The 72,089-nt window shown below is 38.3% G+C and overlaps 2 long non-coding RNA genes across 2 annotated transcripts; both read left to right on the top strand.

Moving 5' to 3' along the window:
• Window positions 1-28,210: 28,210 nt before the first annotated feature.
• Window positions 28,211-37,663, top strand: LOC119695783. Its single transcript, XR_005255386.1, has 5 exons — window positions 28,211-28,337; window positions 28,415-29,430; window positions 31,420-31,488; window positions 32,069-32,132; window positions 32,561-37,663. It is a non-coding gene; the product is annotated as an uncharacterized LOC119695783 (long non-coding RNA).
• A 7,502-nt stretch (window positions 37,664-45,165) lies between these two features.
• On the top strand, window positions 45,166-63,929 carry LOC119695784. The gene is made up of 8 exons (XR_005255387.1): window positions 45,166-45,712; window positions 46,601-46,682; window positions 47,597-47,818; window positions 51,269-51,517; window positions 55,654-55,733; window positions 57,009-57,118; window positions 57,306-57,444; window positions 63,367-63,929. It is a non-coding gene; the product is annotated as an uncharacterized LOC119695784 (long non-coding RNA).
• The last annotated feature ends 8,160 nt before the right edge of the window (window positions 63,930-72,089 follow it).

Genomic DNA, 72,089 nt, shown 5'->3' with positions numbered 1-72,089 from the left:
ATAATTTAGATTGCCTGAAAATAAAGTACCTGTAAGATCTGTTGGATGATGTGGTTGCTAAGGGCTTCAAGGCTTAAGGGATGCTGAAAATCTTTCGATTTGCAGCTTTAACATCTACATTCATGCTGATCTGTGAGGTCAACCCAAAGGGCCAGCTCAGTAGAATGTGCTTTATTTATACCCATACTCTGAATGTTACTCCAGTTACACCCTATGGCACGTGTCACATTAATAGGTAAATAGCTAATATCTGTCCCCAGGGACCTTGGCAAAGTATGTCTTGCTTTAACCTAAACTGCCTGCTTCTGGCCTATCTGTGTGGGCCAGGCTGAGATATGCCACAAATTTACCAGCACGTTGTAGCAATAGTAGGAGGATATGGGAACCTATCCCAGTGCTCCCACAGAAGAAGTGCTTGTTTGGAGGTCAGCTGAACCTGACATGCCTGGGGAAGATGGCTTAAGAGTGCCATCTTAAGACTGCACTGGAACTGTAAGAATAAAATCCTTTGTGTATCGAAGGCATGGCAGTTTGTATTGGCCCCCAGAGCACCTTGTCAAGAGGCAAAACATATATAAAAGTGATACATACCTAATCTGTGCCAAAAGAATATTTATCTCCTCATTTGCATGACAGAATTAAATTTTATTTTTCCATTTGCAGGGACTGTGAGCAAAGAAGATACTCTAGAGTCCTGCTATCATGTGGAAATCACAATAGGCAGAAAAGAGTGTCTCCTGTCTTAGTATGTAGTCCAGTTTGGACCCTAAAGCAACCATCTGAAGGCTATCTGTCCAGGCAGTTGTTTTTCCTGGGTGACACAGAGCAATCCCAATGGGCTCAGGAGGGCTTTTAACATCATGAGTCAATCCTCAGTTTTCATTTTTGTAGGGCTGAAGTCATGTGAGATCTGGCATTTTGAAATGTTTAAATATAGATGCAGTAACCGCTGGTTTGGTCTTTTCTCACATATGAGCCTGTGAGCTCTCACTGAGAGTTTTGTCTGACTGTTTTCTATATAGTAAATAGTGGAGTATGCCTTGCCATTAAACCAGTGCTGCATTTACCATTGCACTTTGTAAACTCACAGCTTTACATCAATTAAGTATATTGTTGCTTCTCTTTTATGAGTGAAGTGCATAATTCCCTCTGTGAAAAGGCCAGTCCTAGATACAGTGAGCAATCACCATGTGCATTCAGAACATCCTGATCCAGAACAGAACATTATCCAAATTATTCTGAGGATAAAGGGAACTTTTGTCTCCTTCCTACAGACATATTTGTTACAGCAGTTTCACTTGACTGCTATGTGAGCGCTTTGAAGATGTCCCTGGACAAGGATGGGGGACTTCTGCTTCAGCTGCAAATTAGATTAGGAAATCTGGCCCTTTTCCTGGCATGTGGTGGTGATTACAAAATGGATGATAGACATTCCCAATGCAAGCACAGGCAGTGCCAAGCCTGTGCCTTCTTTCCTCCCTGTCTGTCTGCTTTTATCTAGAAGGTACAGCGCAAGCTGGCCCTTGGCCCCAAGAAGCTGTCTCAATGAGACTGGTTGCCTGCATACTCACTAGTACTGTCTGTGGACCTTGGATGATGGAGATGGACAAACACCAAGTGAAACTGCAAGCAGAATGTGCCATGTGTGTGAACTTCATGTGTTTGTTCAGGAAGTGGATAGGGTGTGAGGCTGCTGAGGAGCACGGAAAGTATGATGCTGACATCCCATGGACCCATTGTCCTTATTTTTGAACAGTGAAAGAAGAACTTTGTGAGACGAGGGCAACAGGGGTGGCTCTGTTTCTGTGTCCTCACAGATGTACTGTCTGCTCCAGCTGTGAAATAGCCCTGTGTGGGGTCTATCAGGCAATATGCCAAGCTTTGCCCTTGATGGTCCTTGTCAAAGATATAGCTTGATGAAGTTAGATTTTGTATGTCAAGGTTTTTCCATGTTGTCTTATTTGTTGTCGCTGTTCAATAATGAGCTGAAGTGTCATAGTGGTCTATATGCACCTCAGTGATTCTCAGAGCATCCTGGTTTGTCCCAGACAGACACCTAGTGAATTCCAGTGCCATGACAATGTGAGTAAGGATTTAGCTTTGAGAGGCCCCAATGACTGCTTGTAGTGCAGTGGTTTCACAGACACAGCCATATGGGTCCCAGTGCTACATAAGGGTCATTTGAGCTCTGACAGCTCCATTTAGCTTTTGGAAAACTATTTTGAGATCACGATGTAGTGTAATGAAGAGAATGGGCAAGTGGATTAATCTCAGCAGTTCCTGCAGTGCAGTTTCTTGAATGTTTATTCTGCTGGTAAAAACATAGAAATGGGCTAAGATTCTGTCTCTAAATGAATAAACATTAATTCAAAATGCATTCTGGAGGCAGTGTGTCCTTAAACTACTACAAGTTCACGAGAAAATATGTCACCTCCAGCTGTTAGTGAGTGCCCTGTTAGTTCAGGATTGTGTTTGCCTGGTTCGCCTCTGTCCCCTTACTGCGTGAACTGGTGACACCATCACCTTGTCTTCTTCATCACAGTCCTCTAAGTGAACAGTGTCACTGCTCAGCTGTCAGCTAATCATAGAGCAGCTGCAGGCACAGAGAGGGTAAGGCAACATGCCTGCCAATTTTTTTCTTTTCTTCCCCTCAGATTTACAGCTGGTTTGGGGTACATTTTTATTTTGGTAATTGGGAGATCTAATTAGATATCCTAGAGTCCTGATTAAGTGGCTTCTTGTGGTTATAAGATATTTTGAGAATAATCGTCTGTGAAGACTTGGGACCCGTGTTGCATTTACATGTACAATTTTTATGACTGTGTGAATAAGTTCTGTAATTGCCTGTAGGAATTTAGAGCGTTTGCCCAAAAGGAAGAAATTACAAATACTTCCTAGCATTCAGTTTTTAAGTCTCTGATTTTAGAATTAGGGAAAAAACTGACAGAAAATACTATAATTGAATAGAAATGCAAGAACAGAAATCACATTCTGTTCACAAAAACTGTCTTTTTTGGTGACTTGTGTTATCAGCTAGTGGAAAGTTAAAATTTTGCAGTGATTTTAACACCTGGTTAACCACCACAGAATGTTCTTGGTAAAGAGTAAGTACCACGGTCTGGAACATATGCTAATTGTGTTCCAATTAAACAGCATTCACTGCAATTACATCTCATTAGGTAAATAATTTCTGAGGGAGATATACTAATTAAGTGGTTTTATTCATTATGTATTTCATGATTATGATGAGTTTACTAAATTTACAGCTGTGCAACTAAAGCTATTTAGAACTAAACATGCCAATATTTACAAAATACACAGAAATTCCTTATGATCTGTTTTCTTTGTTGCTAATTATGAAGGGTATCTGAGGTTTCCTTGGAGCTCCTGTAACGAACAAAATCCTCTCCAAGTATTTTGAGACCCTCTGGAACATTAATAATTTTATAAATTTAAAATGCCATTGTTATTTAGTTCTCTGAGCTACCTGCTGCTGTCAAGCAGCTGATTAGCTTATTTAAAATAATACTAAGTTGTCTGTTTTAGCATTATTTTGTCATCTATGTGGTGGGTTGGCCCTGGTTAGTCACCAGGTGCCCACTTTATCCCTCTGCTCCTTGGCTGGACAGGGTAGAGACAATACAGCCAAAGGCTTGTGGATTGAGGTGAGGACAGGGAGGGATCACTCACCAATTACCATTGAGGCATAATAGGCTGAAGTTGGAGAAATCAGTTAATTTTATTTCCAATCAAATCAGAGGATAATGAGAAGTACAAACCAAATCTTAGAACACCTTCTCCCCAACCTTCCCTTCCTTCCAGATTCAGCTTCACTCATGATTTTCTCTACCTTGATACAGGGGGTAGGCAATGGGGGTTGTAGTCAGTTCATCACACGTTGTCTCTGCTGCTCTTCCCTCACCAGGGGAAGGATTCCTCACAGTCTCCTCTTGCTCCAGTATGGGGTTACTCCCACAGGAGACAGTCTTCCATGAGTGAACCCCTCCCACAGGCTGCAGTTCTTTACTAATTTCTCCAGTGTGAACCCCTTCCACAGCACAAATCCCTTCCTTCAGGATCCTCTTTTCACAGGTCCTGCCAAGAGCCTGCTCTAGCACAGGTTTCCCACAGGGTCACGGTCTCCTTCAGGCACATTTACCTTCTCCAGAGTGAGGTCCTCCATGGGCTGCAGGTGCATCTCTGCTCCACTGTGGAACCACGCACAGGCTGCAGGGGCATAGCTGCTTCACCATGGTCTGTACTGGGGGCTGCAGGGAAACATCTGCTCCAGCCCCTGGAGCACTCCAGCCCCTCCTTCTCACTGACTTTGGTGTCTGCAAGGCTCTTGCTGTCATGTGCACTCACTCACGCTTTCGTTCTCTGGCTGTGATTGCTGCTGCTCAGGTTTTTTCCCCCTTCTTAAGTACATTGTTCCAGAGGCACTGCCACCATCGCTGATGGGCTTGACCTTGGCCAGTGATGGGTCTGTCTTGGACACAGGGGAAGCTTCTGGTAACTTCTCACAGAATCCACCTCTCTAGTCCCCCTGCAAAAAAAAATTTGCCACAAAAGCCCAACACATCATGTAAAGCTGTTTAATACAAGATTGCAATCAGCTGGAACACTTGGGCTCAGAAAAGATTTTTTTTGTATCTTAGGAAAACTTATCCCCTGTTTGCATTATGAGCATTTTGTTCCTTCTTGAGCAGAGCCCATTTTGTTAATTTCTTGATTGCACTTTCCTAGAAGCCACAACATATTAATAGTCTGTACATAGCTAAGAGAACTTTATTAAATGTTAGCTTTTATACAGCTTTACTTCCAGCAAATTAGGCTTCCATATGACACACACAAGCCTATCAGAATGAAGATGTTTTGATGGTTATCATTTGTGCCTTGGTAAACATAGTATTGATTCAAGAAACTCCTTTTAGAGGCCAAGACGGGTAGAAAATTAGCAACTGAACAGAGACTCTTGACCTTACCAGATGACAGGCCAGAATTGTGATGGATCATATATTTGGAATAGAGAATATATTCCAAATATGGAATTTATTCTCCATAAGAGAATAAAGAGAAAAAGTTCAATTCCCGTTCATCATGGTGGTTTGACAGACTCCTCCAGCAGAGTTTTCTGACCTATGCCATTTTTCATGGTTTTCATAATCTTTTGGTAGCTTAATTTAAATGTCTTCTTTTTCCTGATTTCTCCTTTTGCATTTCAAAGTAATTGATTTTGAGATGAAATGGTAGATCTGCAGAATTTGGGCTCTTTATTTCGCCTGTTCTTCTCTCAGTGAGATCTGTGTAGCGTGGGAAACACTCAGAAGCTCAGAGGCCAGAAGGCATGTTCTGCTTTTGTTCCTCTCTTGAAAACATAGAGGTATGACTATCCAGCCTCCTCTTCTCCTTGTAGCCTTCCTTCCCTGTTAGCAGACAAGCAGTTAAATTGTTCTCCTTTTTGTCTTCACTGCAGTTTCATTCACAGAAGAATCTGGCTAGGTGTTTGTACAACATTTTTGTGTTGTCTTGAGAGACACCTGAGCTGTTTCTCAGGGCAGTGAAGCTGAGACTGTATAAGGTTTCTGAAAGGTACATACAGTTTTTTACAAAGATTGTATTCCTCTGTGGTTGCCAAAGTCTTTATGGATGAGGGCTTCTGACTGTGACCTCTGGAAGGAAACCAGAAGGTCAAAACAGACACTTTTGAATCCTGGGTTTCTTCCTGAGGGTGCCTCTGAAAGCTTCATTACAACTGGATACAAATTCAGGAGAAATGCAATCATCTTCCAGTTTGATGTTTCTCACTCTGACACTTCAGACTTCCTAGGGAGGTTGCAGAACTTTGAAAACTATCCTAGTCTAAATCTAATTTCCCTCATCCCCAGTCCATACACAGCACCTTTGCCCTCAAGTTCCACAATTTTCAAGCAGACTTCTGAAACATACATGCAGGAGATGACATGTGCCTTACTATGAAGAGATTATCCAGAGATTGAGAGGGTTAATAACTCCCACTTGTGCTGTCAAGATCAGAGGGCGCAGTCAGGCTCAAGCACCTTCTGTGCCAGTGCACCCAATGCACCCAAATTTGGTGCTCCTTCACTGTAACAATTAATCCACTTTTCTTCCTCCCCCATTCTTTTATAAGTGAGTGATGAAAATGTTTAGCTTCCAATAAGGGGTTTGTCTTATCTGAGCAGAAAATGACATGGAAGTCAGATCTACCTGTATTAATTTATATAACTAGGTGACACTGAGAGAATAAAGATTAGATACATCACAGATTAGCAAATTGACTTGGGCATAGTTTTGTATCTTTTTTTTTTTCCTTTTCATATAATTCTCAATAAATTTGGAATAAAATTCTGAAGCAGTTTTAACATTTTTTAAAGTGGTCTCAAAAATTGTCAAGCTTGTTTTTTTTCTCTCACCTCAGAAGTTTGCCTTTTTACGGAGTTTGCAATGAGAAAAGCTAGATTAAATTTTAGTGTAGTCTCTATGCATGCACAAGAAAATAGGAACGGCAAAGCAAATCAAAATTAATCCATGTGTGTAGGCAGGCGGAGAAAGCATTTTGTGAGTTTACTTGGTAAGTCATTGACTTTCTAATGCATCTTGATATTTTCCTACCAAAAATCCTATTGCAACTTGGCATAGCAACAGGAAATGGAATTCTTAATATTTCAGACATACTGCTATATAAGTTGGAAGGAGTTACTGCGGCTTAAGCATAAACTGACTAATTAAAAATTAGGGCCAGCGAAACTGTGCAAAGAACTGCAGAGTAATTTCCATCCTTATTTTTGATTGGGAGGAAGGTGTTTAATATGCAGTCGTAAGTTTTTATTTCTCCTCATTTTTTTTATTGCCTTTTAAATTTGTTTGCCTACACAAGCAAATTTGTATTTAGGTGTTTGTTATTAATAAAGCCCAATGAACCAATTCATTTAATTGAGCTTAAAATTTAGATTTGCAAATATTCTTTAACCTTTTCAGTTCTTCACCATTTGGAATTACATTTACAGTCTTGTTGTGTCAGAAAGAATGGTCCTAGGAATCACCCAAAAAAAATGGTTGCTGAAAAAGGCCTGAACCTTTCCCTTTATCTGTTGAAATGATTACAAATTTGTCCAGAAATTTAATTCTTTATGCTTTGCAAAGAAAAGAACGTCAATGTATTTTGCCTTATGTAGTGACCACAAACTACCCAAGGATGTAGCTCTTAAGCTGAGGTTTGAAATGCCAAAATAGGTATGAAGTTGACCAGTGGCTAGATTGATGCAATGATTTATTGCCACCATGTAACTGTGCAATAACAGTCATGGTCACAGTTGCCTTGTTGGCTATTTTGTTACCTAGGTGGCTTTTGCCATGTTCATCAGAAGCTTACGAAGCCCTTTGTGCAATAGAGAAAATTCAGTTGAACCTCAGCCCAAGGAACTCTCAGATGGCAACTCCATGATGGGTCTGTTCTTGGATTTTTTCTAGCACTTGGATTTTTCTTATATTTACAGTTCAACTACTCCAATCATAATTTCTTTCAATCAGCAGCATACAGATCCCTGATATCAGGATCCCTGATATGATGATCCCCGCTGACACAAAGAATGCTTTGCCACAAATTTAATCTAATTCCAACTCTTGTTAGACTTTTCATATGTTTTATCTTTTCACAAAGTTTCCTACAGGTTTTTCCATATTGCCTTACTGAGGAATATACCCCTTTTCAGTCATGGTGGCCTGGTACTGTCCAAAAGTTTTAGTCAGGATTGAGGGTACCCCTGAAAGATGCTTGATGCTGTGTGAGCTTCTTTTGAGCTGCTATTTATAGTGCCAGATATTCTGGGTTTGATTTCCTAGAAATGACCCAGTCAGCATTGTGTGTAGTGCAGCATCTTCTGCAGTGTTGAAGACTAGAGTTATTCTTTTACCTGTGAGGTGGTTTTCTCAACTGCTTGGTTGAGATGCTCCAGTAACATCCCCACAAATATATCATAGAGACATTAATTTGCTGTGGGAACTGAGCCCTGTGCTTCTCTAGGCTAGCTGTCAAGGAAAGCTTAAAGAATTAACAGCCGTGAGAGTAAAGCTGGGATAAACGTCATGTACTTGAGCTAATTTTTTCAGTTAACCTGAACAATAACCATCTACACTTTTGTCATTATTGTCACAAGTCTAACTTTTTGGCATGGAATTCTAGTGCTTAAGGTTCTTGCCATAGCATCCCCAAGATACCTAAGAGCAGTGTGAAGGCTGCTTTGAAATGCTGCTCAAGAACTTTAGTGTTTTCTGTCAACGTCAGTGGTCTCAGGTGATTTTTCAACTAAGGTGATATAACATCAAATGTATAGATGAGCTGACAGACAGTCAGATGTCATAAAGTCTATTTCTGCATCTTCTCTCTTGTATTGCAGCTGATCTGAAGTTGCCCGCTACCCTCAACCAGCCTAGCAGTAAACAAGTACCCAGATAAGGCAGGGATAGGTTGGATTCCAGCCCAAGCAAAGACCTCAGCCAACCCTGTTCTAGCTTAGATTCTGATATGCCATGGGACAGAGAGTGAGGCAGAGAGAGGTTCCAAACAATCAACTATCTGAGCCTGGGAAATCCTAAGTCCCTATAAAAGGGCCAACTATATTAAACTCATTGCTGTTTGCTGATGACCAACAGCGTTGTGTCATGTGTTTGTCTCCAACCGAGGACTCCATCTAACACTTCTCAGCCTTGGCTGAGTTGATTAACCTTATGTCAACATTTCCTCTAGTTTTGGTGTGGAGATAGCAATACTGAAGAGGTTTACAGATGATCTGCAAAAGTTGAGGATCTACTTCTGGCTGTATTGTGATTATTTCCCCCTTTGCTAGTTTTTCAACTTTCAGATAGTATATTTTTCTTTAAGTGTATCAGAAAGTTTTTACTGACTTAGTGGAGTAACAAAGTCTGAATTTCAATGCTAGTTTCAAGGAATTACTTTTACTATAAGTTTCCTCCTCTGACTGAAAAATTTTAATTAATTCCAACATGAAGAATTTAGACATATTATGTTGTTGAATTAATATTTTCATTCTTCATATCCTGATATCATGGCTTTATCAGCTGTAGAGGAAATTGTTGGTGTTCTAAACCTGAAACAGACTAAAAGCAGAGAATGGTTTTTTAATGAGGATATGGTGTTCAGGATATGTTGCTATAATCACTTACATATGGCTTCTTAAAAACATAATCAATGAGGCTATAGCTTTTCCTCCTCCCAAACCTACATTTAACACTATAAAATGAAAACCTCTTGTTTGTTTTTTGTTTTGCTTTTTCCATTTCCCCCCCCTTTTTTTTTTTTCAAGTTAGTAACACATACTTCAAGTGATATTTATAAGACAGAAATGTGGTTTCTTGTCATAGTTAACAATAGTACTGAAAGATTGCATTTTAAATATTCAAAACTGGGAACTTGAGAGGTAAGCCCCCTTCCTAATTTTGGTTGAATTGAAAGATTCACATGTCTGGTTGCATAGTAATTTGTACTCTCTATTTCTACTTATATCTAAACTCAGAGAAACATCTTTTTCTGGTTATGACTCTAAGCTAATACCTTGCAAGGACAGCATGTCTGTAAGGTTTCACTGCTCAGGAGTACATGCATTTTTTTTAAGATTTATGAGGCTTCAACCAACATCAGGGTCCCCTTGTGATAGAAAACACACAGTGGGAATCTTGGGTTTCAGGAATTTGTACTGAACAAACAAGGCAGACTCTGTTTCAAACCAGGCAGTGTGCCAAGGTGGAGGGCAGCTCAGGGGCTTGCTGGAGCTCAGACAGGAATTGAGTTGAGCTGAACAGAACAGAGCTCAGATTTTCACAGTGCTAAACCACAAGTTTAACTGCAAAACTTCAAAGTACCATTGTAAAGTTTGATTCTCCTGAAGCCAAACACAAATCCTGGTGCTGATTAGGCTTCAAACCTAGGCCTGAATATTAGACAAGATAAAATCTAATGGTACATCTGAGACCTGATTCCTCTTTTAATATCCATTAAAATATCTCTGTGTTGTCTCACAACAGATGGTTCAGAGAGGCTAATGAAAACACAGCATTGCTGATTCTTGAGACTTTTGAAATATCTTATCATCTGGTCTTTAGTTCTGTGTGCCTTTTGCTACTTATAATGCAGAAATACTAATGCTTGGAAGAGAAATATTAGATTTCCTGCAATTAGAACAGAAAATTCATTTTGTTGTCAACTGAGGGCAAAAATAGAAACACAGAAGGAGCTCCATGAGCAATTTAAAAGTGAGCTGAGTACAGTTAAGTTGTTAAATGAAACGGTCCAAAGAACTGTGCAGTTAGGTACCTCTGTGATGAGTAGCTGAAAAAAGCTACAACTAAAGCATGATCTATTAGAGAGTTTTAATACTAGGGTTGTTGAACTGTTCGCAAAGTACTCTAAATAGACAACTTAATGAAAGCTGCTTCTTAATGTTCATATTTAGCTCTTGGCTTACAGTTTAAATTCAAAGATATCAGCAGGTGTTTAGTTCTGCAGAGTTTATTTTTAAGGTGGAGTAAGTCTGATGAGGGTATTGATAAGCAACAGCTTACAGAGCATACACAGAGATAATGGAAATAGCCCATGAATTCAGGACTTCTGGCTTAAACCCCTCTATTCAAGCACAAGTGTGTTAATCTCCTTTAGATCAAATGTATCCATTCAGCCCACATTACAGATCTCCGTTGCTCATCAGGGTTGAGATGAAATCTGAAGAACTGTGCTCTGTCTACATGTAACATCTCTCCATGCTGGCCTGCATGCAGTCTTTGGCTGCTGAAGGCTGGAATATGTGGATGTCTCTATCACCCAGCAGAAGGTTCTCAGTGTCTCCAGCTGGCTCTTCCTTTTCTGCTTTTAGTTTAATCACAGACATTCTGGCTGTGTTTCCAGAGTTGTAGGTACTCAGCATGGCAATAAACTTTCAAGCAGAAGAGGTCACTTAGCTGTTTTTGCCTCATGGAGCTGAGGACATTTCCTCCACTGTTTCGATTTGCAAGGAAACCTCTTTTCATCTTCCGTGCTGCTCATAATGGGGAACATGCTTTATGAGGACTCAGGGTGAGTGTGTTGCAGAGGTATGCTGTGAGGAGATTCTGTTGTACAAATACTAAATTGTTGGAACCCTGGATGCTGAGAATTTTTAAACTTTCTATGCTGAGAGGCACAGACTCACAAGAGATCACTGCCTTTGACCTGAGGCAGTGGAGAAGGCTTCTAAAATTGATTAATAGCACTGAGATTATGGGTGTGTAGTTGGTCAGAAGTGCATAATATCAGAGGGTGGAAAACTTAGAGTTTGGGGTTTTAGACTATAGAAATAAATATGAAAAAACATGGAGGTTTTTGAGTGGAGGCAGGTTGTTCTTTTTCCTTCTTCCTTCTTCCTTCTTCCTTCTTTATCATGGGTTTGGGTGGTATTTTGTGATTGGACAGAAAAGTCCAATCTGGGGGTTTTCAGGGACCAGTTATTGGGTTAAAAGGGAAAATAATCTAGGTGTCATTTCTTAATTGGATACTTTAGTCTTAAAAGACCTTGTAACAAGAGATAGTTAGCCATTTCGTGCCTTGCTAATGAAAGACTGCAGAACTCACTGCGGTGAGGCTGTAACATAGATAAGAAACAATAAACATCTGAGTCTGAACACGAACTATCGTCTCAAGTGCCTTCAAGTGCCTTACCCTGACAGAGGTAAAAAAAAAGGCAAGCAAAGAACCCACACTAAATCAAAAGATTTTTGCAAGGGAGCTCCAAATTTTATATGGTCCAGAGTGAAATTCTGTTTCCTCTTTGCGGTCCTTTGCAAACACTTTTTGGATGATATGACAACTGCAGTCAAATAATAGTACTGTTAGAAGCAATAACAAATAGTAATTAGAAGCAATGCTAATGGAAATAAAAATCATATTAGAATAAAAATCATATTGGTTACAATAAAAGTCACAATTAGGGCTGTTACAAAGACAGAGAATGCCTATCACTTTTCTATACCTTGAAGATACAACAGAAGCATGTAACTTTTAAATGTTCAGAAGACCTACAGTATTATACAAATACATTATAAGAATAGAGAAGAAACCAAGTCTTTAGGATCTAATACCTATACCTCTTAGATTATCCAGATGCACCTTATTATCCTGACCTTTTAGTGAGTGGCACTTGGGTGTATTGAATTGAAACCACCTAGAGTGAGTGAGGGTGGCTCCTGTTCTGACTAACATGTATCCACAGAAGCTGTAACTTAGCTGCATAACTAGGGGGAAAAAAGTGCATGAAGGAATTAGAAAAATAATGCTACATGAATTCATCACAAAACATCTATCATTTATTTGCTGTAGTTTGTTTGCTTTAGTTAGAAGGAAAAATGTGCTGTGAATTGAATGAGATAGAGCTCAAAATGGAACTCCTACTTCCTCCAGCCTGGCAGGAATTTTTCAGTCTCATTGACCCAACTCCCAAGCCTCCATATCTAATTTCTTCTTCAGTCTAAATGTAAAAATTACTAAACTAAGAGCTGAAAAGAAATAACTTCTCAAAAAGATGAAAAATTACTTTTAAAAAAAATGGAAGAATATCTTACTGTATTTTTTAAAGTATAATTTTCTTCCTCCAGAAAAAATCTTCCAATTATTTCTTTGTCATTTTATGAGTCCTTTGTGTTGGTATGTTCTTCATTAGTTGGTGGCTGTAACAGGAAGGCAGCTATTTCTATTTTATCAGTTCTGACCTTATTTGGCTGCTTGAGGATAAGAGGGCATAGGGATGGCTGAAAAGCAGCATTTGCTGTAAGCCTGCAGCTGTGAAAGATGATGATCTTATTTCTATTGACTTTACTTGTGATGGTCAAAATCATTAGTCAAAGAACAGTGAACATGTCCCTGTATGCCCTGGAGACAAAAGACCAGATTGAAGTGGGAGGCTCAAAAGAGAAGTATGCAGTGGATACTCTAAACCTGTTCAGTTTCTTAGCCACAGAAACTACAGAATAAGTGATGATAGTGATGATCCTCTTCAGAATTAAGACAAGTGTACAAACAAAAGTAAGGGCATAATCAAAAATTGTGTGTTGTTCTGTGTCACTGGCAATGTCTTGTTGAGGCAATTTCATGTGATTACTTGTGGCAGAAGAGTTTAGGCTTTAATGGGGAATTCCTTGTGTTTTATAAGTTTGTTCAAGCTCCCAGTTTCAGTGGGAGGTTTATTCAGTCTGTCAGACCCAAAAGCAGCTGTTCTGTCTTTCACAATAACTATTTCTGTTTTCCCTCCCTAACAAAGGATGAATCACAGCCAAAAGTTGCTGGCAACTAAGTTATTTTCTTTTTTTGTCCCTTTTTTTTTTTTTCAAGAAAATTTACAAAATAAGCAAGTTATAAATTAAGTATAATATGTATCATATGTACTGAGTATTACTAAGTAGTGCATTCCTGTATGGCTGATAAATATAAATTCCCTAATGAATATGGTGGTAAACAGATTAGCATAACAAGTATCTGCAAAATAAGTATTGATCCATTACCATCTTCTGAAAAATAGTTATGACTGTGTTTGTCTGTAGAAAGGATTATCAATATTTAATCCAGAAGCCTAGTAGGTTCTTGTGAACAGTAATCAATAATTCTTTTTTTCTGCTTGTCATGCAGTTTAGCTGTGCTGACGTTTTCTGTTGTTTTTGATTTAAAGAATAGTCAGTGCTGTTAATTTTTGGTATCCACTGGAGATCACTACCTATATATCTTCACGAGGATCTCTATATACCATAAAAATTAATTATTCAATGGCCTTACTGTAGTGCCTGGCTGAAGTCAAAACTAACCTGATTTGTCACTTTACATAGCTGTAGAAAAAATATTCCAATGGATTTGTGTAATCTGTATTAATGAAATACAAGAAGAAAAGCAGTGCTGTGAAGGATATTGATCAAGATAGTTTTGCTGTCAGAATCAGCAACAGAGCTCTGATCTCCTCAGTTCTTGCCAAGGTGACTTAGTTGACATGCTATAAAAGATTTATTGGATGCTTGAGATTTCTTTTCGTTATTTTCCATCCAGCATGTCCCTGTTAAGGAACAGATAAAAGATTTGTGTTTAGTGGCTGTCATGACAATTTTGCAAGCCAGTAATGTCTTCTCTATTCCTTGAACTTTGGCATGCCATGACACTGGATATGAAGAATACTGCTGCAAATTTTCTTGATACAAGAATACATAATAATCTGTCTCAGGAAAGAGTTACACAATAAAAACTCAGAAAGATGTTTTTTTCATACAAAGTTTTGGTTGTTTTTGGTTGGTTTTTTATTTTTTCTGGAGGGATGGGAGTAGATTTTGAATTCATTTATGATGAAAGACTTACTGAAGCATGAACTTTTGAGGGGGCTAGTATGTCAAAGTAAGAGGCTATGTTTTATATGTTCACATGGCAAATCACCCTGAGAAACGTACTTCATTACAAATCTCATTACAGACTGAGAACATAGCATGCAATTTGTGATAACTATATGGGCAAAGGGAATAAAAGTAGATGTCTTAAACATTGACTTAATTAGCTGATGCTCCTGTTTTCTTCAGAAATACATATTGTATTTCTTTTATTATATATTTCATGAATTTTTTTAGTGTGATTGACCTAAAGGTATAATAAGTAGCTAAATACTTGCAAATAAATGACAGGCACAGAACTCTAGTGAAGTCAGTTTTTGAGGCTACAAGAGATTATCTGTGTAGCACACATGATCATGGTGACAGAAAAGAAAGCTGTAAAGGACTAGAAAAGTTCATTTACTCTAGACAGGTATTGGTTTAATTTGTTCTTTCAAAAGCTATAGTTTTTCAGTTAGAAATCCTATCCTTTTGATATCTATCATAGTACTTTCCTCTTTTAACTTTATAAATTCTTTTTCATTAAATTTAATTTCAGTTTCTCTTATTACAACAGAAGTTTTTTGTTGGTTTTGTTGTTGGCATCAAAGGCAAGAGTGTATATGATTTATTTATTTACCATTTGAAGAAGCCTCTTAAATATTTAAAGACTGTCATCATTTTCTCTCAAGCCTTGTCCTTCTCCACCCTTCAGCACCCCTGGCTCATGTAATCTTTTTAACTTTAGACTAAACAAACCCAATTATTTCAATCTTACTTAATTGCTTGTGTTTTGCAGATGCCTCATCTTTCTTTTTTCTCTACTCTGGATTGTCTCCAATTTGATACACACAATTTTTGTGAAGTGCAGTATATAAAACTGGGCATTAGACTCTAACTCTAGTTTTAGTAGTGCTCAGTAGAATGAGATAATTATGGTGTCTGATAATGTTTTAGGCATTTAAGTTTTTGTCTAATATTTGACTTAAAAAAAAACCAAACAAACTAGTAGTATCTCACTGCTTATTCACCTGCAATTCATAGTCTATTATAGTTCCTGGGATCTGTCTTGAAGATCTATTACCTTGTCAGTCCTTTGCCATCTGTTTTATCCCATTTGCGAAAGTGGTTATTCCCCACAAAGTACAGACTAGTACAATAAACTGAACTGCATCCTCTCTTTCTTTTTTTTTGAGAATGTGTTTTCAGTCTGCCAAGGTCATTGTGTATTCTGACTTTGTCCTCCATCAGGCTTGTAGAGATTCCATCTTAGCATCATCTTAGAAAGCAGCATACTCTCAGATACCTGTTGGGATGCTAATGGTTGGTGGAGTGGTGTCTGCTTGATCTGGAGCAAGACAGGACTGCAGCATCTGGCCTTAGTTGATTCATTCATAGCTAGGGGAAAAAATTCTATGTTGAATAAATCTGTTGGTTTGTTCCTGAGGGTGTGTTCCTCTAAAAAATACTGGTTGGAATCTGTGTAGCTTTCACTTTCATTTATTTCATTTCAAGATTAAGTGTCATGTGTTTATAATTTTCAGGCGGAAATTTCACCAAAAAAATCTTACACCTTGCTTTAGGGTAGAGGCTGTCTGGCAAAGGAGGATAATATCTGCAGTGAATTGTAATAATATGCTAATTACTTAGTCATGCCACAAAAAAGTCAGCATTCTGATCTTGCTCTCCACCAAAAAAATTCTATAAAATTTGAGATTCTTTTGTCTTTTCCTATTGATTGGCTTACAGTGTTAACCAACCTGGAAAGGACTTCCAGACAGTACATTTGATTCCAGTACTATTCCTTCAGTATTTGAGATGTATGGGTTGGTTAAGAATTAGTCACTGAGGGAAATTGTGAATCATTCTGAATAAGGAATAGATTTGCTTGCATACAATTTGTGAAAAAGAACAAAGGGAGAAATAAATGTTAGAAATGTTAATTCACTCAGCTCCAAGAGGGCTTTAAGTGATCTTCTAGACCTTTATAGACCAGGGAACAGAAACAAATGTGAGGGCTTAACATAGAGTCCAGAAAAAGTCCAAAATAGAGTTAGGATAACACTTCTTAGCTTTTTATTTTTTGGTCTGATGATGGGTCCAGTTTTGTTTCCACATTTGTTTGTGCATTTAGTGTTCTCGAAGGAAGGGGTATGGATGAAAGGCCTTAGAGAACCATACAAATCTCAAATTGCAGTACCAAAAGACTTACCAATGAAGGGAAAAGGAAAACAATGACAAGAACAGCAGTGATGACAGGCTGAGGTTTAGGGTGCAATACTTGCAATTGCTTTGCAATTTGCCTTGACTATGGAGTTAGACACAGTTACAATTCTGTTTCATTGACAGCTAATTCCAGAACACAGTACAGCATAGATTTGTCATAACAGAAACAATATTAAATGCAGAACATAAAGCACTAAGCACTTTGTAAGCAAATCAGTATGGTAGTCTGAGAACATGATGAGTTAGGACGTTTATCTTGGACCACTGTCTTAAAAATTAAATGATGATTCTTTATGTAGATCTACCAGCAGGAAATGCCAAAAATATGTGAGAAGAAAGATTATCCACAGCCCAAATAGTGGCTACAAACACAGAAAATCAAATAAAAAGAGTAAACTTTAGAAGTATGAAAGACAAACTTGAGGAAAAGAAGTGGGAAAGCTTGAACACTGATAGTCCTTATATTCAGCTGAAAGTCATCAGTTCTCTCAAAAGCACAGATCAGCCATAAGCAAGCCTGTAGTAAAAGGGGCTGAAGAAGGTCCACAGTGAAGTTTTCAAATTAAAATAAAAATAAACCCATAAGGTTATGAAAAACAGTAGAAAGTAGACTCCAAAAACATTTCACTAGACCATGAGATTTTTCACATAAGAGGACCAGAGTAATAAGCAATAATTGCATGATGCTGGGAGTTAATACTGCTAAGTCCTAGTGTAGGGTGCTTGAGGCAGCAATTTTTTGGTTCACCTTATTTTAGAACAGCAATATTAAGAAATTCTGTAAATTTTGGTTTATTTGTGTGTGCTTGCTTGCTTTTGCCAACTTCCCATTGCCTTATTCCCATATTTTCTGTCAGGAAATATATGTGGAGGAAAGATACTCCAGCTTTAGAAGAAAGGAGGTTTTTGACTTTACAGAAGTGGTTTGGTGTTTCTAATGAACTGATCAGAGCCCTCTGTGTTTTCTGTGTGCATTTCCACACCTATTTGTGACTTTGTAGACTACAATGTAAAAGTGTATTCTGTTGCTCAGTTGTATATTAGCTTGAAATATTGTGGGTTTTTTTGTGACTAGGCTAGTTGCTATGGAAAACTTCATTTGATAGTATTTGCTTTTTGTTATTAGTAACGATGTCTTTCAGATTACTTGTTCAGTTACAACTCGCATCACTATGACTCACCAAAAATCCTGCTTTGCCTGACTGGAGTGGTAGACAGTTTGAGCAAAAACATTCCCAGCTTCTTTTTGGAGGTTGAGCCTGTGGTTTTGCCTATCTCTTGTCTAAATACAGAAAGCTCACAGGCTGTAGACGATGTAAAGATCTCCCTTCCAAAGTCCTGGTGAGATTTACTGCTCTATGAATGTCAGCGACACGGCATATACTTGGCCAAGATGAGACCTCCCACAAGTTCTGATTGTGTGAGCAGGGTTTATGGGATTGAAAAGAAGTATTTTCCTAGGAAAACAGAAACTGTAAAAATCAACACTAAAAATAAGTAAACGCCAATTTAGACTGATCCAGATATTTTTTTACACTGATCAGAGACTCCCCTTACAGTATACTGTGAAAGCTGGAGTACTTCAGGCTGATTTGAATCACCTATCTGAAAAACATGGTGTTACAAGGTGGTGTTGTTTGAATTTGAGATACCAGTTTCAAGTTCAAATGCATATGTTTTGAATTCTTTATATTTCTTTATTGTTAAACCTGGTTTTCTGTAATTAAGAAAGATTGAAAACTAGCTGGTTGTGGGAAGAGTCACTCAAACATGAAGTTTGGTTCTGCCATGGTTAGCCCAAGAAACAACCTGTCCTGGACTGTAAAAAAATTTGAGGGAAAAATGCTCTATTCAGCTACCCTGCCTTACATGCTGAAGTTCTCAGTAAATCAGCCTTTCTTTGCAGTTTCTGGTCAGATTTTGTAAGGGTCTGCAAGGGTCTGCTTCCAAGATATTCACATGAAAGACACTGGCTTTCTGAACCTGTTTTCCAAGCACATTGCCTACCATCTTCTTGAAAGAGTATTTGCTGCACATTGTGCAGCACCACTGTCTCTTCCTCTTACACTAGTAGAAAACATCTTTTCAGTGCTGTTTTATTTGGTTTGTTTGGGGTGTCTTTTTTGTTAAATTCTGATAAATTCTGATAAATTCTTATCTCTGCTTTTTTGAACTACTTTCAGTGAAAATAGGCATATTCTTTGGGAACTCATTAGACAATTCAAAAACGTGAGTATTTGCCTCTGGAAGTCCCATCCGACGTAGCACAATAGATACTACAATAGCAATAAAACACTCCAAGCCTCTTCTACAGTAGTCTGAGGTATTTTTCATGGATTTGAAGATTACTAGAAGATAATTCACAATTTTTAAACCATGATTTTAAATTACTTCACTGCAGCACCATATGTGATGAGAGTATTGTCTGGATGTGGGTGCAGTTATATGCAGGATCTTGCTATGAAAGCCCCAGTTGAAGTCCTGTGCTTGTGCTCTCTGTTCTGTTCCTCAAAATGTGTTGACCCAATTTCAGATTAGATTTGCTATCCGAGCTTTTTGTATTACCACAGATGAAATACCAAGCAAAAGCTTTGTTGTCAGCTGCTGATAGTTATCCCTTCCCAAGCCACCAGGAGCTGCTGGAGCTTTTTGCTAGGCTTTTGCTAAGCTTTTTTGCTCAGCTGTATATCTTGCAGCATGCCTGCATCTTCTTATCGAAAAGCAAGATATTGTCAGTAAGAAAGGTGGACCAGGGCAGTTGAATCTTGTGAGGATTTTCTTACATCTGCATCTGTAGCTTGCTGTTGATAGAACTGAGTCTTCATTTTTGTCTTGAAAAGGTAGTAAGCTAGAAGATTATACCAATTATTTCCTATCTTTGACAAAATAGTGATTATTTTGTCTTGAACTCATTTCTATGGCTTTTAGAAGGATAACATAGTATATTGTCCCCAAAAGGAATGAGTTCAACAATCATAATCAATTAAAATCAAATAGAAAAGGAAGTCTAATAAAAAGAGGCTGCTTTCAGCCTTCCTGTGAAGAAAGTCTGTACCTTAACCCTTCTGATCAAAAGGTTTCAGCCCAGAGGCTATGTCTGTCTTATTTAGTGATGCTCAGCTCCTGCATTGTGCTGGTTTTTTAACCTTATACTGTTTGGATATGTTCTTTATTCTCATCAGGTGTCCACATTTTATAGCATGCAATTATATATTGATTTGAGACAGCACAACTATAAAAAAGTTGACAGAAGAGATTTAAAAGGTTATATCTAGCTCCTGAGAAACATTCTTCAAACTTGCTCTGAAGTCACTGATCCCCGAATCACTTCAACATACATTTCACATTGCTGTTCATCATACAGTACACAATGGTGTACAATTCAATATGTGCCTGCTTAATAGTAGGGGGTTAAGAAGATATAATTTTGGTTCACTTCTTCCCTTTTTGAATTACTACCTGATTTTTTTTGGTCTTTTGGGTTTTTTTCCCCCAAATAGATAAGCTTACATAATCTTCCCTCCCTGTACTTTTTGTCAGTGTTTTCATTTTATATGAAAATATAAGATGCAGCTGTGAGTGCTTTGACATCAGGCTATTACTTTTTTTTAGTGTCTAGTTGCTGGTTCCTACCAACTCCTTTTTTCTTAACAGCTATCTCCTAAAATAACAATATCCTTTATTCAGCTACTTGTGCACTGTCTGTATGAAAGCTGTTTTTCAATTTCTGTAATAATAGTATGCCTGACTGGTGCCTTCCTAATCTTTACAGCATTATTTTTCAAGAAAATATTTTCTATTATGTGTAAAATGTGTGAAGATTTCCTTCTGAAGACATTTCATTTGTAAATGCATTTTCTGTTTAGGGTGTTTTTCTTCAGAAGCACCATTTTCTACCATCAACGCCATAGACTGAAGATGTATTTGTTTGTGTCTTATGTTATCCCTGAAAAGTTAACTACTATAGAAGTAGTTGTGTTCTATTTATTTATTTATGTTATTGTTGTTGGGTGTGCTTTTTTTCCAGTTGAAGCATTTCAAAGTTTCTGAAGCATTCTAGGTTACAGAAAGAAAAGATGGTGGAGGCAATCTCATTTAATAGATAATTCTATATTTATCTCAAATAAATAATTGGCTTTTTAATCTATTTATCTCTAAAAGATGATGTCGCCAACATGAAGAAAGAATGGCAAACATCTGATTAGATGGCAGAGTTAAAAGTGCTTTTGGTATCTAAACTTAATTTTTTTCTGGAAGTGAGATAAATATAGATTTGCCATAATTTTGCAGACACCATACAATTGAAGATTTCTGCTAGGAATGAAGCTTCAATTTTGAATATATCAGTAAAATGTAAGAGCTGGATGTAGGTGCCTAACAGCAGAATTTGGGATCTGGATTTTTAAATTTGTTTTCCTTGGATAATTTTCAACTTTTCCTTCTACTGATGCCCATTCCCCCATAGTCTCTTAATGCCTCTTTCTGTGGGGCCAGAGGTTTCCAAACACCTGCCATATACTTTTCCTTGAAGTATTTCTGGCCCTTGATTGGCAGCAGCTTTTAAAATTGTTTGACAGCTATGCGGAAAACTTACTGGCTAATGCTAAATCTTTCTACACTAACCCTGAAGAAAAAGTGTATCACGATTGCTGGAGAATATGTGCTTAACTTGATAGTGACCTAAGACAGACTAGAGCATTCACTCTAAATACTGGGTCATTTTAAAGATGCAGTATGGAGCAGACAACATGAATGGTCCCTCTTTGTCTTTTCTTCTCTTTGTTACATGAGGCTCATGTATTTACTATTCCGAAGGAAGCCTTGGCCACAGGTACTCATTTTGAGATCATAGATTTCTGATGTTCAGCCCCAATTGTCAAGACTCTGCTGTTGGATTATTTTTTTCTTGCTAAATTTCATCTAAATAGAATTAATATTCTTACTTTCCAGTAATACCTTTCACCCTTCCCAATTTATTTTCATCAATATTGTACTTATACTGACTTTTACGAAGTTCAGGTCTGTACAGTTATTTCAGTTATCAGCAGTACCCATTATTTCATCACTTCAACTGTAAGTACATGGTGTAAGTATATGGTGTAATCATAAGTATATGGCCTTGGAATTTATCCTAAATGTCATGTTGCATCCTTGGGCTCATTCACAGAAATGAACTGAAAACAGATTTAGTTTTGTGATCATGGTTCTTGTCCTTGAATCATAATAAAACCCTCAAAAGATCATCTGATCCAACCTTTCATGGGTAAGGAAGCCTAGATGAGATAACAAAATACCTTGTCCAATTGCATCTTGAAAACCTGCAGTGAAGAGGACTCCACCACATTCCAGGATATTGTTCCCTGGAGTGGAGGATTGTTCTCAGTGCAAAAGATTTATTTACTAAGTTGAAACTAAACTTGTACCGATTCACCTTTTCTCCTCTCTTTCTTTGTAAAGAGAAAGCTTATTCTGTCTTTCTAACATTCTTTAAATACTGAAAGACTCTGATGAGGTTCCCACTGAGTATATCTTCTCCAGAGAGATGAGACCTGAATCCTTCAATCTTACTTCACGGACCAGTTTCTCCTGCACTTTGGTCATCTTCATGGCCCTGCTTTTGAGCTATCTCCAGTCTGGCAAAACCTTTCCTCAATTGTGTGGGCCAGAACTGGGCACAGCACTCCAGATGTGTCATGACCATGTCTGCGTCTCTGCTAATAATGCCCCTGTAGATGCAGCCCAGGATCTGATTTGCCTTTGTTACCACTACCCAGATGACTCATGTTTATATTGTTGTCCACTAGGACCCCCATAATGATCGCTATGGCTCCCCAGCCACACAGATCCTAGTCCTTACTGGGCTCTTTGGTTATTGTGACCCAGGTGCAGGACTTTGCTCTTGCTTTGGTTAGACTTCATGCAATTCTGTTCTTGCTAGCTTCCTTTATTACTCTCAGCCTGACCAGATCTCTCTGTAAGATGGCTCTCTCTTCTGATTTGTCCACTTCAACACACAGCCTAGCATCATTATCATATCTAGTGAGGGTGATTTCAATCCCATCCTCCCAGTCATTAAGGAAGGTGGTAAAGATGTTGAACAGTGTGGTACCCACTATTGATCCATGGGGATCCTGTGATAGACTGCCAACATGAGAAAAAATCCCGTATTATTTTTCAACCTATACTTCTACAAGTTCATACCTAGCCGAGTTGGTGTTGGGTTTTTTTTTTCGTCTAGCATATTTAAAATATATTCATTAAGTAAAATAGAGTGTAGCTTTTCCTGATGGAAGGCAAGAGAGGGAAGGATAGATCTGCTCCTGTGATCTCTCAGCAATTTTGAAGGCTGAAGTAGTTGGGAGGATTGAAACTCAGTGTTATTTTCTTTCAGTTATTGGCTGGACAGAAGGATTGATGTAAGATTGAGATTAAGGAAATTTAATGTGATGTCCCAATAAATCTCTGTAAAGAAAGTGGGTATTTTGATTGGCTGCTGTATTGTCTTTAGTTTTCAGAACCACATGAGGATACAAACTCAAGTAATGCAAATTCTTGGGCCAGATCTTTCAATTGAAAGAGAAATGGGGAGTCCCTCTGCTCTCCTTTCTCTCCCATATGTCCTGTGTGCCCAGGAGAGGGAGTTTAAGGGCCTGCAAAGCTTTTGAACAAGTGGACAAGTGACATCCTTAGAAGCGGTCTGGCACCATGGCAGTGTGTGTGTGAGAGAGATGGTGAGGATCAGGGAAGCACTCCAGAGATGCTTCTGCTTTTTGTGTGAAGAGGCCTCACAAACAGAGTATTGGTTATTTGCTTGTACCTGGGAGGCAATGTTGCTCATTTGGTAGTTCATTCTGGAGAATGATTCTCCTGTCAATTAAGGAGTGTAATAAACTACTTCATTCCCTCCCTCCCGCAGAATCATAGAATAGTTTAAGTTGGAAAGGTCCTCTACTATCATTAAAACCACTATTAAACCATGCCACATCTACACATCTTTTCAATACTTTCAGGGTTGATGACTCAGCCACTTCCCTGGACAGCCCGTTCCAGGGTTTGACAGCCCTTCTGGCAAAGAAATTTTTCCTAATATCAAATTTAACACTTCTCTGGTGCAACTTGAGGCCATTTCCCCTTGTTCTTTCACTTGTTACTTGGGTGGAGAGACCAATATCCACCTGGCTACACCTTTCCTTCAGGGAGTTGTGCAGAGTGCTAACACCACCCACCCCTGAGCCTCCTTTCTTCTAAACAATCCCTGCTGCCTCAACTGCTCCTCATAAGACTTGTGCCCCAGACTCAATGCACTTTGAAAAGATACTCTGGAGGCTTCTCTTTTCCCATCTGAGCTGCCCCAGCTCTCTCAACCTCTCCTTACACGAGAGATACTCTGGTTCTGCAGTCATTTAAATGGCCCTGCACTGGACCATGTAGGGCCATTTAAATGGTTGCAGAACCATTCCATTGGTTCACTATGTCCATCTTCCTCTTGTGCTGGGGAGGCCAGAACTGGATACAGCACTTCCAGTGTGATCTCAAAGGGTGTCTCACTTGACCAGCTGGTGATGCTTTTCCTAATTTCCTGACCCATAAGGAAGTAGGTTGTCTTTGCTCTTAGGGTGCATTAGAATTGTTGTTTCATGCTTGAAAAGCAGGAAGACCTGCCCAGTAGTCAGTTTTCTGACCAGCTGTTGAGAAGGCTGTTCCATGGAGTTGAAAGCAAATTCTGCTATATGAGCTGATTTTCAAATGCACTGGGGCTTATGCTCTTTCATCTTGCTGTCAGGACATTCTACACAGCACAGAAAGCAGCTCAGCAAGCAGAATATAAGCCCCAGGTGGCAAAGCCTGAAAAGTGAGTTAAACATAACTTTATGAAATAGCTCTAATGGCCATGGCAAATAGAACCCTTACGTTTGGCTTTTTTCACTTACTTACTTCTTACTTTTTTTTAAATTTTACTTTTACTTACTGTCAGTGAAACAAAATGCAAAGAAAGAGAACCATACATGAGGAACAGATTGCTTTTCCTGGCAACTAATAAACTTAGAATTCTTCTCTATTACTGAGCCATGCCCACACAGATACATCATTGTTACTTATTTCTGCATCTTTCCATCACCAATAGGAAATATAAAAGTGCTACTCTGTGAATGCCTCTGTTCTCACACACTTCTCTGTGAGTGGAAGTATAAGTCTTCTAACCTTGCTACTTATTTGGGAAGAGTAAAATATGCTCTAAAATAATATAATAAAAAAAAAAGGTGGCAGTATAAAGCATATTAAAATTTTCAGTTTTTAAGGTTTTTTGCACTCTTTAAAGAAGCAACGTCCTGAAGATGATTACTGGGACCCTTTGCAAAACCTGAGAAGAATTTTCTCCTTCAGATGAGGCCTCTGATGAACTAAAGGACCTTGGAAGTTCAGTTCTAAGGAAATGCTGATTGCTATAACATGTATGTTTGCATTTTAAGGAGAAGCCTGAGAAAGTCCATGCCAGAAATATTCTTCCTTATCTGTGAGCTATAGAAAAAGGTGCCACATTGTTTCTGGGTTCAGTTTTCTTCAGTGTTAAGGGAAGATGGACTGATGAGAGTGGGAGTAGAGAATTGGTTACAGATTGCTATGAATGGACAGATTTTGGAGATCACAGCTTGGATGTGAAAGTAGTTAAAGACTAAATGGTTTCCCTGATACTAAGAATCATGTTTGTGGAAGAAACATATCACCAAGCATTCATCAATTTCATATAGATCATGTGTGTTGTATTTATATTTTAGTCAGATTAGCCAGAGGACACAGTGAGCATTTATGCTTCCTCCATGCCAGCTTTATGCTGTCTTTGAGAAAATACATGAGGCTGATTGCATACAGCATATTGTTTGAAAATACCTTGAACAAATATGAAATAGCAAATTGTGTTAGAAGGGTGCAGTATTTTTAATTCTCTCTTAGCAGAGATTTTTGGCTGAAATTTGGATTTGTAGTGTTCTAAAACTGATGTGTGAGCAGATGCAGGTTAGCAGATGGAACTGAGGGACAGGGGATGCATGTTGGGATATTTGGCAGCTTAAGCCTAGCAATAAAAAGATCTATTTATTTATTTATTTATTTATTATCCATGACTATAAAGTTATTTGAAACAATCTTTGGAAACCCTGTTGCACACAGAGCACTGAAAACCAGGATAACAATATGAGGCAGCACTTAAAAAAATCTTTATTTCAACAAGAACTTTTTCCCTATCTCTAAAAGCCTACTCATCCTGAGTATATAACTAAGGCAGAAAACCCCAAAGAAAATTATATAATAAGAAGAAAATAAATTGAATTATTTCAAAGAGCAGTTCTTGTTACTATCTTTCTCTTTCAAGTCTTAGATTCTCTGTGACTTAACCTCATTTTTCAACTTCTGATTTGTCTGATTATTGCCTGACATTCGAATGAATCAGACAGAATGTGCATCAAATACCTATGTTAACTTTAGCTGTACTTTATGTAAGAAAGGATCTTTTTGTAGGAGCTGTACAGAAGCTTGGCAGGAGCTCAGACATAATATCCACAGCTCCAGAAAGAGGCTCAGTCTTAATATTGCCAAGTCCTTGATGCAGAAATATTGTCCCCATTTGTGACCACCCAAGAGTGGCAGAGGCTTCTTTTGTGCTGGAAGTGATGTGAGTTTGCCTGTAGGAGTATTAGTCTGTGTCATAGATTGTCTAAGAAGATGAACTTAATGAATATCTAATAAGCTTAATTTTTTCTTATCTGAACTATGTTTAATGCCATGTACATGCCCATATGTGGGCACAGAAGTGCAGGAACTGTAGTTTTGCCAAAGTGTTCTTCAATAGTTTCAGTTTATGTTCCTGAATCTTCAGTTAGTTTCTCCCTTGTCCTGATGTCCTCATAACAAAAACAAACAAACAAAAAAAATTTCCATATTTTACAGGAAGAGCAAGAGAAAGAAATATTTTAATTTTTAAAGAATGCACAGTCTCTTATTGAATCCTAAAATGAAGCAAAAAGTAATTCTAATTAAAATTAGCTGAGTTACTGAAAATTATGATTTTTTTTTGATTGCCTTGTTTTTCATTAACATTTCCCTCAAACTACGAATCGTTGTGCAGCTCAGGAGGATTGGGTCAGTGCTCAGTCAGCTCACTTTTTGCTCCCTCTAACAGGTAGCCCAGCAGTTTGGTCAAGGATGACTGTCAGAAAGAAGATACAATTCTCACAACCATGCAAAAAGGACAAGGAGCTGGTGACATATTACAGGACAGAAGACAGCAGCTAAGGACAACAGGCAACAATCAACATGAGGGAAGTTTGAAAGGAAAGGATGCAGCAGTGGTTAGCAGTGTCAGAAGAATTTAGGATCTTTAAGCAGATCCTTTGCAGATAACACTAAATGAATTAATGCTTAATGTCCTGTATAGTTTATTTGTTATGGTTTCCTTTATAGCTTAGCAGTTTTAAAGCATTTAATTAGTTGTTTGCTACATCATTAGACCTCACATCAAATGACCAAGTAAAGGAATTAAACATTACCTTCATTTTACACTTCTGATGCATTAAGTAGAAGTGGTGTCACTACAAAGCATGATCTCTTTGCAGTGATTACATGTCCTTCAAAAAAATAGTTTGGAGTCTCAAAATCTTTGCCAGATACCTTCAGGAGATTAAAGATAAGTTTTAAAAATAGGCGCAAAGCTAATTAAGAGTTAAGTGCTGTGGGAGTAAAAGGTAAGTTCTGTCTTCAGAAGTTTAATAGCAGCACACATGTAGCTCTGTACTTAGGCTATTTATTGTGTCTCTAGATCATATTAATAACTTCAGTCAGTCTGAAGATTAAAACAGGGGTCTAGGATGGCCAGGTGCCATGCTTTGAGGAATTATCCCTGTGTCTGTGCAGAAGCCAGCCAGCGCCTCATATGAGAGAGCAATGAATGGAAGTGTCCTTCAGATCTGGGTGACTGCCACTGCAGCAGCACGTGAGAGCTGCTGTTTGGTGAGCTTTTTTAGCGGGAAAAGAGAAGGCCCAAATTGGGTCACTGGTGAGAACCAGCCACATTTTTGGAAACTAATATTAAAGTAGGTGAGAGTATTCACTGTGGGCATAATAGGACATAAAAGGTGCAAAGATAAATTGCAGTAGAAGGTGCAAAACAACACATATGGTTGTTAAGCCTTGGTACTTTTGAAGATGACTGTGAACTCAGTTTTGAAGACAAGGGAGCTTTTTGCAGCTCTGTTCTTTACATGGATTTTACATAAGACATGTCTAAGCTTTATGTTAGTAATAATTAGCACAGAGAATATTCAATGCTTACCTGTATTTTGTCTTTTTTTAATGAGCAAATTGTATTTTCAGAAAGCAATCTTTTATACAGAATTGTGTGATGCAAGATACAGGATTAACACTGACCACATTTTAAGTTAAAATTGTTGAAGTCCTCATGTTTTTATTTTATTCTTGTTCAGGTTGCCTACTGAATTACAGAATAGGTAGAAAATAAAAGATACCAGGAAAATAGTCCTCTCCAAAGCTTTATTTCTCTTTTTTTTTTTTTTTTTTTTTTTTGCAAAGGTATTGAAAGGATTCTGCAAAGACTCTGTCAAGTTCCCAGTATATTACACATAAGTCAATTAATAATTCTTCCTGCCCCCCTATGTTACGTCTTCATGAACTCTCTGGTGTTCCTCAGGCAGTGGGTAAGTTCAGTTTAATAAAGTCTACAGCTCTTCTCCTTGCCTCATACTGAGGAAATTGAAAAACATCTATCTTTCAGACATGTGTCCTGGTCCCATTTCCTGTTTGTTGTCCTAGGATCTGCAGTGAGCATTTTTGTATGTGAGTAATTCTCTCTTTTTGTATACTTTTGTTTTTAACATTATTGCTGTTACTATTCATTGTCTTATCTCATTGCTGTTTCCAGTAAATTGTTCCTATCTCAACTCATGATCTTCACCTTTTGTGCCTCCAATTCTCCTCTCTGGCCACCTGTGTTGGGTGGGAATTGAAGAAGGGGAAGGGGGAGGGAGAGAGTAGATGTTTGGTTTGGAAAATCTCAGTAGGAGAACTAAATTGGGAAGTACCATTCCTAAATTATGACACTTTGCAAAGAAAAACATTATTTTAAAGGTATTTAAACTGTATTTGAAAATTCCAAGGAAAGTCACATTTTTTAGAATGCCTATGGAACAGTTACTCTGTAGGATTAAGAACACACCAATCAGACATGAACTGTTATACTGAGCTTTGTATTTCCTCTTAACCTTGACTGGGTTCCTTTGCAATTCCTCAGTGATTAAATTTATTTCATATTTGCATAAAATTAGTAGAAAATCCAACACTGTTTCTACTTTGCCTTTCTTTGCAATTTTTGAAATACAAAATATTTTAAATCTTGGTTATTTGTAAATGATTTTAAAAATAAAATTAGTATTGCCTGGCAAGTTGATTGTGAAAAGTCAAGTGTTCAATAAAGGGTTTAACTAATCCAAGAGAAACTAATCAGGCTGCAATAAAGTTTTCAAATGCCCACAGAAAAGGGGAGAAAAACTCTGAGATACTTGCTGTCAAAACAATTGAGTTTTTCTGAAAGTTCACTGAAAATTAATCATCCTACATGTACCATATATACTAATGCTTTTCTTCTCTTGCCCTCATGTATGTCTATGCTATCCTCATGAAATCCATGCGCTGAGACACTTGTCCTTGGATCACTAATCATGTCATCAGTAACAGTGGGAGAACAGTCAGAATTTCCCTCAAAGTCTGCATGGTTACATTGAGCTCATTAAGGTGAGATTTTGGGCAACTTGGACATTTCCTCTCTTTCTCAAATGCATTTCAACAACCTAAGCAGCAGATGTAGTGTTGGCTGTGAATATGCACTTCAGGGATGTCAGGTAGTAATTATAAGCATCATAGGCAGTCAACTTTATAATTTGCCTCTGGATAATTTAATTTAATCTTCCCAACTATGTCCTTTGCCATATCCTTTTTCTTTCCGTATTTTATCAATGTTACAGTTTGCACACAGCAGGGTTCTTACCTGGTGGTGGCTAAATCCCAGCATGTTTACATAGTGCTTGTGCTGCTCCTTTAGTGGTCAGCCGTGCCAAAACAAGTTGTTCACTCAGCAGATCACATCTGTCTGCAACCCCTGCTTCTTCCTTGGGGGATTGTTAAATGCCTTGGTGATGGTAACCTTTGAGGGCTGGGCACACCTGAGCATTAAGGTGGCAGCCTGTGCAGCTCAGTGCATTCTTAAACTCATCAAAACACCTGAAAATGGCCTGCTGTTTTAAAACAGGAATTTGTTGCTTGTTCAGGCCTTTCAGTGGTATGGGGACTAGCACAGTATTTGAAAACAGAAATGTACATTAAATACATAACTACGGACCACGTACGTTTGTACTAAATATAAATAGTATCAAGGACTTGAATTCTGAGCTGAAACTCATCCTAATTATTATCTGATCACATCAAAGACATGTAAACAAAGAGTGTAATTTCTCTTTGACCATATGTTCAAGTGCTTGCATGTAGCATCCTGCCCTGCTTTCATATGCCCATCTCAGTATCTCTGGGTTTATGTTGGTGCTCATATGTGTTGTGGAATTCCCAAATCCTTCACCCCTTTTCCATCTCCAGCTATTCTTCCCCTGTTGTCTACAGTCCCTGTAAACTGTCTGTGGACATACCACCCACAGCAGCTCCCGGGCAGGTGCTTGGTGGTACAAAGGTGAGTTTGGCAATTTCAGCATGGCTGGATCATCTGACCTCATCTCCAAGAAGAATTACTACTACTGTTCAATCATAGTCCATGCTGTTCAGTAAGGGTCTCCACTGAATGCATTATGTAAGAACATTTCCCAGCTGACCGCTTTCCAGTGAATTAAGATGTATTGTATAATCATAGCTAAATAATTCTAAATGTGTACTTTTTTTGGGATATTTCATAATAAGTAAAAAAAAGTACTTGATGAAGCCTGAGAAACATGTACAACGGTAATTTAAAACAAAGGAGAGACCTTCTTCTGTGTGATTTATCACCCAGGAGTTCTGTCTAGACTTTTTCACAGTGGAAACTTAAAACACTTATTATTTGAACCAGTAAAAATTCTTGGTTTAGTACATTAATGATTTCCAGGCAAATTAAATATAAAAAGCAAAGTCTGTGAAGTGTATTTTAAAATGTCTGAAGCTAAGATTTAAAAAGAGAGATGTTATCTGTGAGGTGTCTGTGTGGGGGTATGTGTGTGTGTTTGTGCAAGCCTGCCAGCGCAAATGATTCAGGCTCATTTAGATATGTGCAAAATATTAAGAACAAAGAAAGGGCTGAGGAAAGATTTGTCTGTAATGATAAAATCAGAGGGACATGTCTTCCTTTATCTTTCGTGAAAGGAAATAATTAAAAACGGCAAGAACTGACCTCCAGCTTTCAGTCCAAACCTTAAAAATTAAACCTAAAATATCAGCACAAGGAAATGTAATTATAAAGAACTACAGCAGATGTTACAGAGCCTTTTGCAGAGTGCTGAACACTCCCCAGGCAGAGAAAAAATTCACATCAGAAGAAAATGAGATGAGATGGAGAGAAAGTAAGTCGTGTCTTGCGAAGTGGGTCCCTGTAGGCTGCTGTGCAAATGTAAGGCAGTAGATAAAAAACATGGTAATTTTGATCTCTCCTCTTTCTTGGAATCAATTATTTGTTTACTGAAATTAATTTTTGGCTCTTAATTCTTGTGAAATTTTAGTAGCAAACTTCCTTTTAATTCTTTTTAGATAAAGCCTTGAAAGGCCTTCAAGCAGAACTTCTTGCCTCAAAGCCATGTACAGCAGTTCTCCAAAGAGGTGTGTTGCCAGCTGTTGTCGTACATCAAAATGGTAGTATAATAAATATTCATTGGTAGACTGTTGCAGATCTGAGAATAAAGTGAGAATAAGTTTTATTCATGTATAAAATGCCAAATGCTTTGTGTTAGTAAAAAAAATGTTTCATTTAGGTTTATCTTTCTGTATGCCCTTTGGTTCCTAGGACAATGATATTGAAGTAGAACAGGTCTAACCTAGGGGTTAAAAGACTGGCAGTGCAGTATGTTACTTTACTTTATATCCCTGAGTAAGTCACCTAGCCTAAATTCTAGAAATTGCTTGCCAACATTCTGAGCCAGAGCAGACATTCTGGAAAAGGAGTAATGCAGAGAGAGGAACTTTGCTCCTATGCAGGCAAGCCTCAGAATGTCATCCTCAAATGATGCCTAGATTTAGAAAGCCTTTTTAACAGGAAAAAGCCCCAAATTGTTCTAGCATTCTTCCAAGTACTTTATTGTTGAGAGGTGTTAAGTGCACTAAGGCAGCACACTGTTAGCAAGGGAGATTTCTTCCTCTTTGATTGCAGTAATGTTACATGTCCATTTCTTGGCCTTTGCAGGAGCCTGCACAGCAGCAAGCAGCTGAGAATTGGCAGGAAGGATTCCTATGGATAATTCACTGAGGTCAGGAAATCCATGACAGTGTTTTGATGAGCAGTTTGAAATGGTACACATAGTAAGCTGTAGAAGAAAAATATTAACTCCAGCAGGATTAAAATAAACTGAGTTTGAGAAGATGAGTGTTTTTAACCTCCTCAGTGTTTCAAGAGCCTCATAGAATTGTATTATTTGGATTACATATATAGCTCCCTCTCCTTAACATTGCTGCATGTCATCTGTGTTATTCCTGATCTTCAGCACTGTGCTCTGCAGCAGTAGGAGTGCAGGACTTGGTGCAGACTCTGCTGGTATTTATCCTGAAAATCAGTTAGGGATCTTGTGAATCAAAGTATCAGTTAATTGCTTCCCAAGATGGAAGCAATACTCCCTCAAGCCTAGGAAAATACACCCTTTCTATCAGCTACTTCAAGCTGAAATGAAATGTCTTTCAGATGTGATGGTGCTTGTTTTAAAATCTGGACGGATTTAAAATGTGGAAGACAGATTCGAGGGGAACAGAGGAGGACCATGAGATGTGGCCCAACAAGAAACCTGCCATGTGGTGTGGAATCTCCTGTTTTTTCTGCAGCATACACGTTATAGTTTCTTCTTGTCATCTGTAAACCTCTCAGAATGGCTGCCAGCAGGGAAAAACACAAACAACAAGGTTCTGGTTTTCTACTTCCTTGCACTGCCCCTGTTCAGAGATTGCGCCTGAGTGGTCAATGAAGAAATGTTCAGAGTCCTGGGGCTGTCTCTGTTCTTTCTTCAATCAGTTTGCTATCTCATCTGCAAGTCTATTTTAAAGAATCACAGAATATCTTGAGTTGGAATCACAACAATCATCAGGTCCAACTTTTGGGTTTCTTTACACTAGGAATCTCAGAATGCTTCATGTACTTCTCTATTTACTGATAGATTTAAAGGAAGATGGGGCAAGAGGGTTCAATTGGGATTTCAAGGACGTTTGAAGTCTGTCCCTACTGCTGCTATGGATCTTGCGCAGTAGCCCAGGGATAATGCTGGCAAGGCAAGGCAAGGCAAGGCAGGGCAGGGCAGGGCAGGGCAAGGCAAGGCAAGCTCTTATTCTCTGCTTTATCTCAATGCCCACTGCTGCTGTTATTTGTTCTTTAAAAAAAAAAAAGGATTTTACCCACACCAAAATGAACTTTCTGCCTGAACCTTGTTATGATCCATGTCATATGATACTTCCTAGCACTAGGAAGGACTGGAAAAGTCTCCTATTTCCTTTTCCTCTGTCCACAGCTCTGTTTCATGGTCTTCCTTAACAATTTTCTCGCCACCTGCAGTTTCACTATTTCAAGGAAAATAATTAATGCCTCTGGTCAAAAATGTAAAGTTCTCCTTCTTACTCTTTTCTGACTTCATATTTTCTCCACGTTCCCTGTATTGTTCAAAGAGTAATGTCAGAAAGATGTTCAGGGTTGATTCTGCTGTTTCCTAGCTGTCTAAGCCAACACAATAGAGTTAAGTCCTGTGAACCATTCAGCATCATTGCTGTCTGAGTATGTGTATAGGAAACCTGTGTAAGGAGGCTGCTTCATGAGTGGATACCTTTATAAATACACATATGGCAAAGCCCTGTCCTTCAAGAAAGCCCTCTGCCACACAGCATCTCATTTTGTTTCAGAAAGAAAACATAAGAGAGAAAACCAAGTTGTTAGCTGACCATTTCCCTTTCGTTTGGGAAAACTCAAATGTTTAATTGTATGAAACATATTTGATGTACACTGGAGTGAGACAGAGATGGTGACTCAGGCATTTAATCATTTTTTTCATGCTGTTCTGAAGCATAAGAAAATAGGTTTTAAAAAAAATCATAATACTTTAAAAATATTCTTGTAAATAAATAAAGTTTTAAAATCTAGAAAGCGGAAGAGCAAACATTAAAAGAAATGTAAAGCAGAACTTAAATGTATTGTGTATAATGGAATAATGAACATTTTCCTAAGCCTATACTAAAAATCAAAATGAGCTAAGAAGTGATTTGTTGTCTGGTGGTTTTGTGGACCTGTTCAGCATTTGTGTCAGAAGAGAATTCAACTGATGAAGTGCAACATAAGCATTAAGCATTACTTATTAAGTGGAATTTTTCCAAACCTAGTAAAACAGAATCTGCATATTAAGGAGTTTAGTTTAAAGTTAGAAATATTCAAGCATGGAAAAAGTACCACTTCAGCTATTTTTACTTACAATAATTTTTCTTTCTCAGAATTGTTATTTGAACATTGCTTATAGATCTCTAATGCTACACTAAAAGTTCATATGTTTAACTAGTGATGTCATAATGAGTTTTCCGTGAAAAGTTGAGTATATCAGTGTATATGTAGGTTTTAAACTCCTGAGTTAATCTAGTCAGATCTTTTGTAAAGAAAGAGTCATGTCATCCAGTCTTTTCTTTACAGAAAACAAATACCTATGCTTAATATAGACAACATTACTACTTCATTGAGATAAGGCACAGAAATAGAATGATTCGAATCACTAAGAATACACTGGGAAAAGATGTCAGAATGCCACATTAGCAAAGAGGGATGGTGGAATTATTGCTTGTAGTTCTCTATATATTCTTTTGCATACCATCCTGCTCAGATAATCCTACCTCCATTGTTTACAGTGCTAGTAGTTGCAATATCTGTGCTGCATCACATCTTCTGCATATTCATAGGCCTGGAAATCCTTTTCAATCATTGGAAGGACTGAGAGGACATAAGAAGTGTTTTCCTACTGCTCAGGGTACATAGCCATTATTTACAGTTTCTTTGGTATGATATAGCTGCTTTTTAAAAACCATGAAGAATTTATTCAAATGAGCTGTAGAAAACAAGAGCACATGTAAATCTCAGCCCGAGATGTGTTAGTTGCTATTGAGGGACTCAAAGTAAAGTGGATTAGGAAGAAATTAGTAGTAAACATGTGCCCAGGGCCTGAAAACCTTCAAATTTAAGGACATATTTAGGGATTTTTGCGTACATTAACAGCAGAAAAAGAAGAAGATAGTTTTCAACAATACCCAGAATGTCTTAGATGTGATTGTTCAAAGGTCTGCATTATCCTTGATGAAAACCATTAGTTTGAATGCCTTCCCATTTTATCAGGACAGATTTAGTCCCTGTCAGAAGGCAACCTGAACATCTGGGATTGGCAACAGGCAAGATTTGGATGAAGAGCTTCCTTTGCTCCTATGGGAAATATGCTGACCCCTGGCATGCCTTGCCATCACAGGGAGAAAACATGATGTTTTTAATGTTATTATTCCTCTGATGTGGCAAACTACTTCAGTCACTGGAATTCAGAGGTCTTAGCCATGGTTGAGAGGTGGTTTGGATGATAAAGCTGGTGCTGTCTACTGTGAAAGTACTTCAAATAGGAACATTCTTTTAAACTCCCTAGGCCTGATCCAATTTTAAAGAGGAGAAGGAGAAGTTTTTCCATGGCTGCACTGGGAGCAAGATCAATACTCTTCTCCCTGCAGACCTTTCAATTTTTTTTGTTTCCTTCAAGATTTTTCCCCCGCCACACTTTCCTTTATTCTAAGTTGCATATAAAAGTAAATTTTGGGATCCTTCAGTGAAAAAATCTTAGAACTACACAAAGAAAATCTGGCTCTAATGTTCATTTATCCCTATAGATGAAAAGCTTCATTTATAATCAGGGAGCAATTTGTATGTGTAAGGAAATTCAGGAGCTGAAGGTTATGCTGGTAGAGGGGCTACTTTCCATTCAGGTCTACTGCACTCTTTTTCTAATCAATTGTTCTAGCCTTTAATCAATCTTTTTTTTATTTTTTATTTAGTTGACAGTGACTGCAATCCTTTTGCTCTTTGCTCTGCTGCAGTTGTAGCTTGCACAAGTCTGATTGTACTTAGAGTGGGCCCATTCATTTTTTTTCCCGGAGTGCAAGGCCTTATCCAAAGCCCTTAAGTTTTCTTTAAATTCTCTCATTGAGTATTATATTGGAGTTAGAAACACAGGGGCATGAGTTTCATGGCCAGAAGATAATTTGTTTAATTAAAGAAAAAAAAAAAAAAGGAAATACCAACCATTTGTGCTGCTGCATCTGCTAGCTATGGATTTGAGTATATCTAATATTTAAATTAGTTGTGAAAATGAGACTAATGAATTTTAAGTATTAATCTGTTACTAAAACCTCACAATTCTCAGGAGAAAATGTACCATTCTGCTTCTTATGTTGTTAAAGAAAGTAGGTAAAATGCAGTATTGCAATTGTTATGATTTAAAAATAGAGTAATTTATTTTATCCTGACTTTGAAAATGACTGAAGCAGCATTTGGCTATACCATGGGGGAGTGCTGTGCATCTTTATCAGTTTGTTAACATTAAAGCCCTTCTGACAAATATCTAAGTGTCTTGCATAGCATATTGAAATTCTGCTCTTCTGAGTTATACTTGAACTTATTGTCCAGCATCTATGGCTTTCAAAGCTGTTAAGTCTCAAAATTGATGATTGTAATGCTGAGCTCTTGTACTCTTCATAAAAAGTGTCTCTTCAGTCCATTGATAAAGAACATGAAACAGTGAGAGGCTAAATGATTTATCTACCCCCTATCACCTGAGAAATCACTAGCAAAACCTTAAAGAAAAGAGGCTCAAGTCACTTTTTCTAACCACCATACTTCACTTGACTCCTTGCCTCTGTAGCCATCCATCACTGTGTCAAATTTGTATCAGTATGGTAAGGAATATTTGAAAACACAAAAAACCCATTCAAAATAAATATTGGAAATGAGTTCTGTGGCTTTGCCAGACTGTTTTTCCAACATTTCATTTTTGTTAGTGAAGTCATAGGTTATTTACATCAAGAAAATACTGCTCCTGTGGATTTTTTCCCCAGCTGTTTTTCTCCTCTTGTGTAACATACTTTCTCTGCTTTTGATATTAAACTTTTCATGGGAGCAAATTTAGAAGTTCTCACCTTTGTTGTCTGACAGGTTAAAATAGCAGTTAATGTCCTCCAGTATGGTACCCACGCAGAATTATATTCTGGGGGTGTTTACTTTCTATCAAGTTTAAAAGAGGATAAAACTCATCTTGATTTTGAGTTTTACAGCAGAAGTTATCTGTGGTTATGTCTCCTTTCCAGCTTTTCTTTCCTTTCCTCTCCTAACTTGATGTTCTTTCCTCTGAGAGACTTGATCTCAGTATTTATCTCTGTGTGGGCTGCCTTTCCAAAATTGCATTTTAGTAAAGCTCTTGTATTTTCCCAGCTGGTGTTATTGCTCCAGGTGTTTCTGAGCAAAGGAGAAAACATTAACATGCAGGGTTCCTTGCTTTAAGCCCTGCTATCCCTGTTCCAGAGTCTTCAAGAAAGCCAGAAGCTGTGCATCTTCTCTGGAGAGGGCAACTGTGACCAGGTTTAAAGACAGAGACAGGCATTTTGCAGGACTTTCAAGGACCTGGTATGAGTTACAGAACTCTGCACTGACTCTGAAGCTCCCATAAAATCCACTGCCAGCATTTTGTACAAGATCTTTTTTAATACAGAGGAGGCCTTACGTGTGGTGTTACACGATGGGTATACCCAGACTCTCCATGGATGTGATACCACATGGATGTGTGAGAAGGGTATTTTGAGCCTTGTAGTGAAGAGATACAGCAGTGCTGCTCTAGTACCAGGCAAACTGTGCCATCTAGGAGAGCATGCTGCAAGGGAACACATCTCCTTGACTTTGCCAAAACCTTTGTGCTCCCTGCTGGGATAGATGTCACAGAGGGCTATGCCAGCTATACACATGGTGGGGGACTCAGGTTCCACATAGTAACAGTGAAAAAAAGGAGAAGCTTTTAGGTATGAATGAAGAGGTTCGTTAATTTGTTTTGTAATGTATCAACCAAACTCAAGCAAAGGGCTTATTTTCTTGAAGTCTATAAAAATAGCAAAATATGGTTTAATTTCTAAATGACATATAATTTTGATAATGGAATTTCACATTGTCAAGAACTTAAAGGGTTACAGATCCTTTTTCTTTCCACATTGAAAGATTTTGCTGTTTGAAACCAAATCACAGACTGCTCTAGTAGTTCCATCTTTAATTTATGTGTTTGTATTTATTGATATATTTACTGTTCACTGTACTCCTAAAGTGGAGAATACTCAGAGTATCACAGGAGAAATCCAGGACATGAAAGCAATCTAACTTCATGGTATTAGTTTTCCTTTTCTTAAAGACTTCTTTCACAAAACACACTGCCTTGTGTTCAGCAGAGGTTTCATTGTGTTTTGGCAACATCTCACTTTTTCAATTATCTTGCAGTCTGTGGCAAAGCCTTTTTAAAAAAAAACATTTCTGTGTGTCCATAAATAACACAAAAGAGACAGTTATTACTGACACTTTCCTACCTCTTATCCCTTCATTCTGGAGCAGATTCTGTGATTTTGAAGTTTTTACCACTGAAACAACGTAAGCAAGGTGCAGCCATCATATTACTCTCAATTTTCTGAGAAGTGTCTTTAGCCAGATGTGTGTTCTTCTTTTTTCTCATATACTTTCTTTTATTTTGTTTCAATGAAGGAAGAAATTGAGACAAAAAGAAAGAAAAAAGAAATAAATAGAAAAAGAAAAAAGAAAGAATGTCTTTGCTAGCTAGAGAGTGATCATGTTCATAAGAATCACTGCTGTACAAAATGTAGGTAAGTGGAGGTGTGGAAGAAGCAGATGGTGGGAAAATCGAGAAATTATAATTTTTGAAAAATTTTCTTCGGGTCTTTCTGACCCGTATGCCTCCTTCTCTTGCCATTAGTTTCTCCCAAAGTTGTTGACATAAGTCCTGAGAATCTGCTGAACTTTAGTAACGCTTGCTTTAAAGTCATGAAAAGGTATCTCAGTAAAGATGAGTGAACAGTAATATTAAAAGTACATAAGGTAACCAGAATTCTGAGCAGAATAAACTTTAAAAACTTTCTCCAAACTACTGATGAGCTCCTTAAAATGCTGAAATTGTGAGAGATAAGATAGTATATATCCTTCTATGTATTGCACATCCAGAATCAAGCAAGATTTGTTTCATGTGCTATTTTTCACAGAGAGTTGCTGAATTTTGCATGCAATCTTTCATTGTAAAATATTCACACATTTTTTTCCTACCAGTGGTATCAGAAACAACTGAATGAAGTGTTTCTTCCACGGCACTTTGTTTATTCCTGGCTTAATAAGTCTGTTCTTATGGAAATTGCACTTAATTTTCATGGTTTTGGCTCTTGGAGCTTGTTTTGGACAAAGCCTTCTAGGCATTGCCTAGGTAATACACTAACACAGATGTCACATCCCAAAATATGTCAGTATGTCAAAAGAGAGATACTGACAGGAGTAACATAGGCATGTACCTCAGTAGATTACCAAGTGGGAATTATGGCATCAGTGAAGGTAAATGCGGCTGCAGGGAAGATCAGGTCTCTATTGGCAGTGTTTTGTGCTGCTTGTATTTTCTGTTGTTTGAGGACAAAGTTAAGTTCCACAAAAATGAAGAGAATAATTAAAAGGGGAAGAAAAATCCCTAGAACAGATTGAAAAATAGGTTTTTATTTTCCTATTTTATTTTCCCCAAATCTTTGTTAATTTATTGTAGAAGAATAGAAAAAGGGGAACGTTCAAATGTTCCCTCTCTGGTAATAACAATGTTAAACATCACAAGCCCATTTTATGTCTGTCCAGTCAGAGGGCAGGTAAATGTGTTTTAGAATTTCATGCCCTACTTTATGTTGCTCCAGTTAGTTTATTTTCTAGTTCCTGTTCTACCTAACAGTCTATTATAACTTGTTTTATTACTTGGTGACTTTTGTTGCATAGCTTGAAATGATATATAGTACTGAAAAAATAAATGTAGTATTAACCAGGCAGTATTAAGTTGTCACACCCTTGTTTTTTGCTTCTTTTTTTTACAGTATATTGCCAAATTTGTTTCTATTATTCAAAATCCTGCAGAAATGTTGCTGAAGAGGAGATTATCAGCTTCTAACAGTAGATAGTGAAGGTTTAAATTCTTACGTCCAGTCCAAATCCTGATGTGACCTTTTCATTCCAGAATGAAAAGGGGCTATGGCACTTACTCCCTGCCGCTGGTCTTTGGCAAGCACCTAGTGTTTTGGAGAACTCCCTCTTGCCCTACTCAGATTTTTCAGTTTTCTCACCCTTCTGTGATTATTTCCCTAAGTCTTTGAATTAAACAAGCATTTCACAGGAAAATAGAGACTGAGAATTTTATTTGACCAGGTTTTTTTAAACACTGCCTCCTAAGAACTAGGTCTGCTGCTGTGCTCTTTTAGCAAACCCACTTGTTGCCCTTTTATGTCCTTGGAATGGTCCTGGGGGAAGTCAGTGCCATGAAGGAGCCTCAGGGATCCTTGAAGGCAGGCACGAGGATGAAGTGTATTCTGGATGAAGTGTTCTCTGGATGTCTTCTTCATTCACAGGACACAACCTAAATGAGTATATCGGGGTGGCTTCACTCTGGCCTCATAGTTTTTCTGAATAATCATCATCACTGGACAATATCAGTCAGCTCCCCATAGCTTCCCCAAAGTGCTGATCTTTGCTGCCTGGAGATGCTGTGATGGAGGAAAGAGAAGCAGTGTGTGAAGCTTCTCTGCTTCTTTCCTTCTTCATCATCAAATACCATAGCTGAATGTCTCTATAGTTACCATTTCAATTCAGTAGGTTTAAATACATAAGGGACAACAGCTTCTTCATTAAATTAAAAGTCCAGCAACTGGAAAGGCTCTCTTGAAGGTGCTGCTGCTGCTTTTTGGGTCTGTGAGGTCTCCCTGCAATTATCCAGAATGAGAAAAAGTTGGACTTTTTCTCATGAATTTAGCTCTTAGAAAAATCTATCTTATCTCCAGGCCAACAGAATTACAGAAAATTATACTGTAAGTACAATTTTTTTTCATAGGAATAAGTTATGATAATTTTAGACAAATACCCACACCAAGCTGGTATGCTTCATCACTAAAAAAAGCAAAAGAGCAAGAAGGCATCTGTGTAGGGATACACACATTGAATCTGATTTCATTAGATGGGTGATCTTTAACTAGAGTAGAAAACTCAGCAAGTCAGCATAGACATTTTCTCATCTGGTTTTAAGAGCTGCTGTTTGATTTCAGTTTATTTCAATTGACTGAATGAAATTGATAAAAAATTGATAAAAATAAATTGATAAAAATCAATTTATTTCAATTGATTGAATGAATGGATAAAAAACTGTGAATCCTAGCAAATACAGCTGGTTTGGTGTAAATCTCTATGTGGACCTCTATTTGCTTCTTGGTCAAAGTGTAGAAAAAAATTTACTGAATGTCAATACAAAAAGAGCCAGGATTAATTTTTTTAAAACTTTTTTTTTTTTTCTTGAAGTCTTATGCAACCTATTACTTTGTTCTTGCTGATATTCCATCTGGATTAAGCCTTCTATATTTAGAATGTTAAAAAGCATTATTTTTATTTTATTTTTATGTCTCAAAATAAATTGCACTAAGTTCAATCAGGGTGCTAAAAGTTATTTTAGTTCTTCACTGGTTCAGAAATCTTCTAAAAATATGCTTGACTTTATCTAGAGGGCTATAGAATTTGATGTTGCTGTTGAACTTTTGCATCTCAAAACTGACTATTTTTTGTTCTTCAAAGTAAAGTTCTGCAGACCTGAACTCTGTGCAGTTAAATGCTGCTGATTCATCATGCTTACATATTTTTACATAAATAAGGGTGACTGCAGACATCAAAGCTGTTATATTGCTATATTGTTGTATACTGTATACAGATTGTAATGTTATTTTGTATTTGAGGTTAAACTTTGGGGTTTTATCTTCTAACTATCAAACCCTATTCTTGCATTTAATCAACAAATTTTATGTGCATTCAAAATCAATTATAAATTAATTTTCTCCTCAGCTTTCATGTTCTCAAAGAGAACACTTTGCCAATTTTCTGCATTCAGTTCTTGAATTCAATTTTTGTTTCCAGATGCTCTGCCATGCCCCTTGAAGTTTGGATGCAAAGTAAATAGAAAAGCAAATTCTTAAATATCCCCACCCCCACAATACATGTTCTACAAAGAGATGTTTTACTTCTTTCTGTGAGCCATATCTGGTTTGTATTTTCAGACTACTGATGCTGAACAAGGAAAATACTGCTGGAAAAAAATTGAGCATAATTAAATTTGAAATGGAGAATACACACATAATCAAGAAATAGTTCAGATAGCAAAGTTATGTTCTGAGTTTATGCATGAGTCCATGCGTTATTTCTGCAAGACTTGCTGTCCATAACTAAGCATTGGATATAACCCAAATGAAGCTGAATAACTGTGGAAGATAATTTAGTTTCTTTTGATTCAGATACCCTGTTCTTTACTTATCTGCTCAAAAATAAATGTCATACCTTGTCTAAAAGCCTTTTCCTGCCTGTTATTTAAACCTGTCAATTTGGCTGGTCTGCTCTGGTGTTGTGTTTTCCCTTGACCAAGTGAGGACATGCTGTAGCTGCACTGATGTTACCTCTTGTGTCACAGCTAACTTTTACTGACAGAGCTTATGCTGCAACTGAATTCTGAAGAAAACACTGTTAATATAATTTGATAATATCCTATGGTTCATTAAATACTTCTATTTTGTCATTATGCCTAGCATGTTAAGTAGGATATCTCCCATGACAGAAGTGTCCTGAAACACAGTGTCTGGATGTTCTGCAGGAGTTTTTAGAATTTGCTGAACCTCTTCTGATGAAGCATTTTGCTAGCTGTGCTTGACAAAAAAAGGGATATATTAACCCATTCCATAGACAAACCTTTTCCTAATGGAATTATAAAGTCACTACAGAGTGCTTATGCAATTTCTCAAAAATCACAGTCATACCTCCAAATTCAGAGTAGCAGTGGTGACACTAAGAATGTACTTTTTTTCTTTAAAAGGCTGTCAATAAACTTTTTTTGGCTATTTGTTAACTGTTAAGAGACTTCAGCAGCTGTGCAGGTCACTGTGTGGGTGAAAGCAAGAAGGTGAAATCGCACATTTTGGTACAGCATGTGTAATTGAAACACATCTCATCTGAGACTACGCTGACAAGAGATGGATGTGACAATACCAAAAGATTTCAAGAATTCATTTGATTTTTTGCTGATTTATTGTGCCACATTTTATAGTAAAATTAATCTTTCACTTTAGTCTTTAAAGCAAAATAATGGAGTTTTTCTATTAAAAAAGTCCCCACTGCATTAAAAAAACCCATTTAATGTCTTCCAGATTATGCTTGCTTTGATTTGCTATACTTTCCTCAATTTTTTAACTGACAGTAAAAGAAAAAAAAAACACCAAAAAACAACCATAAATCATTATGTACATGCTTTTTGTTGCAAAAGTATTTTTTCTGTACATACAGTAATGGAGTGATGTTTCAGCTGAGATTACCCTGCCTGTCAAATGCAGGGATTTCAGCAGTTAAGGATTCTTAAGTGCATTACCACTCAGTCCTTATAAGCAAAGTTATCTCCAGGTTTCTTGGGGACAGGAGATGGTTATGTGAATTAGAAACAGGATACATTTCTGTGTATACAGTGGCACCTGTGATTTCTGCCATCACCAAAACCTTGCATGAGTAAATTTCCTTGTAATTCCCTACCAGTTTACCTGTAATTCATATGCATTGGTCTGACCTCTCCCAGTCTATCCCAGTTTATCCTTCCTAGTATCCTTTCAAGTGTTAAATACTACTTTCTGCATATCAGCATTTGCTCACTAGGTTTATCTTTAGCTTAAACAACAGACATGGCTGCAAAATAAACTCAGCTGCACTGCAGGAAATAGTTTAAAAGAGGTCTGGGTTTAGGGGTAAGATTTCCCAATTGTTTTAATACCAAACTTGCAGTCTGGTCTCACTAGCTGCCTTATCAGAGATCAATGAGGCACAGCATCATAATAGCACAGTGACTGCACTACAGCAGTGAGTCTCTAGATAAGTGGAAGAGAAATATTCCAAAAACCTGGGTACAGTGGCAATTGGTTCTGCTTCCAAAACTGCCTTTGCTGCTCTGGGCTCTGGTTAGGCAGGAATGTTCTTTCCTGACTAATTCCTATTGCCTCCCTTCAGTTCAGCTTTGTAAGAAAAGCAAGGAGATACAACATGGAAAAGAGATGGCTGTGGCTGGGGGCTATGTAAGGCTGGTGACCTCCTGACATCCTTGCACCTGGTCCTGAAGTATGAGCTGGTCTTTATGGTCCTTCACACAGCATTGTCTTTGGTTTTGTCTCTTCAAAACACATGCCAAGATGTTACAGACCAAGCCCATCTAAAAAAGTTAAGTAGTAAATCAAAGCTGATTTAACTTCACTAAGAATTTTTCCAGTCTCTCTGTTCTTTTTTCTTTCTCATATATGTTTTTTTTTCTTTTTCCTCATTGAGTTTGAGGCATTTTGAGTTAAGGCCTTTGATTAATGGATGCTAGAATTATGATACTGCATTATGCATCAACTATTGCTTAATCATGCCAGACCTTGCAAGCTATCTAAACTTAGAGCTCAAAATTAGCTCTCCAGTAATAGCAGTAGTGCTCTTTAATTTTACTGTCCCCTGTTCATGTGCTGTTCAGAGCTTGTTCATGGCATTTCCACAACCAGATACATGGCAAATATATATAGCTGAACTGGTGCTGAGTCTCATCAGAATGAGAAAAATAGCCTGTTTAGTATATAGTCATAGCTGTTTTGGCTGTTTAGAGTGTGAGGGTGGCTGTCCTTGGCTTATGACCAGATTGTCACAGTGAAGTTAAAATGTGCAACTGCTTTTGATGTAGTTGTCTAAGCCCATTTCTTTCCTTGTTCTATTTTTTTCTGTTGACCCAGGATCCATCATACCTGTCTGTATCTTTTTTGTGTGTCTTGTTGTCACTCGATCTGGTGCACTTTGTTTATTTTTTGTCTTGGTACAAATTAAAATGACACTCTCGCTGTCTCCAAGCTGACCTACATGATTATTTGTTTCTTAGCAAATATTGTTCTGTCTAAAAAAACCCTTATCTCTGTGATTTGCTGTGTAGGTGAAAAGATAAGGGCTATTATTAATTTTATATTGTCCTATCTAATCACTTGCATTGAATATAGCCAAATGCTTTCTGTGTCCTTGGTAGCTTTTATAGCCAACAGGCTATAAAAGTCAACAAGGCTGAAAGGATTGGGTTACTTGTTTAGAGAGTGGTGCTTTAGCACCGCATTGTGTTTTCTTTGTGTCAATGTGAACGAACTTGCCCTGAAGTAATTCTGGGCAATAGAGTCACTTTATGTAGTTTACAGAGGTATGTGGGGAAATGAAGCATCCTCCAAAGTGACATCCATGCAGCTCCATTGCTTTGAATATGATTGTACTCTTGTAATTAAGGCTTCTGGACTAACACTTTGTGATTTAATTTTCTATCCCTGATGTAAAAAGAGTTCAATATTTTCCTTTCAATATTTTCTTTCCTAGTGCCCTGATACTAATGTACTTAGGTGTGAGCCACAGGAAAGCATGAATTTTGAGATGGAGCAAGGAATATTGCAAATTAATATGAATTTCTGAAAGGCAGATTGAGAGCTAAAGGTAACAGCCCTAAAATATACTTAGAAGACCTGCAAATACTTAATATATATTTCATCAGTATATAAGATGCTATCAGTGGATTATGACAAACAGGGGTCTTATCAAGAGAGTTTTTATCTCCTTAGAGATTTTATCTCCTTAGAGATCTCCTTCTGTTTGCTTTTGAGTATGCGTTTTATTTGCTTTTCAGTAGGTTACTTCAAATCACTTTGAACACTAAAGCTTAATTTTTCTAGTTCAGAATAGTAAGAAAAAGGATTTTTTGACATTTTAGATTTCATTTAACAGCTATTCCATTGACTTTAGCAAAGGCAAAGCCTTGATCTGGGATGTAGACCTATTCTGATGGCAATTTTTTCCAAATTAGAGCATGATGAGAAAGAAAGGCCTTCCAGTGAACAGCAATGAATAGCTCATAAACTCCTGAAGAATGCCTTAGATTCTATCCTTTTTTTCTGTCCAGGGTTAGATTTTGGCTGGCTAATCCTCTTCTTCATAAATATCTGCTTATTATAATCCAAACAAGCCAGTGGTCTAATTTGACAATCTTCGAGTAGAGTTTCCATGAGTGCCTTCTGAGGCTCTCTCCCAAACTCATTTTTTGTGCCAATCATCTAACTAATGTCTGTGTCACATTAATATCGCCCATTTTAATTTCTATAGGGTAGATACCTGCATGACCTTTAACACACAACAAACCCTCACTGATGTAGTGTAGAGTGCACTTGCATCTGACCCAATGTATGTTACAAGGAGATGAGATTATTTGCTTTAATCGATGTAGAATTCAATTCCTAGTAAACACCTTTGCTGCTTATTAGCCACCGCTGTTGATATACTATGTACAACCTGAGTGAATAATTCATCCAAACAATTATTTTCTTTCAGTGCCAGAACCTCATCTGACGGACTGAGCATTGCCCATGGGGTCATGCCAATTTCCAATTTATAGCTATAGGTTGTTTTTCAGGTAAAGTATGCCTTACAAGAGAAGACACAAGCAAAACTGGGAAATGACTGCACAGCTTTTAAAATTTTTTTCTAGAAAATAACCTTTCTCAAGGAAAAAGCTCAAACCCTCCCAGTGAGAGAGAGATTTATTATTTTAGCTGTCTTTAGCAGCCTGCATCGTTATGCCTGGGACTGTGTCTAGGCTGTAATCTGTAGCTGTGTCTCCCTAGTCTCAGCTTTTTAAAGAACTCAAATTTAGCAGGATATTATGAGACAGATATCTGATTGTGGTGGACATGAGAAACATTCAGAACACGAGCAAGATTGCCTTCTCTCTGGAACAGGTCACTGTGATGGGACTTCCTGATCCCTTTGTTAAAGCTTCACACCAACACAGAGTGCTTGCTCTTTCTGCTGCACTCTCATGTTTCTCATTGATTGAGGGCCCTCTTTTGTCATCTTTGGTATGTTCTTGTTATTAGTGACAGCAATTTTCTTATATTTTTGTTTCCATCTTTGAAGTTGATGAGGGAGAACTGCAAGGAGGTGGAACATGTCTTCAGGTACAGAAGGCAGAAATGTGAAAGAATGATGAAAAAATAAACAATACTGCAGCCTTTTCTTTTCCGAACTGGGAAGTTAGAAAATCCCAGATACGTTTGGGCTGAATTACCCCACATATTGAAATATGGATATGTGGGTCATTATCTGTACAATTATGTACTTCCTTATGATATAATCTTTGAAGATTTTTTTTAATTCCAGAAATAAAAATTTAATGCACTCCAGGGATTACTACTTCACATCTCTCTGCCTGCAGGCATGAGAAGGCAAAATTATTCTTTTTCATGAAATAACTGATGCTGTTGTATTTGCCTTCCATGGCTCTTTAATACGAACTTGTTTGGTCTCAGTAATTTTCTCTTGACACAGTCCAGCAAAATACACACAGCTTCGCTATGGATGAAAAGATTCTGCAGAAAAGTAAGAGAAAGCTAAAATCGGAGGCCCAATTTGACATTATAAAAGCAGGCATATGTCTATTCTACCCACGACACTTCATTAAAGAGCTGAGTGTATTGTCTGGGAAGGATAGAGAGAAACACAGTACATCTAGAGAGAAATACAGCAGTACATCTTTCATCTTCACCGCAGGTGAGTATTTGGTGCTTGATTGGCAATCCAGTTGCTATCATATAAATAAGGGATACTAGACTTTTCTCTGGACCTCTTATTTTTCTGGTAATACTTGAAATAAAGGGGAAAGCTACTGCATTTTATATAATTTTATATAGTTTATATAGTTTATCATATAATTTATATAATTTTATATAAATGTTATATAATTTATATAATACTATTTTGCTTGTAATCTGTAGATTTCTGTCACATAAAGATCTTTCTAGAGGACATGCTTCTGGCCTACATTCTGGTCATTTTCATGCCAAAAATAATGTTTGCTAATGACAGAAATTCTCTGATGCTTTGTGAACTAGTATAAAATACTGACTTCCTAATTTATAGATGCTTCAATGTTGTTTTGTATTTGTGCTGATACCACTCAGTATTTAGTTTGATTGCAATGCCTGAATTAATTTATATCCATATCTTCTGGAAAATACTTTGGGAAACTGAATCAGTGAAGAGCTGGTTGAGACTAATTTTTAAAATACTTAGGTAAAAAAAATTCTTGGGTGCTAGTTGTGGGCTTGTTTGGGACTGGATAGTCAAGGGGAGCTGTAATAATCAATTACCTATTTTAAATCTATAATCTCATCAGTGACATAGTGACTGAATCAGATGATTCAAGTGGTGGTCCTTATGAAATCTTTTGACAATCTCAGTCAATTCACTGGCATGCATTTACATTAAGGAAACCAAGACAAAATTACCAGATGTGAATGGGTCTCATTTTTGGCAGACTTTGCAGATGAATCTGTACCACAAATTCTGACTCACTTTTCTAGGCCTTGGAGAGACCTAGCAGCTGAAGAATGGGACAAACTGGTAAAATGAGGAGCTCAAATTGCTGCTTCACAAGCTGTTGGTGGTGTGTGGAATTATGAAAAAATCTCTTTTCAGAGTAGACAGTCTTTTTCAAGAATTAGAACTATTTTTAAATTTAGGGGGAAAAAAAATCCCACATTTCTAGACCATAATGCTTTATGTAGCTTATCTGTGCTCTTCTGTGGGATGTCCTCACCATCAAAAAGAAAGCTAACCCTATATCCTCTATGGTTTTAAAAATGGTGCATTTTAATTTAAATTGCTGGCCGTGCAAACTTCACTTATGCATAAAAAGGGCAAAAATTACGTAGCATCATGAAAGAAAGAGAATTCTTTAACATCCCAACAAGTGTCTATAGTTATTACCTTTAAATGGTCTACTTTACATTATTTAAATATACATATCTAACATTTTAAACTCATCTATCTTTTTCCTGGACCAGGAAAATAACCTTATCTTCTAGAAAGTGACCAAATAAATCTTGACTTATTCAAGTATGTTTTACAACTCTTCCAAATGTTTGGTATGCATTGACAGACAAAACATTAGGAGAAGTAGTGCAAAAAAATTAAGTTGAAATTGCTAAATGAAAATTGAACCTTGCTGATTGTTTACTTGTGAAGAAAGTATGACGTGAAGAAGTGACTGCAGTAGTACTGATCAGTGCTGGACCTCTTGCAGTTAAAAGTAACTTTTGTAGAGAATTTTGCATGAAGGAGATGGAGCAGAAATTTCACTCCTCCGAGTTGAACTTGTTCAGTTACCAAAGTACAGTTGAGCTTTCCTTCAAAACAAAGATGACTCGGGTCAATGTTCAGAAATCATTGTGTTGTATTACGGTGATTGGAAAGAAATTTTATGGGACCACATATTTTTGGAGATACCAAATCAACAGCCCAGAGAGTTAGAACTATTAAAAAGCAGTAGAAACACGCTGTGACAGACAGTATCTTCTTGCTGTATGCTGTGTTGTGCATAGCACATGATTTAGCACTTCTGAGCACCATTGCAACATAAGATTTCTTTTGGTAAGACATGTGGTTATCATCATAGATACTGAATGGTAAGATAATGTAATATCTTCCTACAAGAGGTCATCGACTTGGTGTTAACAGCAAGTTTTCTTGCTGTAAGGAATCCTATGTAAATCTCCATTAATCTAAGAGCACAAAGAAAAGCTCTCTCAATCATCTCAATTTCTTTGCATACCTTGGTTTCTTTAGAAATAGCCACTGAGATTAACCTGCTAATTTGCAGTTTATGGTTTTGAGAGACTTTAGAGAGGTAACAATAATAAAATACATGAAAATAGTTAACTTTAAAAGAGGATAAATCTAGAAACGGCAAAAAACCTCAGTGATAATCCACAGCCATAAAGGCTCTAATTGGACTTCCTGGAATCTTGTCAAAACCAAATTTTGTTCCTGTGTTTTAAAAGAGTACCTTTCATTGAAACTTGCCAGGGTCAAGACAAAGGAGACATCTGTGATTGTGACATATCTCAAGTATCTGTGTATAGGCCTGGAAGCAAAGACATGTATATTGATAAGCACCCATAATTTCTGAGCAATGAAATCAGACTGTGGTCTGATTGTAAGAACATTATATGCACTTTGGTTTCTCTTAGATTCAGATGAAAAGTACAGCCCTAGAAATGCCTGGAACCTCTCCTTCTCTGTGAAATATACAAACACATTTAATAGACAGAAAATCATGGCTGTGAAACCAGAAAAATTACTTTATAATTTGAATTTCTTTGTTTTTGTTTGTCAGTTAATGTCCCTGTCATGTTCCACTCATGTGCCCAAGCATGTCAGGGCAAGGGAGATGAGCATTTTTTTTTTCTTCCATCTTTTAATAGAATTAATTGAATTAAAAAGATGCAGTTTGAATAAAGTCCCGAGTGTGACTAATCACCCAGAGTGGCAAGGTAAGAAACCTAGAAAGTGGCCATTATTGCTGGGGGTCAATGAATCAAATTTATATATTCCAGTGTCGTCAAATTCAGGTGTGTTTGAAGGTGGATCGAGCTCGTATATTTGAACCTTCTCTAATACTGCTGTTCATGTGCCATAGGCAGTGAATGAGCACTGAGTGTTCACCATAGAAAAAAGGAACTTCTAGGCAGATTTTAACAGCTTTTATAGAATCTACTGCTGGTTGAAATAATCTCATAAAACAATGGATGAAAGCCAATCTAATTAACTAGTCTGCAATTGTGCTGTCCAGGACTTTGTGTCAGTATTGGTTGAGTGCCAGGAAATTGGATCTGGGCTTCGGTATGGACAGGTATACTGTAGCTGTAAACTTCCTCAGGCCAGTAATAGTTAAAGGGTTTAGACATCCGTCTATGGCACCTAAGATGAAGACTGTGTGAATTCTTAATGTGGTTTGTAGGAAAGTCTGAAGTTTTCCTAGTGGCTTTTAAAAAATTATTCAAAACCTATATAAGTTTCTCTCATCAACCAAATACACGCACCAAGACTTCAGTGCAGATGCCCTGAGTCACATCAAGGCATGCCAGTAGACCAGGCAAAAGGGATTTTTCTGTTTCTGATACCAACCTTCCTTCCCGTACAAAAAATTTGGTTTTGCAGCTGCAGAATGCCCTCCCGAGGCCTCCTTTTACTACATGTAAAATGGTGATGCAAGCAGATGGAGATGCAAGCAGTGAATCTCTTTCATTACATCCTGGAACATCTGCCACTGAAAAGACTTGCTAAAGAAACAGCACTGAAAATAAAAGTTCTGGCTTCTTCATGTTGAAAGAAATTTATACCCCTGTCTTTGGCCTGCCTCTGCATCCCTGAAGGCACAGTTATGGGATATCTACATGATCCCCTTCGGTAAGGACCCAGTCTTGGATGGGATAGTGTGTTTCTTGGGCAGGAGCACAGTGTATGTCTGTCATTTATGGTTATTTACCCCACTCCTAAGATGGCACCACTGCCACTCTTACTGGACTGTCATTTGCACCTTTCAGTGTGTTCCTCTATAAGGAGGCAGGAGGAGATTAGCCAGGGCACTGTCTATGGCTCCTTGAAATGTGGAAGTCTTACCTCTTTCCATGCTTCCTTGCCTTTGTCTTCCCCAGCCATCCACTGTTCAGTTAGGGATGTGAAAAGTTACATCCCTGTCTGTTTGCTGTAACATCTTTATGGATGTACAGAGCCGTGACAGATTCCTTTGTGAACCTGCTTATGCTGCCAGTCTCCATCAGCCACCTCAGCTGCAATACTTTCAAAAGATGACAAAAACCTCCAAATCTCAAAGACCTAACTGCCACAATGGGGAGTTCAGCTCCTCTCTCTCACACATTTTCTACCTTTGGGGTATAAAGGCCACACAGGTAAAATTTCTCCTACTCCTTTTAGCCAGACTTTCCGAGGAGGTGAAAAGAAAAGGTTGTACTGAACAGGCACAAGAAAACAAAGGAGATTAGGGTTTATTTTACTTGGAGTCTATTTGGCTATCCAAGTCATCTTTGCTTGTGCTTAAAACTGACATTACAAATTTACTCTTGGGGGCTTTTATTATTTACAATCACATCTTGGAAGAGTCTGTTTTTTTAAATGGATCTGCAAGATCCATTTAGCCATTGTTGGTATGGAAAAATAATTTCACTCATATGAAACTCATAATGTCACTCATAATGTGACACTCATGTGTCACATTAGCTTCAGTAGAAAAGACAGCCCCTTCTCTGTGGAGTGAGTAACTGTGCCACATGTAAGAGGTTCCTACTGTACTGCTACAGCTGGAAAAGTTCTTCTCAGGGTCAAAGGCAAAAGTATATCCAGCAGAGTCATAGGTAGTCATTTGTCATTTCCTACTTCATTAATCAGGAACATGCTGTTAGAAATCTGTAGAACTGTTTGTTTTGGAATGTAATTTTTTTCCAGTGTCTCTCATTTGACTATCGAAATTTACTTTTTAGTAAAACTCTCTGAGATAAGTGAATATTAAAAAAGTACAAGCCTGTGCAAAAATCCAAACAACAGTCAAATACACTTAAAGGAAACAGTAACTCCTTTATTCTACAGAAATTATTTACTACTTTGCTATACCAGCATTGTATATCTCAAGCTGTTTTCTCTTCAGTTACCTGCTCTTGCAGCCACTACATTTAGTGGAAGAATACCCAAAATCAATGAGAAAAGGATCACAAGAACAGTATGCAAAGAACTCTGTAATTAAAGAAACCTGCCATCTCCAGTCAGTCTTAGGCTTCAAGCAGCTAGTACTTGGAGATGCTTATTTTTGCTCATGATAGTGTGGTGAGTTTAAAAACTTTGAATCTCTTTTTCACTTCAGTCTGTGATAGCATTTGCTAGCACTGAGGAATTCCTACAGTGAAGCCATTTATGTTTGATTTTGGTTTTTAATATGCATTTTGTAGTAGAAGTGCTTATGTCCTAGAGAGTGCAGCTGGACAGTGTGCCCTGCTCTGAGCCACCTCAAGATTTTGAGCCACCTCGGGGTGCAGATCAAGCTGGGACCCCACCAAAAGCTGGACTGCACCTCTGCGGCCACCCATCACAGGTGTTCTAGAATGGACAAGCAGAGGAGCAGTTCTGCATAATGGGTCTGCTGCTCTCAGGAGACAGAAATATCCTCCATTTTACAGGACTAGCCAGTCTGCCCCACCCTTTGCCAACAAAGTAGGCTGTAGGTCTGTTTGATGCCCCCCAGTAAATAACTTCTGTAAAGTAAAACAATTGCCTTGCTGGAGCCTAGATATGGCCTGTTTCAGAAGAACAGGCAAATGGTTTGGTTTGTGGCAAAGTAATAAAATTAATATTTCATTTTACATAATTTGCCAACATTCCTTTTTTGGGGGGGCTGCAGCAAAAGATTTCAGCACAAGGTTCCCAATGGGAAGAAATGGAACTTATATGGATCATTAAAAGAACAGAGTGCAAAGTAGCAAGAACACTAACATAAGAATAAGAACATTGTATCACACTTCTCAGTAATTTGAAGTTCATAATTTGCTCATAATACTTTATGTAAGTTCAAGTAAAAAATGCTAAGAAAATAATAAATTAGGGACCATCCTGTATAGCTGTAAGTTTGAGAAATTTTTAACTCTGGTCTTGATCCTCAAGAAATCCCTCTGGTATATATGTCATCATGTCCTAGGCCATATGCAAAGTGTGACTAACTGCCCAACAATAAACTGTACACTGAGTCTATTTTTTTAATAAAGATGCAGCTTAGCTCTTTCTTCCCAAGCACTATATTGCACTGATGTCTCCTGCAGTAATGTGTGTGCTCTGGACACAGTCTCTTAAAATATTTGTGGTCATTTTTCTAAGATGCTGAGTACTGGATGCTATGTTTTCTCAACAGCCAGATTTTTTTCTAAAGTAGACCAAAGAGAGGGACATGTCTGTAATTCCTATTGATTAACATAAGATCTTGAACTCACACCTATTCAATGAAGATATGTCTTTAAGATCCAGTTAATTATTCAATGTAAACTATTATTCAGGGTGTAAACCTGTTTAATAAGTAAAAGCTTGCTGGTTTTGAGGGCTTTTATGTCAGCGCTGCTTTATGTCTTTTGCTGTACCTGCAGAGCAGGTTAAACATTGATGCTGAAAGTTGAAGAAGATGGCCCCATTACATGTGCAGTTTATCCCAGGGCATTTTGTAGTTTCAAGGAAAAACATTTGAGCTTATGCCTCTTCAAGAGATGTTACCCAGATATTGTCTTACAAGGGCTTACTGAATTTCTGTGTTTTGTCAGCAGCTTGCATCTGTAAAAACAGTAATTTAGTGCACTTAATGATGCCTGATCCCACAGTAAACTTGGTAAGGTATGGAGCTTCAGGCACTGCCACTTCCCTGAGATGATTCATGTAGAAATTTTGTCTTTTTTTTGACAATCCTCAGCTCATTGTGACTTCTGGCTCTGTCATCTGCCCTGTGCCAGGAACATTGGAACAGGAATGAAAGTGTTTTAAATGGTAGGACTACTCATCAGCTTTCAACTCTGTGCCAAGACTGAAAGAAATGTTAGGCTTTATCTTGGCTTGATGCTAATGGGCATTTGGATCAAGTTTGTACTTTAAAATAAGTGTATCCTTCGGTTCTGCCCATGCAGCCTGCTGCTTGGTTTGCCTGCCAGGACTCGTTTGCCACCCTGTGTCTGCAAGTGGATGACAAGCAGCAGTAAAGCCCTACTTCCATGCAGGATCCTTTGCAGGAACCATGTATCCTAGCAAAAAATAAATAATTTGGACAGACATATGGATTGATGCATCTGTTGTATATCTACTGTGAAACTCTTCTGCTGGGCACTACAAAATAATAAATTTTTGGGTTTTTGTTTCAAAAAAGCCTCTAAAACCTCAATTTTATTGAGAAATTCTTGACTGGTTGTAGATCAAGCTGGGCTTCCTAGTTCTCAGCCTCTGTGGTCCTTAAAGCAAATTACAAATGGTCCTCAAAGAGTCCTGCATTACAGGAGACTCATGAGTGCCTTTTCTTATTTTCCTCAAGTTGTCTAACATCCCTTACAGCAAGAGGGAAACAGACATAAGTGTAGGTCTCTGGTGTTGTTCAGATATTTGCCTCTGACAAGGAAGTGCTTCATTGGGAATCTTTACATGTAAGTGGATTGTAAATTATATGCATATTTGCAAGGGCCACAGATTTTAACCTATGATCTTGGTCATAACAGCTCTGCTGGTGAATGTTATATGCAGAAGGAAAAATTTGTCTTCAGACCAACAAAAAATCCCTTATAAACCCCAGAAATCCATAAATAATACAAATATGCACATATGTATACATTAAATGGATATTGGTGGAAGAGGACTTGCATGTCTTTCTTCATCAGATTTCCTGACTTAATTAAAACCAGGTTCTGCTTAGCTGCTATTAACAGAAGTAACTCTGAGCAGTTAATTTCATCTCTGGAAAAAGGGTGGTGTTCCATTGGCAGTTTTTTTTTTTTTTTTTTTTTCTTTCTTAGGTAAATACAGTGGAAAATTAAAAATTTCCTGGGGGCTTCTTCAGTTTACTATATATACAGGAACCTTAAATATAGAAAAGGTAAGGAATAAATTATCTTCATCCCTAGCAAATCAGAGGCTCACTGGAAGGGAAAAATCTTGCAGCAGTGCTGTCTGTGCTCTTGCTAAATGGGACTGAAATGAACAAGTTTATTTTGGTGCAGAGCAGTTATTGATTATTACCTGTTCTTTCCCCACACTTGGCACCGCCAGAGGCCCACAAGAAATGTGTGCAAAAATGAAGAATTGAAAATGTCTCAGTGCAAGGGCTAAACACACCTAACTTCTCTGTGCAGCCTTGGCTTGTGTGTAAATGACCGCAGTGAGAACTGGAAAGACAGGAAGCAAGGAGGCTCCTGTCTCATCAGTGCCAAAAACTGGCCAATATAGAAAGTGATCCTTTGGGGCATCTGTCTCGCACAGAGATTGTGAGCGTCCCTACAGCTAGCCCCCTGACAGAGAATTCTCTGTATGAGCCAAGAGGGTAAATATTTTGTGTATCCGGGTGTATGGATATAGAGAGCGCTCTTCAGGTATGAAATTGATATTCCTTGCATAATTTATTTTAGAGATTTTTAAGCTCATCCCATAAAGTTTTGATGATGATTATGATATCTCTTAATTCAGCATAAGGTATAGTTCTCCCATTTAAAGACAATACTATGGATGAAATGTTGCAGAATGAGGGTCATTGCATAAAGCAAAAGCAAAAAGCAAAAGAGTTCACATTATGTCTTCATTTCCCTTCCCATTACAAAATCTAACATGCTGCTGCCAAGTGTCCTGGTGAGTCACTGTCCAGTAACTAATCTCTGCTATGTGAAAGGCATTCAAAACCACAGAATTGAATCACTCCAGAGAATACTGTATTAGCTGGAAATTTTAAGTCTAAAAGGTTCCAGTTGTTTTATTTTTATTAAGGCTGCTACTTTAAAAATGTTTCTAAGTGGAATATTTCTAATATGGGGAAGAGGCAAAAGGAGGATTGACTATTCCTCTGTAAGTTAAAATGGTTGTTGGACAGCAACACTTGGGACACATTATTGCATAATGTCTCTAGAAAATTAACTGCTTATTAGGCAAAGAAGAAAATTTTATTCCTATGTAATTATTAGGGAATAGGTCAAATGGGAGAATATCACGTAGGTAGATCTATCTCATTTATGGCTTTCTTAATGATTTTTTAACAGCAGTGGACATGGAAACTCTTTGAATTATCAATGCTGAAAGCAAGATGGCTTATGAGATTTTCAGTTTTACGCTGTGGTTCTCTTGGATGTATTTCAGCTAAGATGGAAATTTGTCTTGTCTGCAGGCCCTCTCTGACAGGTGGAAGAAGTCCTGCATATTCCTCTTCCTATTCCCTAAATGCAAGAATACCTTGGCAGCACATCTGTGATACGTGCTGAATTTATTGCCCTAAAGGTAACCTCTGCTGTTTGTGTGGATCACCAGAGGAGCAACATAAATGTTTTGGAGGACTAGGCTGTCTGCAGAGAGTGTTCAAATCTCCTGGGAAATCTAGATCCATCCCTATGAACATATCCTCTGCCTCCTTCCTTAATTAGGAATAGCACCTTTATTTCTTTTGTGTTTCCTTTGCCCTCCTCAGGCATGGCTGAGGAAAGCTATATGCTTTTCAGTAATCACCTGGACCCAGAGAGGTTTTTGTTCGCCATAGAGGTTTCAGCTGGATGGCTCCTCAGACACAAGCCTGGTGCCACCTGCTTCCTGCGGCGCCTTCCAAAAAGGTCAGCTCCCTGCCTACTCCTTTTACAAGCAAAGAGCAGTAATGAACAATAACATGCATGGTTTGAAAATCATATGAACAGCTTTCTAACTACCAGTGTGTGTCCAGAGTGTGCTAGAACAGATTGCAATGTACTTGGGTTTATGTATTTTTTAAACTTTTATCCTTAGTTTCAGGAAGCTTGGCTCTAGCTTTCACTGCTATTTCTGTAGCTCCTCCTTAGTACTATTACCAGTATTTTTGGCACCACATTTGCAAATTTTCCTGCACTAGTTGGACGTTCATGAATTGATTTGCTTGCAGGCTACTGGAAAAGTTCCTCTGACCTCACAGTGAGTGCCGTTGCCATCGCCTTTGTCCGCGTGGTGGTGTTGCATACTCTGTTACATAGTGCTGTAATCCTTTACAGCTGTATTGCTTCACAAATGCTGGGCATTTCTTTGGCCTGTGCTGTTTGCCAGAGCATGCATAGCCCCACATGATATGTTTTTGCGTTTGTTTAACATGAGCTCCACATTCTGTCCTGCCTGAGGGGTCTGTTTTGCTTTGTTTTAATGGACACTGTTAAAATAGAATCATAAATTTCATCAGCATGATATTATCAGTCCTCCCTTTGTACGTCTTAGGGCACCATTTGTGTGATGCCAGCCTCAGTTGCAAAGTCAGCTTAAAGTTTTGTGATACAAATATTTTGATATTTTTAGAAAGAAAGAAGTTACTGCTTGCATTAATTCTTTTAATGATTCTGTTCTGATGCATGCTCTTACTCTGCCCAGACAGCTTTTAATATGTTTAGCTGAACATCATGTCCTGGTCAGAGCCTACAATTTTGACACCAGTTTGCTTCATCCTTTGCCTGAGCTCAGGCTTCTGAGCACTGTTCCTCAGCTAAGCACAACCACTTCCAGTTGGCTTCTGTGAAAAAGCATTAAAGGGACAGTTCAGTGAAATTGTGGACATGTCTCCAGAGAAAAGGAGAGGAAACTTCTTGTGCCACATTTATTCTTTGAGACAGCAATTCAGGAAATTATGTCTCCAGTCTGGACTGGGCAACTTCTGTTGGTTAGCAAATATTTTTACTTTATGAAAGACTAGTTCCCTTTCAGGAGCCTCTGTCACCTTCAGAGTGCAGCAAAATCCTCTCCTCTCCTAATCTAAACCAGAGTTGCACAGTGAGCCCAGTCAGTGTTTGGAGCTCTAACTTACCTCTTTAACCCTGGATCATGTAGCGCAGGCTCTTCTGAACTTCCACCTTTTTTTCTGTCTCCATCAAAGAAAATTTTACAACCAACCTACCTACCTTCCTTCCTTCCTTCCTTCCTTCCTTCCTTCCTTCCTTCCTTCCTCCCTCCCTCCCTCCCTCCCTCTCTTTCTCTTCTTATTTTAAGGATAGCTAGCCATTTTCTTACACCTGGTGTTTTACCATCAGCTGTTTTCCAGCCATCAGTTTCCAGCTGCTGTTGTTGCACACAATCACTTGGAGACTGCATGAAGTGCTGGTGTCCTTCTCCAGAGTATACCTTCAGTGATGCGATTCTTCTTTTCTGTAGCTTGTTAATTAGTTTTCCATCATACCATGTCCTGTTCAGAGACACTTGGAAGCAGAGTTTGACATTGCTTTGCTTCCTTTTCTTTGCTTTTATTTTTCCTTCGTCCAAATGCAAAGTCAGCACAGCAACCAGCTTCAGCTAGCTGTTCCAAGTATTTCAAGATGGAAATTCTTTAAGACAGTTCTTTAAGACAGCAAACAGTAATTTCTTGGAGGCAGGTGAGACGTTTGTAAGGAGTTCATATCTCAATTATCACTTTCTTCTGTGAAGTTTTCAAAATACTTCCACTTCAGTTCTCACTCCCAGGCCAATATGCAAGTGAAAAAAATTCACTCATTGGTTGTGGATGTTCATGTTCCCGTTGAAGTATGGAGTGTATGCTTGCTTTCTGCTGTGTTGTGAAAGTGCTAGTTGGCTCTACCAGTGATGATTTTAGCTGGCCCAAGGGCTCTGCACAGGAATGTAAATACCGTAATGCCAGGAAGCTGGCTGCTCTAAACTGTAGGTGTACGTCAATGCCTAAAAGTAAATCTGACAGATAGTATGACTCTGAGTTAAGATCTCAGAATTTGGCTCTCAAGTAACTGTTCAACACAACAATAATTTTGTCTTGAGGGTGGTCTGTGCTATATGGGACAAATGGAAAGCAGGAACTGTACTTATTTGTAAGTATGATGTGAATCCTTCTCTGGCAGAATTTGTCTGAAAGTAGAGGTGAATTTGCTAAATGTTTTCCAGAGATATCTACTAGCCTTAGTCCATCAGGTGTGGTTCAGCCCTTGCCTTTGGTTTCTACTCCTCTGCTTAGAATTTCCTCTCAAAGCACACATGAGTAGGAGGGCATGAAAAATGAGCTGTATGGCAAATCAAGCAAAATACTTGTTTTGTGAGCTTTCACTGTTGTTTTTATTTGCCTTTCATTTTCCTGGGGAAATGGGCCCAATATTTAGAAAGGAATAAGAGGATGTCTCTGAGAAGGTTCTCCTGCCTCCCTTTGTCCCTTACCATCAGGAGCAGGATAGAATCTGTGCTGTGGCCTGGCTCCAGTCCATGGTAACAAAGCAAAACCTCGGGTGGCAACCCAAGAGAGCCTGTGCTAGAAGAACATGAGAGGCAAAAACCCACAAGCTCTTGTGGGTGTCTTTGCATCCATTTTTGCTGCACAGTGGTGACACCTTGGTGTAAACATCTCTGAGCACTGTTATAGTTCCTCTGACAATGAGAAGGAACCAGACAGAAGGGAGTAGTTTGGCTTCCAGGGTAAACTTGCCTCACAGTGAAGAGGGGCGGCAAGAACCTACTGCCAGAGGCAAAGTCTCACACCCTGCAGTTCCAGGGATGTTTGCTCCCACTCCAAGTGCTGACAAGCTGCTCTCCAATACCTGATGGTCATGAATGCCTGGATACAGTTACTCCTGGCACTTAACATTTCATCTACATCACTCTCCCTTGTTCACACCTTGGGGAGAAGCATCACTCACTTTTGGATGTGGAGACACACCAAGACACACCCTGACTCTCAGCTGGGTACCAGGTTCAGCTGGAAGCTCAGCTGGAAGTAGTCTGGGCACTGCATTTCTGCTTGCAATTTCATAGAAATTGAAATTGCAAGATTGATGAGGCTTGCAGCCAAGCTGTGGAATTGCAGAGCACTTTGAAATTGTTAAAGGAACCTGAGTGTCTTAAGTATATAACACTTCATTACTGATATTGGTCTTGCTGGTGTTTTGGGGTTTTTTGCTGAAATTAAGTCTTAAGAGAAAGCCAGACCTCATGTGTAAAACTTCATTAGTGCTGTTTCTCTCAGTAAGCTCGTAGCCTATTTATCTTTCCTATCCCTAAGTCATTTGTACGTATGACTGTCATATTTCTGCAGCTCCTTTTTCTTTATTGTGTTTTCATGTTGGCTAATAGCTTATGCTATTGTCTTTCTTGAGAGTGAGTGTCCAAAAAAGTTGGAACTGAAGCAAATATTTTTGGCCTCTGTCTCTGGAACATCATCCAAGTACACATTCTTTATTAAAAGCTTCTTCCTTTGGGTAACGAGGCCTTGCGACCTTCGCCATGGAAGTGCAGTAATTTAATTCCTTGAATTATCCTCAATTGCTTGCCAGTTTCTTGTATAACATGAGAGATGCTTTTTGCTTGCAATGGGGAGCAGTTCTGAAGATTTCTGCCTTCTCCCTCCTGCAAGCTATGCCCTTTCTGTCCCCGGAGGCAGGCAGTGCAGCCTTACACAAAGCAGTATCAGATCACTTCCTTTGTCCCTTCTCCAACAGGATTTTGGTGATTCAGACATTAGCAATACCTGCACAGCAGGGAGACTGGCTGGAATGGGCACCTTACACAAGCTTTAATCAGGAGATTTTGTGAGGTCTGTTATCCCTGTATACTTATGTAGGAACATCAGCATTTCCTATTTCAGCCCACAGCATAGAAATTTTTCAGCTGATTTTTCTCTCTCAGAGTTAAGGTGAAATTGTTCCTTGTTTGTTGCCCAAAACAGCTACCCCACTACCTTGGATATTATTAATAAAGTTTAATTCTGATTCTAACAGGGTTTCACTCACAAAGCTCATTTTTAGTATCATGGAAGGTATTTCTTCAGTCATCCCAATCTAATGGTAAGCATCAAGATAGAGGACTTCTGTTAATCTGAGTTTACAATTAAAAATTGAGAAGACCATGAAACCAATATGGGAGTTGTCGTGGTTTGAGAGGAAGTGAGTTTTTGGGAGGTGGTGGTGGTCAAACCAGTAGGTGCTCAGATGTGAATATTGGCCCCTGGTTTGGCCATTGAGCATATGGATACGCCTCTGAGAACACAGGGGTTAAAAGCAAGGAACTCCCACGGGAATGCTCTCTTGGTTCCGGTGGATGGAGAGGTCAGACCTGCCCTGCCCAGCTGCGGGCTGGGCGGGGGAGGGGAAGCCACGAGGCCGGAGGGAGGTAGGCCGGAGCCTTGGGCAGAGACGGGAGGTGAAGGCCCCTGTAGGACAGGAGTGAGTTCCCCACAGAGATGGAAGGGTGGAAGAACTCTGAGAGGCATCGGGCAGCCCCCCTTTCCCAGGAGGGAGAGAGAGAGAGAGAGAGGTGCCAATGCTACCTTGAAATTTGATAGCACTGGCCTGGCCGAGAAGGGGGGGCGGCGAGAAGAGTGCCCGGCAGAGCCAGCGTGGGAGTTCGGAACGAGTAGAGACTGTGATTTTAACCCTTCTGTGGGATGATGGAAACCTTGCAAATGCTGATCCTCCGGGAGTTGAAGGAGAAGAGAGACAGGGATAAAGTAAGAGGAAATACGCTAGTGTGATGAAAGCTGTGAAGGTGAAGGATGACTGAGAGAAGTTGAGAAGAATTCTAGGTGGAGGAGATGAGGGTGTGGCTTTTGGCTGGACTTTTCTTGTATGGCCATGGACAGAACCTTTCCTGTAATACAGAGACTGCATTGTAGGGGGAGGCGATGGCTTGGTGCCAAAGGAGCGATGTGAGCGGAGACGACAGGTGATGAGGTGATGGTGCTCTCAAGACCCCTCGGCCCCAGGGGGTGAAATACTGTGGGGGACTAGTGTCCCGAAAAGGTGAGAGACTGTCGTTTTCTCCTGGAACTGGGCGAAGCATCCTTGAAAAGGGAACCCTAAAAGCAGCTCTGGTCCATGTGCAGTGGTGAGAGCACTGGACATGGAAGGAAGAAGTCACGAAGGTGGTTGCTGAGTGACGGGGAAACACAACTGGACTCAGCTGTGTTTCCAGGGGAAATTGCCTGTGGTGCAAGAGGGACTCTTCTCTCCTTGATGAAATGAGAGGTGATTGTCGGAAGAGTGGAGATGGACTGAGTTGATTATTTGAAGGGTGATGGACTGGTAAAAATCTAAGGTTTTGTTTTATGCTGTGGGAAATTGAGTGGGGGGAGGAGAAATGTTTTGAAAGGTTTCCATTTTGCTCTGTGTGTTCATTTTATTGTAGTTATATGATAATAAAGTTTTTTTCCTTTTCTTTGTTCATAAGGAGAGGCCTGCTTTGCTCTGTTTCTGATCGCATCTCACAGCTGATACCAGGGAGAATATGTTTTCATGGGGGCACTGGCATTGGGCCAGCGCCAAACCATGACAGGAGTATAGTTGGATGTGAGAACAGTATACAGCCTGTGCGGGGCTATGTGCTATGCAGGCAGCTGGGCACAAAAGTGAAGGGTGAAAGTGTCTTCTCTGGTGCTCCGCCGGTGTCTGGCACAAAAAAAAATGAGGAAATCTGAACTTTTCTCATGATCTCTCTGACATGAATGAGAAGCAGAGTCCCTTTAGGCTGTCTGGTTAAATGCTGCACCCCCACTGTAATGCATTGCTGTAATATCTCTTCACTCCTGTTTCTTTCAGGAGGACACTAATGAATGGTTGGGCCAAAGAACTTTCATACTGGTGAGAAGAGCTGGTGTGCCATGTATTGCTTTTATTCATTTTCTTCCAAGAACTGATTTATGTTAGCATTGCATCTCTACTGCTTTCATTGTAGCAGAGAAGTAGGCCTGGACTTGCTCTTGTTAATGGCTAGCTAGCAATTGCTGTCAAATCTTTTTTGGTGAGCGAAGTATCTAGACTGAGACATAAACCAGCAAAATTGGTGCTTGACTCTTTGCCTGTTGATAAATGAGAGAGAGGTTCAGAAGTTCAACAACTGTCATCTGGCTAGGAAAATTCTATATATTGAGAGCAATTGAGCTGTGCTGATTGCTCACTTTTTAGCCTCACGTGATTCTCAGACAAAGGTACTGTAGACAAATCCTTCCTGGTGCAGCTCTTGCTTGTTCTCATGCTTTGCTGTCTAACCACAAACTCCCAACCCTAGCTGAAAAGAGATATAATTAAATTCAATGTAAAATACAATTTTCTGATTTTTCAAAGGTGCCTATTTAAATTACATTAAAGCTCTTGAATTTGCATTTCTGATACCAGGTACAGCCATCTGAATCAGCCATCACCTGTTCATGTGTATGGAAAGCTTATGCTTATGTGTTAGCTGTCAGCAATTTTATTCTGTTTGGTTTTAGCATCTAAAACTGGCTCACAGTTAAAAACTGGTTGGCTGAGTAAACTCAGTCAGTCATAGTACCTCCACAAGGTGAGCTTTGCTAACAGATCAAGTTTAAATTATTTGGTGGGGCATGCAGTAGGAACCTGGCTAGAGGTCTTCCCAAAACCTGCTTTTGAATCTTATTAGAAAAGTCATGAGCCTCTAAGCTAGAGGACTAAAGTTTCACACACTACAGCTTCTAGTGCTCTTACGTGTTCACTTCAACTCGAGATTGGCCAGCATCTGACAACTCTCAACACCACTGAATAGACATCTGGATGGTCTCAGATATATCAATACCACTATCAAAATGGTGCCAGCCACATTACTTGAATTCTGTCAAAATTTTTTTTCAGATCTATAGATTACCCATCTACTTTAAAAACCCCAAAAAACCAAGTGGTTTCAATAACTCAATTTAACAGAGTCAAATCTCTGTATTATGGTAGGCACATCAGCTATGGATTTACATGTCTGAATTCAGTATGGTAAAATTTGGCAAGCTGAGTTGTCTACTTACTCCTAATATTCTGATAAAAACCACAACATATTTCTTGTGCTGCTGAAACCTGCAAATACTAATGATGTTTGCAGAGAATGTAAGATAAGTTATCTCTGGTGCCAGAATTGCTCATTGTATTGACCACTCCACACTGATGAGTCTGTGTGGTTTGTTTTGCAGAAGATGCTGTCTTGGAAAGATAAATAAAAGACTTCTGTAAAAAATCCTCCTGAGATAAAATAATTCTTAATATTTTCCATCCCCTGGAGCATTTTGTTTTACAGAGGAAAATTAGAATAACTACTGACACTTTAAATGCTGCCATTCAAGGGAATGGAACAATAACAAATAGTAGAGTATTAAATATTACTGTTACGGCATATCAAGGTTATATTTTTTAATTTGCTAAATATGAAAAGTTTTTTTTATAAACTGTTGTATATCTTTTATTAACTTTAACTGAATAAAATATAAAATTTACTTCAGTTTCATAAATAACTCTGAAGATTAAATAATCAAATCAGGACCCAAGGCAATTATATTTAATCAGGTTAGCGTATATGTGACACAGATGGCTGGTATTAAAGCAAAATTCAGTTCATCTCTAGTTATACCAAAGAATAATAAAAGGAAACAACTGACTACTGATCTTCCTTCACAGCATTCAGCTGGGCTACAATTCAGACATTTATTTAGTTTGATACATTTAGTGTTAACCCATACTGTGCTGGTATTCTAGGTATCATTCTGCACATGGGTACATCATTATTCACTTATGCAAAATTTTTTTGGTAAGGTAGCTTAACTGAGCAAGCAATGGAAGCCTAGTACAGCCTGGGTAATAAGTACTGACAGTACAGGAGTACCTTCCTGAGACCATGCTCCCTTAGTCTCCTTATAATTTTGAGCAAGTTTCAGGAATGGGTGTTGTGCTTTGCTTTTGATGTCCATTGGAAATACTGGCCAGCTGTCTGGTGGAGGTTAAAAACTGCTGGTATTACCTTGGAATGAAAACTCAAAAGCTCTCTTTGATTGAAAACTAAATTAAGCACCCAATGAAATACATTTAGTTGCCTTCATTTTGAAACAGAACTTAAAGATATAACTACTTATAAGAAATTTGCCTGGAAGTGAAAGTTTCTTGAATCCTCATGCTTGAACCTTGTTTCTGACCTGTTCACATCCCTCCCTCTGTGATTTTATGATGCCACAAGTCAAGCAATACAAACTATAGAATACAACTTGCAAAATATCTAAAATATGATACCTAGAGTACCCTCATAAAGTATAATAGCTATATATATATCAAAAGAAAAAAGAACTATACACAATATAATACCTAACAGCCCCAAAGAAGCGAACAATAAACACTGTAGAATGGATAAAGTGATATGTTATACAATGGAATGAATACTGTTGTATACCATGAAACACAATATACAAGTACAATACCTATGATACTGCTCAATATAACAAATACCAGGCCTCCCCACACATAGAATGCACAGTAAGATGTTCAATACAACCCAAAGTATAACACAATACAAAAGACAATAAAAAATATAGAACACAATACATTAAAAAGTATTGAACACAACACAATACATATAATAATAACAACAAAAATAGTATCCCTGATGCATGCAGTACATACAGGAATAAATACTAAACAATACTATATGTAAGAAGACTAAGTTCAAGGTGCTACACCTGTGTCGGGGCAACACCTGCCATCAACACAGGCTGGGGGATGAATAGATGGAGAGCAGCCTTGTGAGAAGGACTTGGGGCTGCTGGTGGGTGAGAGGCTGGACATGAGCCAGCCATGGGCACTCCCAGCCCAGAAAGCCAAACGTGTCCTGGGCTGCATCCAAAGCAGTGTGGGCAGCAGGGGAGGGAGGGGATTCTGCCCCTCTGCTCTCCTCTGCTCTGGCAAGACCCCACCTGGAACCCTGCATCCAGCTCTGGGGTCCCTGCACAGGGAGGACACGGACCTGGAGCAAGTCTGGGGGAAAATCACTACTTTGATGAGAGAAATGAAGCATTTCTCCTGTGAGTAAAAGTTGAGAGTTTTTTCGGCCTGGAAAGGAGAAGGATTTGGTGTGACCTAAGTGCAGCTTCCAGTACCCGAAGGAAGCCTACAAGAAAGACAGAGAGCAACTTCTTTCCATGAAGTAAAAGGATGAGGTGGAATGGCCTTAAAATGACAGTCAGTTTACAGGAGATATTAGGAAGAAATTCTTTACTGAGAGGTTGGAGTGGCTCTGTCAGAAGTTGCCCAGATCAGCTGTGGATGCTCCATCCCCTGGAATGTTCAAGGCTGGGCTAGATGGGGCTTTGATCAATCTGGCCTAGTGAAAGCTGTCTCTGTCCACAGCAGGGTGTTTGGAAATATATGATTTTTAAGGTCCCTTCCAACTCAAACCATCCTATGATTTTATGATACTGTACCAAAAAGGAAATGGCAGACTTTACAATATGGAATACAAAGCATTGCAAACCACAGTACTTTACAAATAACATACCTGGAATGCTTTCCATACACATGCACACACACACACCATGGAGAGGTTTCCATTGGAAGCAACAGGCAGATTGTGATGGACACTAGCGATGTGCCATTGCATGGATCTGGAACAGCAGCAGGGCCAGCCAGCTGGTCACCTGCGCTCAGCAGTGATAGCTCCCAAGAGGTGCTGTGTGTATGACCCTGCTGTGTGTGATGCATGGTGCCAGAGCTGTGATGAGGGGTGCATTACAATGCAAAATCATTGAACAATACTACAGTACAGTACCAAACCAATGATAGTACAGTATATACCATATAATAAAGAAAATGCAGAAAGTAGAATGAAAGGAACCATACAGCAAATGCTATATGGCACAGTATTATTGTACACAATGCAAAAGGATCTACAATGCAGAACTATTAAAAGTGCAGTGGAAAATATAACACATAAAAATACAGTATGTTCAATACAGCAGGGAAAATAGAATGCAGAATGCAAAAAAAAATCCCAATACAACACATCACAATGCATCCATAAGTCACACCCAGTGCAGTCCACACTGTACGGTGTGATATAAACAATACCATACAACACATCCAACATGTAGCACAATACAAAATAGAAGACAAATTGAGACAACATACATTTCAGTACCAAAGAAACTATTTCACAAAATACAGTACCAAACACTATTAAACACATACAGTTCAATGGAATGTGTGCCTGGGATTGATCAAAAGTTAAAGGGCATTATGAAGGGCATTATCCAAATGCCTCTTTTTAAGGGAGTCTCAGGTGTGGAGTACCAAACACCTCACTAGGATGCTTGTTCCAGGGTTTGACCTTACTCTCTTGGTAAGTAAGTGCTTTCAAATCTCACAGGTCAGTTCCTCATCTAACTAATGTGCCCCTGATCATCTCACAGATGGGCAACTTATCCCAAGAAAGATGCTGTAAGAAACAGTATCAGAGGAATTACAAAAATCTAGAAATGATGCGTCCATCCCTGTCCCTTGACCCACAAGGCAGGTGGTCCTATCCCAGATTAGTGAGACAGAGCTTTTCCTTTGTGTACTTGTGCTGACTGTTCCTGATGATTGCATTTCCTGTCTGTCAGAAGCATCCAGTACAATTTTTATAACTTTTCCAGGAACTGAGTTTAGACTAACAGATCTGTATTTTCCCGAGTCTTTCCAGTAACACAGTATGGAAATGGTTCAAAATTGTGTCAGGACTGGTTCAGACTTGACATTCAGAACATTTCTTTAGCATTTTAGAATCCATTATTTTCCTGATATTTTACCAGCTTTTCATCTCTTGTGTAGAATGTATTGTTATGTTTTTGTATTTTCTGATTGCTATACAGGCATTTAATATTCCAGCTTTCAGGGCTGCATAAAACAAATTCCATGCAAGTCATGCAATATGTCTTCACTATGTCTGTATAAATATTTTTGTTTTTAAAAATACATTAAATATATCCCACACAGCACATATGCTAATAGATTGTATTTCATATTGGACTGTGTGTTGTATGGTATTTATTGTCTTAGTTTCTTAGTCTTGTGTATTTCTTATTCCAATGGATTGAGTGGTGGTTTTTACTGTATTTGGAATTCTCTGTATTTTTATTGTTTGCATTTGTATTGTTTGTATTTGTATTTGTATTGACACTTTCTATGTGTGTATTCCACATATTGCATTATACTGCATGGTATGCCATTGTATTGTACTGCACATATCGTGTGTTGCACTGCATTTTGTGTCATGGTATGTATGGTATGTATGAAATTGTACTGTGTGTGCAGGATTGCCTGTTATTTACTGGACTGCAAGATGTACACCAGCACCCCAGAATTGAAATGGTAAAATAAGACATAGGCTAATTTATAACCATCTGCTGTACTCTCCACATTAACACTCAGGAAAGAAAAACAAGGCAGCATGTAGCTGTTTCAAATAATCACTGCTGCTTTTATGCCCTACTATCATAAGCTCATCATTCTTTGTAGCACTTTCTGAATGCCATTTGTCCCATATGGAATATAATGAACTGATACCATGATTCACCTCCTTTCCCCCCACCCCATAAATTTTGTGATCTGCTTACTTTATTCTGTCTAGTATTTCATTTGTATCTATACCACCTGGATGAGACTGCCTACTGGAGACACTGATACAAATAAGAACAAAGTTCTCTTTTATGCCAATGCTCTTTAATTAAATCTTCTCAGAGCTTAGATTGTAAAATAAAGGGTAATGGGAAGACCATGCTCAGGAGTGTCTTAAAACAGTTTTTAAAATCCTGTTCCATTTCTTTGCACAAAAATAATAATGAAGTCATACAAAAACAAGATTTCTGCCACATAAATCTTGATGTGGAATAACTGACACCAAAGAGTGAAATGTATGTATTGCACATATTGCATTGTACTGCATGGCATGGCATTGTACTTGATTTAAGATGGCTGTGACTTTCACAGACCATACACGTTTCACATATGGTTTAGAGCATAAATATAGCTAGCATACGGATTTTTGAGAAGTTTGTTTTCTTTGAGTTTTGTAGTGTGAATGTGTGTTTAGCTCTTCATCATTATTCATTATGTTTTTGAGCTGCTGTGTTTCAGAACAGCTTTCTGTTTCTGAGACATCTAAACAATTTATGTGTATATATTTCCTGGCTGTAGCATTTTCTTTTTGAAAGCTAGATTTTAAACGTGTGCAGTCAAAGCATTTTTCCCACTGTCTTTTAAACTGTGTCTTGGGACTTGGAAGACAAACTCCTTCCTTCAATTTTGCTAAACTTCAGTTGCTAAAAAAATTCCAAAGGAAGTCTTGTTTGCAATTTTATGGCAGTCTCTTACTACCATTTATGAACTTAATATGTAGTGCATTCATCTGTTAAGTCATGACTGTCTTTGTTGAAGCAGTATCTGAAAACACCATGTGCTGATAAGGTGCAAGAAGTATTTTTAAAGCATGTGAGGGCTGGTGCATATCTGCCAAATTTCTAATCTGTGTTAAAACTCTATTTGTGTTAAAATGAGAAAATGAGATTTAGATTAACTAATGGATAAAACAACAGTATTTTGTGGTGATGTAGAAGTTCAACAACCTTGAGTGAAATTCCAGGGTCTCAAATCTTCATGATCAAAAATCAAAAGCCTCTATAAATTCTAGCTGACTGAAATATATGTAGCTTGCTTCTTCCTTATGTAAATCTCTGTCAGCTGTGAGCTGTTTTCACTCATGCAGTCTTGCTTACTTAGACTATTACTCCTTATTGCTCCTTATTATTCCTTTTTATTAGTAATTTAACTAGATAGCTAAATTTGGTTTAGGACTTCAGTAAGTGCAGACTTTGGCTGAGGAGAAATGCATTTCTCAAAAAAGTATTGTTGCTATCCTTTCACTGTGGTGTAGTTGAAACTGAAAAGGCTAACACAGTTTACAGAACATGTAAGGTTGTTAGAAATGGCTTCTGTTGAAGGGAAAACGTGATTGTTAAAATCAAACCCCCCAGTAATGTGCAAGGAAAAAATTAAAAGTTGAATACAAATGTGCATAAGAGACACCTTAGAGAAGAGCACATGAACTGAGCATTCGAAAAATCTGCAGTACATTTCGACTCAGAATTAGGTTATACATATGAAAGCACATCTTTGGTTGCAATCTTTACAGAAGAAATGTAGTGCATGTCTGCTGAGGAGCAATCTTCTGCCATTGGGGAACACAACTGTCCTAGGTGGGGATTTCATTCAAAGTAAGTTTGCAGTCAGTTGCTGATAGTTTAGAGGCACGGACAAACATACTACAAAGATTTGCAGAGACTCATCAAGAGGATAAGCTTCCCTTGGATTTTTCCCTAAGAGAGATCTTTTACTTGCTGTCTGTTCTTGTTTCATAAAAAGTCCTCTTCCAGCTTTCTTGTTGGCTCCTTAGGCACTAGAAAACTGCTATAAGGTCCTCTTGGAGTCTTCCGCCTCCTGGCTGAACTACCCCTGCTCTTGCAGTCTTTTTTCATAGGAGAGGTGCTCCAGCACTGTCTTTGAAACACATCTGAGGCTGAAGAATACTCTGGAAGCAGAGTATTTGCAGAGATGCAAATCCAAAATTAGGATGACTAAAGAGAAGGATTACAGTGTGAAGTTTTAAGTGAACTACTATAGGTCTAAGACAGCAAAACAGGCCTGAGATGCTGAGTTAATTCTTATCAAAGGAAATGGAGAGGTGACTTGTACTAATGCAAAAAAAGGATATTAGGGAGCTTGTAAGATAAAGGAATAATGGGATTCAGTGGCTAGAAGCTGAAATTTGACAATTTCAATATTAAAATAAGAAGAAAATCTCTAGCAGAATAATGAAACATTTAAAGAATCTATCAGAGAGTATAATGAACTTGCTTATTGCTATAGAAGATAACATGTCTACTATGTTAACTTGGATTCTGTAGCTTGAATATGTGTCTCAGACTCAGTAAATCTTGGAAATGCATTAAGCACATATTACATAGATTCAGATAACTACTTCAGTAAACTGATGTATCTACACTTAAAGGTTATTTTGGGCTTCATACAAATATTAATATCATCTCAACATTTAGGCAAGTTAAGGACAAAATATTTAGATAGCAATAAGCAAGCAATAGAAGTGTATGTCCAGTGCATTCCAGCATGGCCCTGACCTTCTAGGGAAAAAAAAATATATCGTGTGCTATCTATACTCTAAATGTGCTGAAACACAAGATAGCTACCTTGTTGGTTAATGACGGTTCCAGGTTGTGCACATATTGGGCTTCTAGAAATGAATCTGCCAGTCTCTGGCAGCTCTCAGTTCTGTATAAAAATGAAAAAGAAGAAGTAGATGGGTGATGGATTACAACAGGCTCCTGGATACTTTCCCGCATACTTTCCTGGATGCTTTTTTCATTGCCTGTTTAGGATTAAAATTTGTGAAGAGGAGAGCAAAAAGCCCTCCCCAGGTTTTGGGGATGTATATGGTCTGTTAGGGTAAC

Source organism: Motacilla alba, chromosome Z (genome assembly GCF_015832195.1).
Source record: "Motacilla alba alba isolate MOTALB_02 chromosome Z, Motacilla_alba_V1.0_pri, whole genome shotgun sequence".
Taxonomy (NCBI): domain Eukaryota; kingdom Metazoa; phylum Chordata; class Aves; order Passeriformes; family Motacillidae; genus Motacilla; species Motacilla alba.
Note: the sequence above shows the minus strand (reverse complement) of the source record. Positions and strands in the feature narration are given on the sequence as shown.